Source organism: Rhinoderma darwinii, chromosome 1, assembly GCF_050947455.1.
Source record: "Rhinoderma darwinii isolate aRhiDar2 chromosome 1, aRhiDar2.hap1, whole genome shotgun sequence".
NCBI lineage: Eukaryota > Metazoa > Chordata > Amphibia > Anura > Rhinodermatidae > Rhinoderma > Rhinoderma darwinii.
In genome coordinates this window covers 617,787,134-617,859,222 of record NC_134687.1, presented here as the reverse complement: position 1 = coordinate 617,859,222, position 72,089 = coordinate 617,787,134, and the positions used below count along the sequence as shown (strand labels likewise).

The following is a 72,089-nucleotide window of genomic DNA, read 5'->3' as shown; positions in this document are numbered from 1 at the left end:
CTCGGGCAACACGTCCAGCCATCTCAGGCCTTGCAAACCCCGCCAATGGAAGTCAGCTCCCAGCAGACCCAGCAAGAGACCTCCCGGTCATATTGCCGCTCTCCTTTCTGCCCAGAAAACGTAAGAATGCCCAAGGATCCATATAACGGGGCGTGAACCTAAAAAGAAACAAATAAACTTAATGCAAAATCAAATCCGGACGGATATAACCGGCGAAACAATCTGAACGCCACCGCCCGATATCCGTACATCCTCATCAGATAGACCCAAGCCGCTGGCCGTGTTAGCAGCTCCAATGCAGAATGAATGTGTTCCGAACTCCTTGTGGGGGAAGCCAGCATGGGTTAAGGCTGACCGAAATATTGCTGTGAATTGAAACCTAGTTAGTGGTTTACCATTGGCATGTGAGAAAAATTGTGTACCTGACACACGAACATCTGTATAAAGTGTGATGGCCCGGACAGGGCAGGCGGGACCGGGAACCGGTCTCAAAGATACCCAACAACCCCTGCCGAAAGTGTCTGTCTTGGATTTTCGTATGCGGAATCGAACCCGTGAGTTGGATAATGCAAAATCATTAGCTAACAAACCACCAGGGCAGTTCACAGCATGGCTATCAATTCCGAGATACGTAACGCTCCAAAAAAGGCCAATGCAAAGGCCACTGTAAACAAGGATATTTCAAACGGGGAAGAACAAACGTACTTAAGGACCTGTAACAATTTTATGAGGATTGGGAAGGAAACAGGGCGTCTAGCTCCTCTTCTAATCGCGGATTTTCTTCCAACCCTTTAATGCTTGTGCAATGAAAAAGTACTTGGTGACGTCCGGCCATGCGCGCAATTTAAAGAAAAATGCTAGGCCTAAAAGACTCCGCTGTGCAACTGCCCCAGAGACCCCGCGGTTATATAACCTGGACAGGTATTCCAATACATAAACCCGTATGGTAGGTTTGTCAGGACCCAGGAGACGAACACCGACAACATCCAGCCACTCATTCCACGCTTTATCGTATGTAGCCCAGGTGGTTGGTGTGAGGGATGACCTCACGAGGGGGACCAGCTGAGATCCAGCATCCTCCACAGTGCATCCAGGCAGCTGGCCCCTTCCAAGTCCTCCCATGGGCAGAGCGAACGGAAAACCTGCCAATTAGGCTGGAATCACACGAGCGTGGCGGTTTTGCGCGCGTAAAAAAATGCGTCGTTTTGCGTGCGTTGTTGTTGCGTGTGGCATGCTTTATGGCTGCGGTTCTGAGTTTTTTACGCGCGTATGGAATGCGTTTTTTACACGCGTTAAAAAAACGGAGGGTGGAGTAATGGAGAGGGCAGCCTACAAAAAGGCACCCTTCTCAAACACCTGCTTGATGTGAGCACATGATCTCATCCTTTGTGCACCTTGCAAACTACTTTTGGTCGTTTACGGTGTTTCTCGGCTTATTTGCGTCTAAAAAGCAAAATTATGCCGTTGACTGCTGGGCCGTGTGCTGGTATCGTGGATGGTTTCTCTGAGATTTGGCGAGCGCCGACCCATGCTTCAGGAGGGAACCCGGAGAAGAGGGAGGATTTGGGTTCATCCTCTTGTGGCCCAGGGCACCTCCAAAGGGCATTTTCATACTCTCTATGATGGCCTTCACCACCACCCCGATTAATTTAGCTTGTTTTGCCGCATGTCTGTGCCGACATTTGATATTCTGCTGGACCTGATTCGTCCAGGAATCACCTACCAGGACACAAACATGCGGCGCTGCAGTTCCCCCGAGGAGCGACTCCTTGTGACGTTGAGGTATGTGTGTTTTATACAATTCCAGCTTACAGGATGGTGTGTGGGTGTCATGTCCTACATAAAGTTTCTTTTTGTTTGTGTGTTTTTTTCTCGCCCATGTAGATTTCTTGCTACAGGAAATAGCTACCATTCCTTACATTTCAAATTCCTTCTGGGAGTGAGCACAATTTCTGCCATTGTGACAGGCACCTGTGTTGTGCTGTGGCAGAGATTAAAGCCCACAGTGATGCCTCAGCCCACGACAGACCACTGGCTTACTATTTCTGAAGATTTTCTGGCCATCACCCAATTTCCTAATTGTATTGGTGTCCTAGACGGGAAGCACATTCGTGTGAAGAAGCCCCCCCACTCTGGCTCAAGATACTATAATTACAAACAGTATTTTTCCATAATCTTGTTGGCCTTGGCCGACAGTAATTATTGTTTTACCATTGTACACATTGGGTCCTATGGAAGCTCTGCTGATGCCCGCTTATTTCGCTCATCCCAAATGGGCCATCGTCTTATGGGCAATCAACTTTCTGTGCCGGTACCGAGCATCCTGCCTGGCTCGCGAGGACCACCAGTCCCATATGTCATCGTTGTAGATGAGGGTTTTGGCCTCACAAGCCAAGTAATGCATCCATTTGCAAGAAGGGGCTTGGATGACCGTCGGCGCATCTTCAATTACCGGCTAAGCCGAGCTCGTAGATGTGTGGAATGTGCATTTGGCATTATGACAACCAAATGGCGGGTTTTTCTCACAACAATGCAACTGACGCCGCAAAATGTGACCCGTGCCATACAAGCGCCTGTCGTTCTTCATAATTTTTGCCGCGTACATGATGCAGGTTTTGATGCTGAATATATTAGAAGAAATGCTACCACATCAACCATTCCGGACCAAATTCCACTAGGAAGGGCACAAACATCTGGTATCCGAGTGTGCGACATATTTGCGCAATATTTTGACAGCCCCAATGGAGCACTGCCATGGCAGGATGATTCTCTGTGAAGGGTGGCTTCGTGGAGATTAGTGCCACAATGTATCATTTGCCTGGGCAAATTTAGTAATTTAAGGTGGGGAGTTTAGTATTAGGGACTCGCAAGACATGAGGACCCTTGACGTGGGTTGCGAGCTTATATCTTTTGTTTTGCTGCCCAAAAAGTAATTGCATGTGAAGCACATTGGCATATTCAATGTTCCCAAATACAAACACAAATCTCCGTCGCCCGGCCTTTATCATAGCACTGCAAGGCGGCAGAGAATACTTTTTGGAGTTGAGCAAAACCGCTAAAGATACACTAATACCTCAATTATGGCATGCAACTATCTTGGGCCCTGGCCTGAATGTTCCAACGTTACCTAAAGGACCTGTTTTGGAACGTTTGTTACACCACATAGATGTAGGCAAACACACACACTTTTCTTGCTAAACAAAACCACACTTTATTGTGTAATGTGTGAAATAAACATTATATTTAACGGAGCTCAAAATATTAATAATTAACACATAAACGCACCAACATGATGCACAATATACATTTATTTTCGAGCTTTGGCTCAAAAAACCAACCCCAACCTATTCTGCCGACACAGCACTACAACTCCTGATATCGGCGGGATGGGGAGTGATAGCTGGCCATTTCAGCACCACTATGCTGTCCATGGGCCTGCTGAGGATGTTCCTCAACAGCATAGTGGTGCTGATGCAGAGTGTGGTACCCTGCAGGTGGGCCGTGGGCAAAGGGTTCCAGGGGTCTGCTGTACGGTGGTAAAGGCCGATCCCGCACCAGCACATGACCTGGTGACATTCTGGTCACCATTGAGCGCTGGTCTTGTTGCCGTGGCAAGGAGGTGCCAGGCTGGGAAGGGACAGGTGCAGTTTAGGGCACGGATGCCTCAGACAATCCACGCCAATGCTCAATTGCCTGGAAGCAATGGCGTGGATTGTTAGGAGGTGTGGCCGAGTCTATTAGGCTAAGGATGGAGCCTTGGACGCGCGCCATCCGGTGCTCAGGTACTCGCCTGAGTAACGGCGCAAGGCTGCGGCAAAAGGCGTCACAGGCGTCCTCGGAGCAGCGGTGCAGGTACTCCAGTACCCTGGAGTCCACGTGGGCACCTGCCGAAGCAACGTGGCTACGCCTGCGCCTGGCTGGTTGCGTCCGTGGATTTGCTCCGTCCCGTGACAGCTGGGGTTGGCTGCTCGCCTTTGTGGCTGGTTGTGGTGCAGTCGCCTCTGGGGTTAAGGGCAGCACGGATGGTGTTCGTGGGCCACCTGCGACTCTTCATGCCCAGCCTCCTCTTCGGTGTCGAGGAGATTGTCACTGCATCTGGCAGAAACCTTTTCCGTTATTCCTTACATTGCCCCGAGGGACAAACAACCTGTTGTGGTTAAGTTACATGTGAACACACACATTTCTTCAAGGTACAGTCAGTACTTACGGGCGCATCTCCATAATGTCCTTGAGGAACATCAGCTGCTGTGTGAATATGTATTTGCGCTTCTTTGGGGCGCCTGAATTGATCCCGACAGCTCCTCCAGCGGGTTTTGACATCAACTGTACATAGGAACAAAAAAAAAAAAGCCCATGTCACCAGGTGACATCACTGAAAACGGCACTTGTCCGAAACTTTGCCATACCTTACACATCACAATATATTATACACCAGCTCAATGATGCTGTGACACAGCCGCTAACTTACCCAGTTGGAACATGTTAACACAAGGATACACTACAGCATGTGTGTTTGACATGGCATATATAAAGCTATGTACTTTCCAATGCTCTTTCGGTCTCTTGTGCTGCCTTTAGCCCACTCCTGGCCGAATAGGGTCTGTGCGACCTCATCCCAGGAAACCTCCTTGCCCGTGCGGTCGTGGTAGGCCTCTGCCCGCGTGTCCCACAACTGTGGCCTCTCCTGGACCAGGCAGATCAGCTTTTCCACATCGCACGCACGAGGCATTGCAGCAGTTGTCGGTTTCACTATGCGCATGTGGTCAACAAGTGAAAACCCACTTCCTGGTTTGTGCTTGTTTGGACAAGTTTTCTCAACTCATTTACATAGACTTAACAAGTCTTGCGTAAAAAACGCTGTGCGTACGGAAGTGCTTCCGTGTGGCATGCGTGGTTTTCACGCAACCCATTGACTTCAATGGGTGCGTGATGCGTGAAAAACGCCCAAAGAACGGACATGTCGTGACTTTTTCACAACGGACCAACGCTGCGTAAAAATCAAGCACCTGTCTGCCCGGCCCCATAGACTAATATAGGTCCTTGCGACGCGAGTGAAAATCACGCGCGTTGCACGGACGTATATCCCGTTCGTCTGAATAAGCCCGTGAAAGGGCGTCAGCGACATTATCTTGAACACCTGGAATATGACGAGCCCTAAATTGAATGTTGTGCTGCAAGCATCTTAAAACCAAGCGTCGAATTAGAACCACCACCGGCATTGAAGAGGAAGTCAAATGGTTGACGGCATGAACCACGCTTGCATTCTCAGACCAAAACAGCATGGATGAATTAGCTAACTTTTCACCCCACAATTCTATAGCAACTACGATAGGGAACATTTCTAGCAACGTTAAATTTTTGCACCAGCCCCGAAGATGCCATGCTTCAGGCCACGGGGCCACGCACCAGGAAGATCCCAGAATAGCTCCAAAGTCGGCGCATCCGTGAACAACTGGATCTCCTGGTTGGACACGGTAGGTGACCTCCAGCAGGTGCGCCCGTTGTAATCGGAGATTAAATTTAACCATACTTGGAAATCACTCCTAAGGGCGGCAGTTATGCGTACATAGTGGGTGGGTAACCAGGCGCCGGCCGTGGACAGGGACAAGCGGCGCAAGAAAATGCGTCCCATGGGCATAACTCTACTGGAAAATACCAACAAAGCCAACAGGGATTGGTCCTGTCGGAGCTGTAATTTTTTGCTGATATGGCCGCTGCCAAGTGTGAGCGCAACTTGATAACTTTATCAGCCGGTAATCGGAAAACACCATCTCTAAGGAGTCAATCTCTATGCCCAGGAAAGACAACACTGTAGTAGGGCCCTCAGTTTTCTCTTCCGAAATGGGGATGCCAAATTGCGCTGACAAACTGCGAAAAGAGTTTAACAATATCTGGCACCGCGGCGACGAAGCAGGGCCTACGAAAAGGAAATCCTCCAAGTAGTGCGTCGTCGATGTACGCCCTGTACATAACTTCAAAACTCACTCCAAAAAGGAACTAAAAACTTTGAAGTAAAAACATGAGATAGAACAACCCATTGGGAGGCACATGTCATAATAAAACTGGCCGTGCAACTCGCAACCTAGCAGGTGAAAACAGTCCGGATGGACGGGTAACAACCGAAACGCTAATTCAATGTCTGATTTAGCCATAAGGGCTCCCGGACCCGCCTTGCGAACTAAGTCCACCGCTCTGTCAAACGAGACGTACGACACAGCGGACAGGTCCTTATCTATGCCATCGTTAACCGAACCGCTTTTAGGGTAGGACAGGTGGTGGATGAAGCGGAATTTTCCTGGCTCTTTTCTGTGTACCACCCCTAGGGGGGATACCCGGAGGTTAGAGAATGGTAACTCAGAAAAAGGGCTGGCCATCCGGCCAAGCTCTATTTCTTTTCCTACTTTTTCTGCAATAACCGAAGGGAATTCCCTGGCGGACTTCAAATTACCGGAAAATGTTGGTGAGGGATTGTAGATAAATGGGATAAAGAACCCGAACAAAAAAACAGTCCTAATTAGGGCGGCCTCCCCCATCTTGGGGTACCGGTCTAGCCAGGTTAGCATCTCTAGGACATGTACTGGGGTCCTCGACCCTACCCATACTGTTGGGACACGGGACCTGGGCATTCTGCCGGTTACACTGGACTGCTGGGTGGGGGCCCCCACAAGTGTAACACTCGTGCTTGAACTTGCAGGACCCATACGCTCGTTGAAGAGCCAGCAAGTCCCGGTACGCCTGTTGTTTTGAGCCCCTACCCCGGCGGGGGGACCGCCAAACGCGGGTGGGGAGGGGGCTGCTGGCTGAAAGGGGCGCTGAGACATCATAAATCTCAGCCAAACATCCGTAGCTTTTGTATCCCAACCGACCTCAGGTTTTTGCTCCATACGCCTACGGAACTTCTCATCATATCGCCACCAAGCTGCACCCCCATGGGACTTATATGCGCTAAAAATAGTATCCAAATAAACGAATAGTTGGAAAGACTTATCGGGGGACCTCTGTGAAACTACACAACCCAGCACCGCGAAAGCTTGTTACCAGTTATTAAAGTTTTTGCTACCTTTGGCTATATATATTCATATATTCATTCCTTGTTATTTTTTCCCTGGTGATGTCAGACAAATGCGCCCCTAGGGTGTGAATACCAGAAAAATAAGTATCCCTGAAGGCGGGCAGCGACGGGGATGCCATAGACGTGGATGCCTCCAATAGCGTTTTACCTGCCTCCACCTGCGAGGCCGGTACGGATGGAGCCGCTGGAGCTCCCGCGAACAGGGATTGCAACACATTAAGAACATCAACATCAGATTTTCCCCCTGAACCCCAAGCCCGAAGGCAGTCATACTCACTGTGTCCTGCTGTAGATACCGGGACCAAAGCCGCCGAGGGTGTCAGTGGAGGTACAGGTGCTGCGGGTGCTACTGGTACCTCTGCAACGATTGGTCTTGCTGAGCGACGGCGAGGGGAGGAGCAGTTGCTATGGCGACGTCTGTCATGGCTGTCACGCGGACTGCCGTGGTGTGACGACCCAGTACGTGAGCTCTCTGTCCTTGAACCAGAACTTTACCGTGATGACGACCTCCGATGCCGTGTACGACGTCTGGTTGACCGGCGAGATGAGCGGCGTCTGGATGAGCGGTGAGAACGGGAATGGCGGGTTCTAGTGGTATCTCTTGAGCTAACTGAAGAGGCCCTCTCAGCATTCTCTGCCAGCATGTAAGCTGGACCCAAACCTGCGGGTATGACTAGCGCAGGCTGTATGAGGGGAGGTAGTGGTGATGGTTGCTGCACCCTGGGTAAGTCCTCTTCACTGTCCCCCACGGAGCCAATATCCCCGTCGTTCAACGGGGGGGGGGGGGGAGTTTCATGCCACCCCCTTGCTACAGTATCTGGGAGGGAGTGCTGAGTGGCTATCCCCCAGATAGCTGGCTGTCGGTATGGGGGCCTGCCTTTGAATATCTGCTGATCTCGTTGGTGGGTTGCGGGTGGTCATGCTCCTCGCGGCCCCCGAGTGAGACCTAGCACGGCCTGTGCCGGTAGGAAACGTCAGACCCAGCGAGGGAGGAATAACATCCTTGTCGGGGTCCCTAGTCACTTCTCGCGACATCTGCGGCGAGAGTGCGGTGTGCGCATGCGCGGCCTGTCTAGCCGACAGCGTGCAATCTCTACTGTCGCCGGAGGGGGATAGACGCCCTAGCGGCCTGGAGTGCCAGGAGGAGCGATGCGCAGGGAGTGTGCCAGGTAGGGAGGACGTCGGTGCTACATTCTCTTGAATAAGAGACTGTAGCCATACTGAACCTTCATCCTGCATCCTGATGCGGATAATTTCTTCAAGCTCTTGCCGATCCATGACAATCAGGTAAGTGTACACACAATTTTTAGCAATACAAATCCATGAGTGGTAACGGCCAAAAGAGGAAGATGTCTTGCCTCCCTGCCCTTATAAACCCTAGCACGGGGAGGGTGTGTAAGACTGCCCTATATCCCTCCCAAAAACGCCCTGTAGGCAGGTACCCCATCCCTATAGGCCCCATTATTATAAACATTACATGGAACAATCCCCCTAGCGTAACGTGGCTAAGTTAACCCTTTTATTACCACCCAGTCACGGGCACAACGGCCAATAAGCCTGAGTGCCTTCAAAACACTTAGTGTATGTGCACACACAAACTCAAAAATTTCACAAAATAAGGAGCTGTTTTCAAGGGAAAACAGCTCCTGATTTTCAGACGTTTTTTGAGCAACTCGCGTTTTTCGCAGTGTTTTTTACGGCTGTTTTTGGAGCTGATTTTCAATAGAGTCAATGAAAAACGGCTCCAAAAACGTCCCAATAAGTGACATGCATTTATTTTTGGGAGCGTCTTCTTACGCGCCGTTTTCGGAAAACGAAGCGTAAAAGAACGCCCCGTTGGAACGGAATGCCGTATTTCCCATTGAAATCAATGGGCAGATGTTTGTAGGCGTTCTGCTTCCGATTTTTCATCTGTTTTTTTGGGACGTTTACGGCCCCAAAAAAGTCTGAAAACACTATGTGTGAGCATGCACTTACAGGTGACAGGGCAGATCTATCAGATAACAATAATAGCACTTAGGGTATGTTCACACGCAAACGCAAAATACGTCTGAAATTACGGAGCTGTTTTCAGGCGAAAACAGCTCCTGAATTTCAGACGTTTTTGCATGCACTCACGTTTCTCGTGGCGTCTTTTACGGACGTAATTGGAGCTGTTCTTCATTGGAGTCAATGAAAAACGGCTCCAAAAACGTCTCAAGAAGTGTCCTGCACTTCTTTGACGCGGGCGTAATTTTACGAGTCGTCTTTTGACAGCGACGCGTAAAATTACACCTCGTCTGAACAGAACATCGTAAGACCCATGGCAAGCAATGGACAGATGTTTGCAGACGTATTGGAGCTGTCTTTTCAGACGTAATTTGAGGCATAAAACGCTCGAATTACGTCTGAAAATAGGTCGTGTGCACATACCCTTACAGGTGAACGGCGCAAATCTAGCAGATACTTAGAATAATAGCACTTACAGGTGACCAGGGCAGATCTATCAGATGATAATAATAATACAGGTGACCGGGCAGATCTATTATATAATAATAACAACACTTATAGGGGACCGGCGAAGATCTTGCAGATAACTATAATAATAATATCACCTGCAGGTGACCGGGGCAGATCTATAATATAATAATAATAACAACACTTATAGGGGACCGGCGCAGATCTAGCAGATAATTATAATAATAATAGCACCTACAGGTGACCGGGGCAGATCTAGCAGATAATATCACTAACAGGTATATGGGAAAGCTCCAGCAGATCCGAAATTTCATGAACTGACTTGTGGTAAAGGTGGCTTCCTACGACAGTGCCACGTGTAACGTCACTGATGTCTTCAGTACGATCCATACTACTAGCAATGTCTGTCAATGGAGATTACATGACTGTGTGCTTGATTTTATGTACCTGTTTGCAATTGGTGTGGCTGAAACACCTGCAGAACCTCATAATACACATCTCAGCTGCTGCAGAGCCTCATAATACACATCTCAGCTGCTGCAGAACCTGATATTACACATCTCAGCTGCTGCAGATCATAAAGGATGAGGGTGTTACATATCACTCAATGGTGAACAGGAATCTCCCACTTAGGCTTTATACAGATGTTGCATATTTTGATTTGGAAAATACGTATCAAAACCGCCGGAAATTCGGAGGCAAAAATGACACCTAATTGCATATATTTTTTTATGCAGTTTTTACATTTTGATCGGTGCATTTTCATGCTGCTGGTTTTGGTGCATTTTCCCTTAGAACTGGGCAGATACAATTTGCAAGCGGAAACGCAAGATAAATTGACATGCTGCGGATTTTAAAATACACATCGCAGGTCAATTTACGTGCCGAAACAAAGCGCAGCGTGTACATGAGATTTCCGCAAGCAAAACCGCAAGTAATACGCATCGTGTGTATTGAGCCTTAGGCTTCATACACATGTTGCAAAATTGAATGCGGAAAATTCGGATCAAAACCGCAGAAAACCGCAGGTAAAAATCGCAACTAATATGGCGTTTTTTTATGCGTTGTTAGGTGCTGTTTTCAGTTTTGATGCAGAAACGTGCAGATTTTATTATTTCAACAACGGAAATGCAAAATAAATGAACATGTTGTTTACACATGTGAATTTACGTGCATAACGTGTGGATGAGAATAGTGGAAACCTCATTTACACCTCCGGTGCTGGATTACACTGCGGATTTGGCAGAGGAAAATCCGCACGTAATACGCATCATGTGCATGTGGCCAAACTCATCATAAAGAGGTTCTGCAGCAGCTGGGGTGTGTATATAAGGAATAATGTTCCCCCTACTATAAATAATAAAGAATATTAGGAGCCACCCGTGGCCTTGTGCTCTTATATGGTCACAGAACTTATTATAACGTGTAATATCTTATAAATTTACAGCAGGAGAAACGTTATCCCATATAATATATACCAGCAGCTGAATTATCTACTGTCTACAGACTCGGAGCAAACATATATCAATCTTTATGATGTCCAATATATATATATATATATATATATACAGATAGATGGATGGATAGATAGATAGATAGATAGATAGATAGATAGATAGATAGATAGACAGACAGACAGACAGACAGACAGACAGACAGACAGACAGATAGATAGATAGATAGATAGATAGATAGATAGATAGACAGACAGACAGACAGACAGACAGACAGACAGACAGACAGACAGATAGACAGACAGATAGATAGATAGATAGATAGATAGATAGATAGATAGATAGATAGATAGATAGATAGATAGATAGATAGATAGATAGATAGATAGATGATAGATAGATACAGTATATATATATATATATTGTATTATAACAGACGACATCTTTCCATTCCGCCATATGAAGTTATTATCTGGCAGCAAGTAATACGGCCGCCTGACTGTAGCGATGTCACAGAGCTAATATCAGGGTTGGGGGCCACTTATTAAGATAGGGTGTGGTCACTGTAGTGATGTCACAGAGCTAATATCAGGGTTGGTGGCCACTTATTATGATAGGGTGTGGTCACTGTAGTGATGTCACAGAGCTAATATCAGGGTTGGGGGGGTCACTTATTATGAGAGTGTGAGGTCACACTCACATATGATGTCATAATGACACTCACATATGATGTCATAATGACAAGAAGTTCTGTAAGCCCTGAGCACGGTGACATCAGCGCCATTTCCTGAGTTGATGCTTTTGCTGATACTTCATTTTGGTTCTGGAAGAGCGAACTAGTTTGTATTACACATCTAGTATTTACTTCCCGAGCATCTTATTGATCCTTGATCAAGGCCCAATAACACTGGGGCCACCTGAGAACATAGTTCTCGAATTTGCCATCAACCCAGTCTCAGGTAACTAAGCCATGAGTTCCCGAGAGCTGCGTCAGCTGACTGCTGACAATGATGCATGGTTGAGCCGACCCGAAAATCAAGGTAAGTGACATGTTTGGGGAGATAGACAATATGCCCAGCCTGTAGGAGCTTTCCTGGGAGGGGTTATCCCTGGGGTCTGTTAGGCAATGTTTTAGTTAGACAGTGCATTTTCCAACTTCTATTTCTTTTCCTTGGGGGCAGTTTTACCTTCAGCCCAGTTCCACCCCTGCCTTGCGACGTCTATACTCAGCAGCTTTACTCAGACCATAGTGGAACTGATCTTTTCTAGGGCTCCCCTCTCCCTAATTCCCATAACAGCAGCAGGGTCCGTCCCTATGGCCCAAAAGTAATTGATAAAAATGTGTAATATTAGAATAAATTATAACCTCTTTGTAGGTCAGGCCATTATTATCCAAAGACTCAGGTCTTCCCAAGGAGAACAGGGAAGACCTCCTACCATAGATGATGTAACTGGGAGGAGAGAGAGACGGGTCAGAGTTCCTCTGCGGCGCAGGGGACAAGAAGAGAGCAGGGAAAGAAGCCGCTCTCCACTAAGACCCGTCCCAGCGGAGCCCTCCAGAATTACAGGAGAGAGCATCAGGGATGACGGCCGTCAAGCAAGTGGATCTGCAACCAGCACCACTGGATTTCAATTCAGATGGCCAAATGCCTTTTCACCCCACCGGAGACCCATAGAGGTACCAGCTCCGACCAGACCTCCTGCCGTGATGACACCACCACCACAGGCAATGCCACAGGTGCAGCCACCACCACCACCTGCACAAAACCTGCCTATGCAGGGAAGACGGCAGCCTAGGCCCAGAGGGAGAGCGCTGCAAATTCAGAACCTCCCAACAAGGAATATATCATCTCCAGAGGAGGCAGAGTCATGTGTCATCTGCATAACTGAGTATGAGACCGAGGAGCTGGTCACAGTGCTACCATGTACCCATACCTTCCATCAGGGCTGCATCTCTACCTGGCTCCGCACCAACCCTCAGTGCCCCCTGTACCGTAGCCACTGCTTCCAATGAAGCACCAAAAAAACAACTCAAAGCTTCAAGAAGGAGGAGAAGATCATGGCGCTGGCAGGGGAAGAGAACATCTTGTATTCATAGGAACACTGATTCCATCATGTGCGGTGATCCTGATAACTGCGACATCTCCAGACTCGGATGTTGTCATATATTCCATCCATTGCCAAATTATTCCTAAATATAAAAACTATTTACCATCTTTATATGCGGTGTTTAGAGTTATTGTTTACTGTATATATCATACTATATATACACCACAGCTGCTGCAGGACCTGATAATACAGAACACACACCTCAGCTGCTGCAGAACTTCAAAAAGAGGGAGGCTGCTAATTATGTCATCAACATGTTGCCTAGCAATTTTTCCGTAAATACGGACGGTTTACGGAAGCGCATCAGTAGCCGTCCATATTTTTTATGGAAGCTCCCATAGACTTCTATGGGAGAATCCTTCCCGTAATTACTGGCAAGAATAGGACAGGTTCTATAATTTTTTCAGCACTTACACCCATCAGTAAAAATACTGAAAGGTGTCTGTGGCCAATAGAAATGAATGGGTCCGTAATTACTGATGAAAAATACTGTCATGTGCATGGGGCCTTACAGGTGACCGGGGCAGATCTAGGAGATAATTATTAGGGTATGTGCACACAACCTATTTTCAGACGTAATTCGTGCGTTTTACGCCTCGAATTACACCTGAAAGACGGCTCCAATACGTCTGCAAACATCTACCCATTGATTTCAATGGGTTTTATGATGTTCTGTGCAGACGAGGTGTATTTTTACGCGTCGCTGTCAAAAGACGGCGCGTAAAAAGACGCCCGCATCAAAGAAGTGCATGTCACTTCTTGGGACGTAATTGGAGCCGTTTTTCATTGTCTCCATTGAAAAACAGCTCCAATTATGTCCGTAATGGACGCCGTGAAAAACTCTTGAAAACAGCTCCGTAATTTCAGACGTATTTGGCGTTGCCGTGTGAACATACCCTAAGGGTATGTTCACACGGCGGGGGTCCGTAACGGCTGAAATTACGGGGATGTTTCAGCCTGAAAACATCCCCGTAAATTCAGCCGTACCGGCATGTGCAGGCGCTTGAACGCCGCGTTAATTACGGCCGTAATTAGCGCTGCTATTCATTGGAGTCAATGAATAGCGGCTCCAATTACGGCCAAAGAAGTGACAGGTCACTTCTTCTACGCGGGCGTCTATTTACGCGCCGTCATTTGACAGCGGCGCGTAAATATACGCCTCGTGTGAACAGACAAACGTCTGCCCATTGCTTTCAATGGGCAGATGTTTGTCAGCGCTATTGAGGCGCTATTTTCAGACGTAATTCGGGGCAAAAACGGCCGAATTACGTCCGTAAATAGGCCGTGTGAACATACCCTTATAATGAGGGTATATTCACATGCTTAACCAAAAACGTCTGAAAATATGGAGCTGTTTTCAAGGGAAAACAGCTCCTGATTTTCAGAAGTTTTTTAAGCCACCCGCGATTATCGCTCCATTTTTTACGCCCGTTTTAGGAGCTGTTTTCTATAGAGTCAATGAAAAACGGCTCCAAAAGCGTCCCAAGAAGTGACCTGCACTTCTTTTTCGCGGCTGTTTTTCAAAACGGCTGGGTAAAAAAACGGCACATCGGAACAGAACGGCGTTTTCCCATTGAAATCAATGGGCAGATGTTTGGAGGCATTCTGCTTCCGATTTTTCGACCGTTTTTCGGGCAATTACGGCCGTGTGAACATACCCTAATAGCACTTACAAGTGACCGGACAGATCTAGCAGACAATAATAATAACACTAAGGCCTCATGCACACGACCGTAGCCATGTGCACGGCCGTGATTTTCGGGTCGGCGGGCCACGGAGTGACAGCCGCGAGCCGCCCGCAAATCGCGGGCCATGCACATGGCCGTAGCCATTATTTTCAATGAGCCCGGACCGCAGAACACGGCTGTAATAAGACATGTCCGTTGTTTCTGCTGTGCGGGCTCCCGGTCCATGCACGGACCGTGAAAACCACGGACGTGTGCATGGCCCCTTAGAAATGAATGGGGCCGCAATTCTCCCGTAGATTTTCGGGGAATTGCGGCCGCAAAAGCACGTTCGTGTGCATGAGGCCTTAGTGTATGTGCATACACAAACTCAAAAATGTCTGAAATAACGGAGCGGTTTTGAAGGGAAAACAGCTACTGATTTCCAGACGTTTTTTGAGAAACTTGCGTTTTTCGCAGCGTTTTTTTTACGGCCATTTTTGGAGCTGATTTTCAATAGAGTCAATGAAAAACGGCTCCAAAAACATCCCAAGGAGTGACATGCACTTCTTTTTCGGGGCGTCTTTTTACGCACCGTTTTCGAAAAACGAGGCGAAAAAAACACCTCATCGGAACAGAACGCCGTATTTCCCATTGAAATCAATGGGCAGATGTTTGTAGGCGGTCTGCTTCCGATTTTTCAGCCGTTTTTCGGGACGTTTACGGCCCAAAAAACGTCTGAAAACACTACGTGTGAACATACCCTTACAGGTGACAGGGCAGATCTATCAGATAACAATAATAGCACTTACAGGCGAACGACGAAGATCTAGTAGATACTTATAATAATAATAATAATAATAATAATAATAATAATAATAATAGCACTTACAGGTGACCAGGGCATATCTAGCAGATAATAATAATAATACAGGTGACCGGGCAGATCTATCATATAATAATAATAATAACAACACTTACAGGTGACCGGGCAGATCTATCATATAATAATAATAATAACAACACTTATAGGTGACCGGGGCAGATCTAGCAGATAATATCACTTACAGGTATATAGGAAAGATCTATCACATCAGAAATTTCATGAACTGACTTGTGGTAAAGGTGGCATCCTACGACCGTGCCACGTGTAACGTCACTGATGTATTCAGTACGATCCATACTACTAGCAATGTCTGTCAATGGAGATTACATGACTGTGTGCTTGATTTTATGCACCTGTTTGCAATTGGTGTGGCTGAAACACCTGAACTCAATAATTAGGAGGGGTGTCCAAAGTCTTTTGGCCATACAGCTGCTGCAGAACCTCATAATACACATCTCAGTTGCTGCAGAACTTCAGAATACACATTTCAGCTGCTGCAGAACCTCATAATACACATTTCAGCTGCTGCAGAACCTCATAATACACATCTGTTTGCAATTGGTGTGGCTGAAACACCTGCACTCAATAATTAGGAGTGGTGTCCAAAGTCTTTTGGCCATATTGTACTGTATGTCTAAACAAAATAACCAATGAAATGTCTCAAAAGAAAATACAATTCACAATTGTTCAAAAATAATAATAAATATTCTTTATCAGTCCACAACATGGACAAATTACCACATACAAATACATACAATGTATAAAAAAACATTTATTTAAAAACAGCCTCAAGTGTTAAGCCATCAAAGTCTTAATCAATCAGTTATCCACATAAATTAAATCAATAGTATCAAGCAGGGATCAAGTATCTAGCATCAGACCCCAATGTAATGCCCCCATAGCTGCCCCCATAAAGTACAATGCCCCATAGCTGCTACCAAAGGGATTAATGTGCCATAGATGGCTCGATACAGCATATTGCCCCATACCTACCCCCATACAGTATAATGCCCCATAGTTGCCCCTTACAGTATAATGACCTAACAACTACCCCATACAGTATAATGCCCCTATAGCTTCCCCAAACAGTATAATGCCCCGATAGCTGCCCTATACACTGTAATGACCCCTTAGCTGCCACCATACAGTATAATGCCGCCACAGCTGCTACCATATAGTATAATATCATTATAGCTTCCCCTATACAGTATAATGGCCCCATACAGTATAATGCTCACTTAGCTGCCACCCTACAGTATATTTCCCCATTGCTGCCACCATAGAGTATAATGCCCTATTACTGCCCTCATACAGTATAATGCTGCCTTAGCTTCCCCCATACAGTATAATTAGCCCTCTAGGAGCAGAATTCCTGGCTAGAACGTCGGCAACGCTGTAGCCGGATGTTCCGCTCATGGAGGAGCCACTGATGTCACTGTCCATATATACGGACAGTGAAGTCAGGGGCTACTCCAGGAGCGGAATCCCCTGCCAGAGCGTTGCCGAAACTCTGGTCGGGGATTCTGCTCCTAGAGGGAACCCCTGATGTCACTGTCCATATATGAACAGTGACGACAATGGCTATTCCTAGAGTGGAATCCACGACAGAGCGCTGCTGATGCTCTGGCCGGGGATTCTGCTGCTAGAGGAACCGCTGATGTGACTGTCCATATATGGACAGTAGCTTCAAGGGCTCTTCCTGGAGTAGAATCCCCTGCCAGAGAGCTGCCGACACTCTGGCCAGGGATCGCTCCTAAAGGGAACCTCTGACGTTACTGTCCATATATGGACGGTAACGTCAGTGGCTCTTCCAGGAGGCAATATGGATAGTGACTTCAGGGGCTACTCCTGGAGCAGAATCCCCTGCCAGAGCGTTACTTCAGGAGTATCCCCGGACTTCACTGTCCATATATGGACAGTGTCATCAGGGGTTCCCTCAAGGAGTGTAATCTCTGGCCAGAGCGTCGGTAACGCTCTGGAAGGGGATTCTGCTCGAGGAGCAGCCCCTAACGTCACTGTCCATATATGGACAGTGACGTCAGTGGCTGCTCCAGGAGGCGAATCCCCATCCAGAGTGTTGCAGACGCTCTGGTTGGGGATTCCGCTCCTAGAGAATACACTGGCGTTACTATCCATATATGTCAGGGGCTACTGCTGGAGTAGAATCCCCTGCCAGAGCTTTGCAGATGCTCTGGCCGGGGATTCCGCTCCTTTAGTAGAATCACCAGCCACAGCGTGGCCAATACTCTGGCTGTGGATTCCGTTCCTAGAGGGAGCCCCAATGGCGCTATCTACAGAGGGGGTGGCGCTATCTTCAGGTGGTGCCGCTATCTTCAACGAGAGTGTAACACTATCTACATGGGCACTGTTGCTCGATATAGGGGCAATATCTACAGGGGACACTGTGGCTCTATCTACATGGCACTGTGTGTCACTATCTACATTGGCACTGTGGCACTATCTACGTGGGCACTGGCAATTTATTAGTGAGTACTGACACTAGGGGCAGCTAAGGGGGCAATTTGACTGTATGGGGAAGCTAAGGCGGCATTATACTGTATGAGGACAGCAATGGGGCATTATACTGTATAGTGGCAGCTAAGGGGTCATTATACTGTATAGTGGAAGATATAAGCGCATTATAACAGTATAAGGCAGATGTAAGGGCATTATACTGTATGGTGGCAGTTAAGGGGGCATTACACTGTATGGAGCAGCTATGGGGGCATTATACGGTATGGGGGAAGCTATAGGGGCATTATACTGTATGGGGCAGTTGTAGGGGCATTATACAGTCAGGGGGCAGCAATGGGGCATTATACCATTTAAGGGCAGCTATGGGGCAATTATACTGTATGGGGGTAGCTATGGGGTATTATGCTGTATGGGCCAGCTATGACGCATTAATGCTTTTGGGAGCAGCTATGGTGCATTATACTGCATGGGGGCAGCTATGGGGGCATCATACTGTATGGGGGCATTTGTGTGGGCGTTATACTATATGGGGGCAGCCATGGGGTTATTATACTGTATGGGGGCAGCTATGGGGCATTATGCTGTATGAGGGCTTTTGTTTGGCCATTTTACTGCATGGGCCATCTGTGAGGGCATTATACAGTATGGGGGCATTTTACTGCATGTGCTCAAAAAAACACAAAGGCCACATTTACTAAATGGGCAGGTTAACACCAGTTCCCAACAGGCTGCAGACAAGCAACAAATTTTACATAGAGCAAGAGTGCTCAGGTACAATATACTAGTGATATCCACTCCCACTATTCATGAGGGGAGTGGCTGCTCAGTGCTACCACTGCACACAACCAAAGCTTCAAAAAAATGTGCCGATCGCACGGCATAGGGTATCTTGCCGAATAACAGCTAATTAATCCCGCCTATACTATTAGAACAGACGGGCGGCCCTGCACACCACACCAGACCCTGGCACACTATTCTCTCCCAAGATTACGAGGCCTGGCTTCATTCTGAAAAATATATTTATGATAATCATAAGGTATTAGTTGATATTTTGGCCAAAATACGCAAGCGCGCAACCCACGTCAAGGGTCCTCACCATCTTGCAAGTCCCTGTATAGGGGCAGTTATGGTGGCATTATACTGCATAGGGGTATCTGTGTGGGCATTATACTGTATGGGTGCATCTATGAGTGCATTATACTGTATGGTGGCAGCTAGAGGGCATTATACTGTATGGGGGCATCTATTTGGCATTATACTGTGTGGGAGGCACTATAGGAGCATGATACTGTGTAGGCTGAACCGGGTGTGTATAAGCGGGGATTGGACGGAATTAGAGGCGTGGCTTAAAAGGGAAAAAATTGCCGCGAGACGCATCAGTTGTCCCTTTTTGCGATACTTGAAAGTTGGGAGGTATGATATATTTATATATATATATATATATATATATATATATATACATTGCTCTGAAAAGTATATGCTCCTGTCCTGATGCCTTCTGTTTTACATATTTGATATCTGCGCTACTCATATTTAAGTAGACGTTCGTTCCTTTCTTCCTACCCCCTTAGACTCTGCCCATCACGTAGGCCAACCTCTTAAAGAAGCACTCCGGCGGCAAAAAATATTAATTTTCACATATCATACACTCACCAGCAATATTCTAGAAGTGTCATTTGTTTCTTTCCTGCTCAGTTGCACCTATACATGTTGAACCTTTTCATTATGGGCATCTGTGTCATGTGATCTCAGTCTGACCACCAGAATAGATCATGCCCTCATGTCCTTTGTAGATGTGAACTACAGGATTACATCAACACCTATCAAATCCCTCCTGGCTGCTCTGAGATTGTAATTCATGTACCAAAATACAAAAGATTTGTGCAGCGCTACTGACAGTCGAGAGTCAAGTCCAGTGACTTATTTTATTGTTCATACGCTATTCACTTGTCTGACAATGTCAAAGTGCGTAACCACAATAAAGTGTCAATAGCACTGTATACATATCTTCATTTTTTGGTACAAGATTTATTCTTTCTGGCTGGACCTGCAGTTATATACTTGTTCTTCTGAAATGTTTTTGAACCTTTTTGGGTTAGTAATGTTGCACCTTCGATGTCATTTTGACAGGTTGGTCACCAGGGCCGGCCTCATGTTGAATGGTTTTTCTGTGCGATGCTTTCTGCTGGCTCCCGTCCCATATTGTGTACAAATAAATATACAGCATGCTGCCTACATAACACATACAGTTGCATAAATAGCAAAAATAATATACTGTATAGTGTCATAGTATATACTGTATATACTATATAATAGTGCTCAAATAATACTGCCAATAAGTGACCAAATAACATCTCTATACATAAAGTAATCTAATAACAGAGGTAAACAATATCTAAATCGGGGCTTCTCAATCGTATACTACTAGGGCCTCCAGCCGCTAATTGACGCGTCTCTCCCTATTACTGTACATAGGGACATGTGTCAATCAGCGGCTGAGAGGTGGGGGAAGCGTGAGTATCAGGTATATTATTAGACTTCAGGCCACAAAGATATTAGTTCTCACAAGCTACTTTACCATTAACATATAAGTGATAGACCGCTGAAATCTCCGACAGGGCGGCATAAAAATGTGACAGGTCTGTCAATTAATAATCTGGTCTATGGTCATTAGTACCCGGGATCCATGGTTTCTTACGTCCATAGGATCCAGAGGTTTTAACCTCTCGCACTTCTCTAAATTGGATGTTCTCACATTAATGTCAGATATCAATAGAGCGTAATTCTGTTCTCCGGCTATTTTCTTGGAAATTTTTTTGAGACATAATTGGAGCAGTTTATATTATTAGTAACTTTTCTTCAATGCTTTGATTTTGTTATATTCCAGGAATTAAATCCGTATTAACTTTTATCTTTACTACGGCATTGTTTTTTTTGAATCACTATTAAGCTTTACATGGAAATTTACATTGGAAGTTCTGAGAGCAAAATAATAACTAGATAACAAGCTAATGGGAAAATTATCAGAGCTGCACAGTGATGTAGAAAAAAAGTGCTGTATTTAAAGGGCAATTCCACTCACTGTCACTGTTCCTTTTAATGTGCATTAATACGTTGAATTAGCCATCTTCCCCACCCCATTTGCGCTTTATCTTGGAGACCTTCGGTTGGTGGCCGTAGGATTGAACGGGACTGTAATGCACGTGTCGATATGATATGTGCACTTTAAATGCGTGTTTCCATTAAGAGGGCAAATGCTGTAAATTTCCTCTTTCGTTGAAATTATTTCTCTGGGTGGTTTTCTTGCTAGTGTTTATTTCCACAGCTGGCATTTCACTCTGCTCTTAACCCCTTCCCTCTTTAGCCACTTTTGACCTTCCTGACCGAGCCTCATTTTTCAAATCTGACATGTGTCACTTTATGTGGTAATAACTCCGGAATGCTTTCACCTATCCAAGCGATTCTGAGATTGTTTTCTCGTGACACATTGGACTTTATGTTACTGGCAAAATTTGCTCGATATGTTCAGTATTTAATTGTGAAAAACACCAAAATTTAGCGAAAAATTGCAAAAATTAGCATTTTTCTCAATTTAAATGTATCTGCTTGTAAGACAGGCAGTTATACCACCCAAAATTGTTGCTAATTAACATCACCCATATGTCTACTTTAGATTGGCATCGTTTTTTGAACATCCTTTTATTTTTCTATGACCTCACAAGGCTTAGAACTTTAGCAGCAATTTCTCACATTTTCAAGAAAATTTCAAAAGGCCATTTTTACAGGGGCCAGTTCAGTTGTGAAGTGGCTTTGAGGGCCTTATATATTAGAAACCCCCAAAAAGTCACCCCATTTTAAAAACTTCACCCCTCAAAGTATTCAAAACAGCATTTAGAAAATGTCTTAACCCTTTACACATGTCACAGGAATTAAAGCAATGTAGAGGTGAATTTTACAAATTTCATATTTTTTTGCAGAAATAAATTTTTAGTACAATTTTTTTTATAACACAGAAGGTTTTACCAGAGAAATGCAACTCAATATTTGTTGCCCAGTTTCTGCAGTTTTAGGAAATATCCCACATGTGGCCGTAGCGTGCTACTGGACTGAAGCATCGGCCTCAGAAGCAAAGGAGCACCTGGTGGATTTTGGGGCCTTATTTTTGTTAGAATAAATTTTAGGCACCATGTCAGGTTTGAAGGGCTCTTGCGGTGCCAAAACAGTCAAAATCCCCCAAAAGTGACCCCATCTGGGAAACTACACACCTCAAGGAAATTACCTAGGGGTACAGTGAGCATTTTAACCGCACAGCTTTTTTACAGAAATTATTAGAAGTAGGCCGTGAAAATTAAAATCAACATTTCTTCAAAGAAAATGTAGGTTTAGCGATTTTTTTTCTCATTTTCACAAAGACTAAAGGAGAAAAAGCACTGTAAAATTTGTAAAGCAATTTCTCCCGAGTAAAACAATACCCCACATGTGGTAATAACCGGTTGTTTGGAGACACGGCGAGGCTGAGAAGGGAAAGAGCGCTATTTGGCTTTTGGAGCTCAAGTTTAGCAGGAATGGTTTGTGGAGGCCATGTCACATTTACAAAGCCCCTGAGGGGACAAAACAGTGGAAACCCCCCACAGGTGACCCCATTTTGGAAACTACGCTCATTGAGGAAATTATCTAGGGGTATAGTGAGCGTTTTGACCCAACAGGTTTTTTGCATAAATTATTGGAAATAGGCCCTGAAAATGACAATCTAAATTTTTTCAAAGAAAATGTAGGTTTAGCTAATTTTTTCTCATTTCCACAAGGACTGAAGGAGAAAAAGCACCGTAAAATTTGTAAACCAATCTCTCCCGAGTAAAACAATGCCCCACATGTGGTAATAAACTGTTGTTTGGAGACACGGCAGGGCTGAGAAGGGAAAGAGCGCTATTTGGCTTTTGGAGCTCAAGTTTAGCAGGAATGGTTTGCGGAGGCCAGGTCACATTTACGAAGTCCCTGAGGAGACAAAACAGTGGAAACCCCCCACAAGTGACCCCATTTTGGAGACTACACCCATTGAGGAAATTATCTAGGGGTATAGTGAGCTCTTTGACCCCACAGGTTTTTTGCAGAAATTATTGGAAGTAGGCCCTGAAAATAAAAATCAACATTTTTTCAAAGAAAATGTAGGTTTAGCTTATTTTACTCATTTCCACAAGGACTGAAGGAGAAAAAGCACCACAAAATTTGTAAAGCAATTTCTCCCGAGTAAAACAATGCCCCACATGTGGTAATAAACGGCTGTTTGGAGACACGGCTTGGCTTAGAAGGGAAAGAGCGCTATTTGGCTTTTGGAGATCACATTGAGCAGGAATGGTTTGCGGCGGCCATGTCACATTTGCAAAGCCTCTGAGGGGAAAAAACAATGAAAACGCCCAAAAAGTGACACCATTTAGGAAACTACACCTCTTGAGGAATTCATCTAGGGGCGTAGTGAGCATTTTGACCCCACAGATGTTTCATAGAATTTATTAGAATTGGGCAGTGAAAATAAAAACAATCCTTTTTCTTCAATAAGACGTAGCTTTAGCGCAAATTTTTTCATTTTCGCAACAAATAAAGGAAAAAAAGAACCCAACATTTGTAAAGCAATTTCTACCGAGTACGGCAATACCCCATATGTGGTCATAAACTGCTGTTTGGGCACACGGCAGGGCTCAGAAGGGAAGGACCGCCATTTGGAGTGCAGATGTTTCTGGATTGGTTTCTGGGCGCCTGTGGGCCCAAAACAGTGGAAACCCCCCAGAAGTGACCCCATTTTGGAAACTACACCCCTCAATGCATTTACCTACGGGTGTAGTGAGCATGTTAACCCTGCAGGTGTTTTGTAGAAATTAGTGTGAACTCGATGTTGCAGAGTGAAAATGGGATTTTTTACACAGATATGTGGACAATATGTGGTGCCCGGCTTGTGCCACCATAACGAGACAGCTCTCTAATTATTATGCTGGGTTTCCTGGTTTTAGAAACACCCTACATGTGGCCCTAATCTCTTGCCTGGACAGTCGACCAGGCTCAGGAGTGAAAGCGTACCATGTAAAATTGAGGCCTAATTTGGCAATTTACAAAGTATTGGTTCACAACTGCAGAGGCTCAGATGTGAAATAATAAAAATAAACCCCTGGGAAGTGACCCCCACTATGGAAACTGCACCCCTCAAGGCATTTATTAAGGGGTGTAGTGAGCATTTTCACCCCACAGATCTTTTCCATAAATGAATGCGCTGTGGATGGTGCAAATTAAAAATTTATATTTTTCCCTAGATATGCCATTCAGTGGCAAATATGTCGTGCCCAGCTTATGCCACTGGAGACACACACCCCAAATATTGCTAAAAGGGTTCTCCCGGGTATGACGATGCCATATATGTGGAAGGAAACTGCTGTTTGGGCACGCTGTAGGGTTCAGATGGGAGGAAATGCCATTTGGCTTTTGGAGCGTGGATTTTGCTTGGTAGTAGTTTTGTTTGGAGTCTTACTGGTGTTTCCGTTTATAATGTAGGGCATATGTAAGCCGGGCGGAGTATATAAGGGGCATAGTCAGGTGGTATAATAACGGGGTAAAAAAAAACAATAAAATAATCCATAGATGTGTGTTACGCTGTGAAGCAATCCTTTCCGCACAGGCCGGTGTCGCACTGATAAATGGTGTCATTTCTTATCCCCCTTTTGGTCCAGACTCCGCGCCTTTGTAGTTTGGGGAATTTTGCTGGGAAAGTGTTGTCCTGGTATAATACGGGCACCGTCTCTTCCAGCGGATATGTTTGGGCTCTCCCTTTCCTGGTTCCCTAATTTTAGGTCCTTGATAAATCGCCTCTTCAAACAGAAGAAATGTTCCCCTCGGGCACAACTGCATATTTTTTTATTTCCTGACTTATTGGAGCCATAACTAATTTTATTTTTCATAGACGTAGCGGTATGAGGGCTGGTTTGTTGCGGGACGAGCTGTAGTTATTATTGGTACCATTTTGGGGTACATGCGACTTTTTGATCACCTTTTATCCTATTTTTTGGGATGCCAGGTAAACAAAAAAACGCAATTCTGGCACAGCTTTTTTCGTTTTTTTTTTATACAGCGTTCACCATGCGTTATAAATTACATGTTAACTTTATTCTGCGGGTCCGTACGATTCCGGCGATACCTATTTTATAGGACTTTTTTATGTTTTACAACTTTTTGCACAATAAAATTACTTTTGTAAAAAGAATGTATTTTTTCTGTCGCCAAGTTGTGAGAACCATAACTTTTAAATTATTTTGTCGACGGATGTGTATGAGGGCTTGTTTTTTGCGGGACGAGCTATAGTTTTTATAGGTACCATTTTTGGATACGTGTGACTTTTTGATCACTTTTTATTCTAATATTTGTAGGGCAAAGTGACCAAAAAACAGAAACTCTGGTAACGTTTTTTATGGTTTTTTTTACGCTGTTCACCGCGTGCAATAAATAATATAATATTTTGATACCTCCGGTCGTTACGGTCGTGGCGATACCAAATACATATGGTTTATTATTATTTTTCAATAATAAAGGACTTGATAAGAGTAAAAGGGGGATTGTGTTTTATTTGATTACTTGAAACTTTTACTGTTTTCAAACTTTTATTTTGTGCACTTTTTTTTACACTTTTTTATACTTTTTTTACACTTTTTCTCAAGTCCCACTAGGGGACTTGAAGTTCCAACGGTCAGATTTTTTTTTTTCTAATACATTGCACTACCTATGTAGTGCAATGTATTAGATCTGTCAGTCATTCACTGACAGCAAGCCGATTAGGCTTCGCCTCCCGGCGGGGCCTAAATCGGCTTCCGTAATGGCAGAGCAGGAGACCATTGTGTCTCCTGTTGCCATAACAGCAGTCGCCAGTCCCGATTGCCTGTCAGGGCTGGCGATCTGCTAGTAACCACTACGATGCAGCAATCGCTTTCGATTGCTGCATCGAAGGGGTTAATGGCAGGGATCGGAGCTAGCTCCGGTTCCTGCCGTTACAGGTGGATGTCAGCTGTACAGTACAGCTGACTTCCACCGCTGATGACGCCGGATCAGCTCCTGACCCGGCGCCATCTTGCCGGCAGCTACGGAAGCCGATCAGGCTCCGCCGCCGGGCGGATCTTGACCGGCTTCGGTGCTAGGCAGACCGGGAGGCCAGTATTAGGCCTCCGGTTGCCATTGCAGCCACCGGAACCCCGGGAATTGCATTACTGGGGTTCCGATGAGCTGCAAACACCTTAAGTGCAGCGATCGCTTGGGGTTAATGGCGGGGATCGAAGCTAATTTCGGTCCCCGCCGTTACAGCCGGATGTCAGCTGTCAGATACAGCTGAGATCCGGTGATGATGGCACCGGCTCAGCTTCTGAGCCGGTCCCAAACATTTGGCGTACATGTACGGCAAGATGCGGGAAGACAGTACTTTCCATGACGTACATGTACGGCAAATGTCGGGAAGGGGTTAAACATTACATTTTATATTACAGTCAATGAAGGACAAACCGTAAATGAAATACCATCCGGTTAATGGAGGTTTGTACTCTGACATCTGCTGCGCTTATTTCCACATGGCCTACCATTGTAGGACATCATGAGGATGACACGGACCAAGTTCTTCTAAATGTCAATGATTAAAATAAACCCCCTCTGTAGTAATTAAATTTTGTGTGGTCCATGAGGGCCGCATAATAACCTCAAGATTACAAGGAAGTCATTGCAAGATGATTTTTTTAAAAACTCTTCCTCATCCACCAATTTCCATTGGATCCCCATAAGGGTGTAGCTTTATGCCTCAAAAAATTGTTTTGTTCGTTTCTATGAAAAATACTACAATATGTAAAGGGATCTGCACCTGAAGTGGACCTATAGTCCTTCCAAGGCTTCCATGATATATAAATAACTTTGGTTCAAGTTAAAGTAAATCTGTAAAGAGTTAAACAAGCTCCCACTAAACATTCCTCTATTTACCGCAGTTCAGATACTGCACACTTCTATATATTTATTGAAATGGTTGTGTTGGTGGTAAAATATTAGGAAACAGGCGAATAACTAGTTAAATGCCCAGCCGGGCAAATTCCAAGTGGGCCGGTCTGTGGGCTTGGCCGGTCTGTGGGCTTGGTCGGTCTGTGGGCTTGGCTGGTTTGTGGGCTTGGCAGATCTGTGGGCTGGGCCGGTCAGTGAGCTTGGCAGTCAGTGTATCTGGGTCAGTGGTCCCTTCGCAGGCGGCGCGATGACGTCACTACAACATGGAGTGGAGTACAGAAGAAGCCTCAGCCGCTCGGTTCATTGTTGAATCAGCCAGTTGGAGTGAGTATTCAGGGTTTTTTTCTGTTGAACAAAAAGGGCACTGAAGTGCCCATCTATCCCAGGAGACCGCAATCCCATGAGCTAATCCCATTACAGAGCACAAAGGGGGGCCCTAAAAGGAGCTCTTTTACTGGCATAAATGGGGCACTGGGCACTATTACTGTGTGGTGCACTATTTTTTATTTATATTCATTTCATTTAGGGGTCTGGTCTGAGGTTTGTATTTCTTTGTATTACTAGGGAGGGAGGAGATTGCTACGGAAGCAAGGAGTCATAGACGTCTCAGCAGCAAACTCTACAGTGGTCATAAGAAGTCGTCATGGTGGTCTGGACCTGATGGGGAAGAAAAGGAAAGAGAACTACACCCATCAGATAAGATGTCACTGGATTTATAAAGGAGCTGTCACCTCTCCTGTTATTATAGATCAAATCTGTACACTCTGCAGGTTGTCTGGGTGCTGTAGGTAGGGCTCCCACCCTGTAGATACTTGAAAAGATAAACTCAAGCACTCCTTTAGATGAAATATGCAAAAAATTATTTATTTGAATAAGGCAATATAAGAGAAAAGGTAAAATTTTGGCCACAATCCGGCCTTTGTCAAACTCTATTGCCACTGGTCAATAGAAAAAATCTTTCAGGAAATAATGCTGTGGAGATACGTAGCTTGTACAATGGATATACGCATACCCATGGTACAAGCTACCTATCTCCACAGCGTTATTTCCTGAAATATTTTTTGCATATTTTTTGCATATTTCATCTAAAGGAGTGCTTGGGTTTATCTTTTCAACCTCTCCTGTCATGTCTGTTGTAGTAAATCATTGTATTGTCCATGAGATAATAATTCTGGAGCATCTTTACTTAGAGTTTTGTGTTGCAAAGTTCCTCTGTTATCATGTTATCTTAAAAGCTTTGTAAACCTTTGAAAACTTAATTTTTTAAATAAAACAGTATCAGTGTGTTTGGTTTTTACTTTTTGAGATACAGCTGCTTTGTATCCTGTATACAGAGCAGCTGTATCTTGCACTGAAACCTGTATCTGTCAGGTCAGCGGCACTGACGGGTTCATAACTTTTACAAAGTCCAAGGTCTGGCAGCACTCAGTGAAAAAGGTGGTTTGTTTATTCCTGACAAGCTGAGAAGAAGTCTTCTCAGCTATACTGCCATGTTACTGCAGAGGATATGCTCCTTTCCTGACAAGCTGAGAAGTCTCCTCATTTATACTGCCATGTTACTGCAGAGGATCTGCTCCTTCCCTGACAAGCTGAGAAGTCTCCTCATCTATACTGCCATGTTACTGCAGAGGTTCTGCTCCTTTCCTGACAAGCTGAGAAGAAGTCTCCTCATCTATACTGTCATGTTACTGTAGAGGATCTGCTACTTCCCTGACAAGCTGAGCAGTCTCCTCAGCTATACTGCCATGTTACTGCAGAGGCTCTGCTCCTTCCCTGACAAGCTGAGAAGTCTCCTCAGCTATACTGCTATGTTACTGCAGAGGATCTACTGTTTTCCTGACAAGCTGAGAAGTCTCCTCATCTATACTGCCATGTTACTGCAGAGGCTCTGCTCCTTCCCTGACAAGCTGAGAATTCTCCTCAGCTATACTGCCATGTTACTGCAGAGGCTCTGCTCCTTCCCTGACAAGCTGAGGTCTCCTCATCTATACTGCCATGTTACTGCAGAGGATCTGCTCCTTCCCTGACAAGCTGAGAAGTCTCCTTATCTATACTGCCATGTTACTGTAGAGGATCTGCTCCTTTCCTGACAAGCTGAGAAGAAGTCTCCTCATCTATACTGCCATGTTATTGCAGAGGATCTGCTCCTTCCCTGACAAGCTGAGAAGTCTCCTCATCTATACTGTCATGTTACTGCAGAGGATCTGCTCCTTCCCTGACAAGCTGAGAAGCCTCCTCATCTATACTGTCATGTTACTGTAGAGGATCTGCTACTTCCCTGACAAGCTGAGAAGAAGTCTCCTCATCTATACTGCCATGTTACTGCAGAGACTCTGCTCCTTCCCTGACAAGCTGAGAAGAAGTCACCTCAGCTATACTGCCATGTTGCTGCACAGGGTCTGCTCCTTCCCGGACAAGCTGAGAAGAAGTCTCCTCAGCTATACTGCCATGTTACTGCAGAGGCTCTGCTCTTTCCCTGACAAGCTCAGAAGAAGACTCATCAGCTATACTGCCATGTTACTGCAGACAGGGCCGGCTTAGGATAGATTGCGCCCCGTGCAAAATGATCTTTTGGTGCCCCACACCCATCATAAAACAATATGCCCCATAAAAAAAGTATTATGCCCCTTTAGTGCCCCCATACAGTATAATAATATTTAATAATATAATATATTACAACCCCTTCAAGGATGCAGTATTTTGTCCTCTAATTGTGCCCACATTATTATGCCCCCTGTAGTACCCCTACACAGTATAATGTCTGCTTAGTGCCCTCCACAGAGTAAAGTGCCCCCTGTAGATTTTGCCATACAGCCTCCCTGTAGACAGAGCCATAATCTTCCATCTCCTCCTTGTAGACAGTGCCCCCAAACAAAAACGTAAATTGTACTCACCTAGGCCCCATTCCCACGACAAACTGAGCTGCTCCACGACGGGATCCTTGCGTAGGCCGGCGTGATCCTGTAGCCTAGTACAGAGTTTCCCAACCTTTTCGGACTCGAGGCACTACTGGAAAAATAAAATTTCCTCAGGTAACCGCTACCAAAAATTGTTTTGAGAAATATAGAAAACTGCTAAAAACAAGCACTACACTCGTAGGGTATGTTCACACAGCATTTTTTGTAAGGCAAAAAAAAAATCTGTCTCAAAATTCCTTCAGGAATTGGCAGCATTGTTTGAGTTTTTTTTTTTTCTTAAGCCGTTGAAGCTAATGAAAAAGCCGCAGGCAAAAAAGCACCAAACGAGCGCCGCAGGTATTTTCTGCCTCCTATTAATTTCAATTGGAGCTCAGAGGTGGAAACCCCTTGAAGACCATCTGCCCCCCCCCACTCTCAGTAAAATGACCATCAGCCCCCCACTCACAGTAAAATGACCATCAGCCCCCCTTTATCAGTAATATGACCATCAGCCCCCCACTCACAGTAAAATGACCATCAGACCCCCACTCACAGTAAGATGACCATCAGCACACCACTAACAGATTCCCCCTGTAGAAAGTGCCACACAGCCCCTTGTAGGTAGTGCCACATAGCCCCTTGTAGATAGTGCCACACAGCCCCATTTGTAGATAGTGCCACACAGCCCCTTGTAGATAGTGCCACACAGCACCCTTGTATATATTGACACACAGCCCCCTTGTAGGTAGTGCCACACAGCCCCCTGTAGGTAGTGCCACAAAGCCCCCTGTAGGTAGTGCCACACAGCCCCCTGTAGGTAGTGCTACACAGCCCGCTGCAGGTAGTGCCACACAGCCCCGTGTAGGTAGTGCCACACAGCCTCCTGGTAGGTAGTGCCACACAGCCCCCTTGTAGGTAGTGTCACACAGCTCGCTTGTAGGTAGTGCCACACAGCCCCCTTGCAGGTAGTGCCACACAGCCCACAGCCCCCTTGTTGGTAGTGCCCCACAGCCCACAGACCCCTTGTTGGTAGTGCTATACAGCCCACAGCCCCCTTGTAGGTAGTGCCACACAGTCCATAGCCCCCTTGTAGGTAGTGCCACACAGTCCATAGCCCCCTTGTAGGTACTGCCACACAGCCCCCTTGTAGGTAGTGCCACACAGCCCACAGCCCCCTTGTTGGTAATGCCCCACAGCCCCCTTGTAGGTAGTGCCACATAGTCCAAAGCCCCCTTGTAGGTAGAGTCACACAGCCCCCTTGTAGGTAGTGCCACACAGCCCACAGTCCCCTTGTAGATAGCACCCCCCTTTCATGTAGATAGCACCACTGTAGCTCCCTGAAGGAGCGGAATCCCTGTGTGGCTGGAGATTCCGCTCCTGGAGTGCTCCGCTTGATGTCTCTGTCCATATATGGACAGTGATATCAGGGGAAACTCCTAAAGCGGAATCCCCGTCCACAGCATTGCCTACGCTGTGACCGGGGTTTCTATTCCAGGAGAAGCCCCTGTCGTCTGTGTCCTTTTATGGACAGTGATGTCATTGGCTTCTCCTGGAGTGGAATCCCCGGTAACAGCGTCTGCAAAGATGTGGACGGGGATTCCGCTTCAGGAGTTTCCCCTGATGTCACTGTCCATATATGAGCGCTCCAGCAGCGGAATCCCCGGCCACACGGGGATTCCGTTCCTTCAGGGAGCTACAGTGGCACTAGTAGATAGCAGAGCAGGGAGATATAGTGCCATCGCTACCGCTGTAGAAGCTGCAACGGCTGCTAGCTGAACTGCCGCCCATGGGGGGGGGGGGGCGGCGCGGGCGCCCTCACGCCCGGTGTCACCTCTAGCAGCAGTAGTGACGCCACTGAGTGAAGACACGCCCGTGCAGAAAGACGACTGCTGAGTCGCCGGGCCCAGGCGCTTCTAAAACAAGCAGGGGAAGGGAGGCAGCGCAGCGCCCTGTTCCTCCTGCTGGAGTGATGCACCCTGTGCAAAGGCACAGGTCGCACACCCCTAAGGCCGTCCCTGACTGCAAAGACTCTGCTCCTTCCCTGACAAGCTGAGAAAGAGCCTCCTCAGCTATACTGTCATGTTACTGCAGAGTATCTGCTCCTTTCCTGACAAGCAGGGAAGAGAGCTATTTCTTTGGCTGCTCTGCAGTGAACAGAGGATCACTATGTAGAGACCTGGCTGCGGAGAGAGTGACTGAGCATTCGAGTTCATCCGTACTAAACTCATTAGATGAACGTGCACATTGCTATACACTTTGAACACCAGGTGGAAATATACTTTGTAAGTAAATGTTAAAACTCTTCACTAGAATGTTTTTTTTTTTTCATCGAATGTAAATGGAAAACATTGTTCATTTTTATGATGTATACAATTAATATGATATTGACTGGTGGGACAACCCCTTTAAGGCTGGTTTGACATGGACACGTCAAGAAACTCTCCATCCGTGCAACAGAATGTGAGTTTAGAAGCTGCAGTTTAGTAGTAATGATATGTTCATTCTGCAGAAATATCTGCCAGGTGTCTGAATGATCGAATATTTTAGCTCTGCTGTTCACCTGTAATTACGAGGGCTGAGTCAAAATCTGGAGAATGACATACAAGCGTTTTGATATTTCTCATCATATTTCCTCCAGGTTCTTGCACTATTAAAGTAATAAAACAGTATTATAATTTTAGATATACTATACGGGCCAACTGACTTTCTACTTTTGAGCAGTATATATAGAAATAGTAGTGCTATGCCATTTAACCCTTTAGGGCTATACCAGGATAACTCCATAAGTTAATGACCTATTAGAAGCTTTTCTCTTCATGATACCACCTTTGATTTGGCTTATTTTGCGCAACAACTTTGTGCCCGTTTTATGTCACATTTTTGGCGCACTTTGGCCTCCTTATTTGCAATACCATTCTCCTTTCCAGCAGGTTAAGCAACATGGATGGGAAGATTTGCCCCCATTCAACCACAAGAGCGTTAGTGAGGTCAGATTCTAATGTGGGGGGTAAGGTCTGGCTCGCAATCATCATTCCAAATCATCCAAAAGCTGTTTAACGGGGTTGAGGCTATCATCAGTGGCCCGCCGGACACAGAGCCGCTAGTATCGGCTCTGATCTGGAATTCTGTGGAATTCCCTGACATCGTTGTCCATATATGGACAGTGTTGTCAGGGTCTTTCCCTAATTGGAGTCCCGGCCAGAGCGCTAGTATCGGCTCTGCTCCGGGACTCTGTAGAATTCCCTGACATCACTGTCCATATATGGACAATGTTTTCAGGGTCTTCCCCAGAGCGGAGTCTTAGGCAGAGCGCTAGTATCGGCTCTGCTCCGGGACTCTGTGGAATCCCCTGACATCGCTGTCCACATATGGACAGCGATATCAAGGGCTTCCCCAAAGCTGGACAGTGATGTCAGGAGCACAGCTGGAGTCCCAGTAGGAGCGCTACTAGTGCTCTGCCCGGAACTCCAGCTCTGGGGTTGCCCCTGACATCTCTGTCCATATATGAACAGTGATATCAGGAGCAGAGCTGCAATCCCAGGCAAAGTGATAGAAGCGGCTCTGCTCTGGGACTCAATATATGGACACTGATATCAGGGGCTTCCCCAGAGTTCCGGAGCAGAGCCTATACTAGTGCTCCGCTCTGGGATGCCGGGTCCGGGGTTGCCCCTAGCAGCGCATTCTGGTCCAGGAGGGTCACCTGACGTTACTGTGTATGGACAGTGACGTCAGGGGCTCCTCCAGCAGAGGAATCCCTGGTCAAAGCGTCGGCAATGCTCTGGCTGGGGATTCCACTCCTAGAGGTAACGTTTTTATTTTAAAAAAACGAGCATTTTTGGCCAAGTTATGACCATTTTTGTAGTTATGCAAATGAGGCTTGCAAAAGTCCAAGTGGGTGTGTTTAAAAGTAACAGTCCAAGTGGGCGTGTATTATGTGCGTACATCGGGGCGTTTTTAATACTTTTACTAGCTGGGCATTCTCATCCACTTCTCTTCAGAACGCCCAGCTTCTGCCAGATCACGCTGTGACGTCACTCACAGGTCCTGCATCGTGTCGGCCACATCGGCACCAGAGGCTACAGTTGATTCTGCAGCAGCATCAGCGTTTGCAGGTAAGTCGATCTTACCTGCAAACGCTGATGCTGCTGCAGAATCAACTGTAGCCTCTGGTGCCGATGTGGCCGACACGATGCAGGACCTGTGAGTGACGTCACAGATCTGCACTGCCAGAAGCTGGGCGTTCTGAAGAGAAGTGGATGATACTTCTCTTCAGAGCGCCCAGCTAGTAAAAGTATTAAAAACGCCCCGATGTACACAGATAATACACGCCCACGTTTACTTTTAAACACACCCACTTGGACTTTTGCAAGCCTCATTTGCATAACTACAAAAATGGTCATAACTTGGCCAAAAATGCTCCTTTTTAAAAAATAAAAACGTTACTGTAATCTACATTGCAGCGCCTATCTGCTGCAATAGCAGATAGGGGTTGCAAAATCTGGTGACAGAGCCTCTTTAAATAGGACCAAATTACAACCTGATCTTATTGAGTTGTTAATTCTATTATTGGTCTTTGAATTACACCACAATTTGTTCATGTTCAAAGACTGCTATTTCCTACAGAAGAGAGGAGTGGCAATGGGGGCGACTTGTGCGCCCTCATATGCCAACCTCTTTCTAGGATATTGGGAACAGAGTCTACAACTACCTGATGCAGAAGATGGAGGCATCCTGATTTCTATGCGTTTCATCGATGACATACTATACTATTTTTGTGGCATGGAGAGGTAGGAAAATTGGAAACTTTCCTTGCGGGTCTGAATGTCAACCAGCTCAATATCCAGCTGACTTCCAAGGTGAGTCGGACGGATATTAAGTTCCTTGACATCAGATTTATTAAAGCAACAAATGGTTTGATTGGTACTGACATTTTTAGAAAAACGACATCTGTCAACTCCTTCCTTAACGCAAAATCGTCTCATCCCCCACAGACCTTGAGAGTAGTTCCAACAGGGCAATTTTTAAGAGCACGTCGGATTTGTTAGACTGAGACTGCCTTTGAAAATCAGGCGTCTGACCTATCGAAGAGGTTTCGCGCTAGAGGATATAAAACTAAGGACATTGAGCCAGGATATGTGAAAGCAAAAAATACACAGAGAAATGACCTACTTATACCTAAACCAAAGAAAAGGGACAACAATAAACAGGTAAGATTCATTACTGGATATCATGCTCAATTGTGTGAAATGAAAACAATCTTTGAGAGATTTTGGCCGATCCCACATACAGATGCAGATTTGAGTTTAGTTTCATCAGATTTTCCTCTGATTACTTCACGTAGATCACGCAATCTCAGGGATATTTTGCTTAAGAGCCACTATGTAGCCCCTACATCAGGGTTTATTTTTAATTCAAAGGGGCCTAAATGGGGATCATACCCGTGTGGTGATTGTGGGGCGTGTTCGCTGATGATCGGATCTCAAAATTGTATTAATTCTTCAGGGTCAAAGGAGTACAAGATCTGCCACAGTATCACCTGTCGTTTAACTGCTGTGATCTACTACGCGAGTTGTCCCTGACAATTGATATACGTGGGACTCACATCTAGAACTTCGTGTGAGGATCTTGGAACATGTAAGGGACATTAAAGAAGCCATAAAGACTGATGACCCTGAAAAATTTAGTAAATTGAAACCAATACCTCGTCATTTTCGAGAGCATCATCAAGGGAATTGGAGGCTCTTGAAGTTTAGAGGTATTGATAAAATCTCGTTAGGAAGTAGAGGTGGCAATATCCAAAAAACCCTTGCTCAACGCGAATGTAACTGGATTATGAATCTACAGACCGGTTTCCCTAAAGGGTTAAATGAAATGGTCAGCTTTGGTCCGTTTTTGTAATAATTATCAGTGAGTGCCAACCTTTGTTATGTTTGATCTTATGTGTGTAGGAAGGATATCTGAGGAAGTTTCTTGTTTGTATTTCTAGAGTGGACCCTATGTTTTTGATATCAGATGTCTGTATAGACAGCAGTGATACCCTGGATCTAACTGAGCTATGGAGTTCGAGATGGCTTAATCAGACTTTACCGGAGATGCACGTGTTTGTTTTTAAATATGTGTAGACAAGCGTTGACTTTTGTTTGGAACTATGCAATTTAAAAAACCTACTATGTTTGGGTGATATGCACCCCTATGAGGGGGATTATGCACGTATTTGTGGTGTTCTTTGGTGCACATTTTATATAGTGATGTATTCTGTGTATTATCACATCTTTGAGAGTGATTTGTTTCACAATGATATGCCTTTTTTATACCCATATGAGTATTTATTCACATTTATTTTTCACTTGTACGAGAGTATTTATATATAGTCTTGCATACCATGACATTAGTGCTCTTGTATTTTGGTACGTCTATATATTTATTCATATACACTTTATATTTTTTAGCACCTCCACATATATAATCTTTATTGGACCATTTGGGTTCCGAAAAGAGTATATTTTTTGGTATTATATATTTTTCAGTTTTTATTATTATTTTATTTTTTTATTATTTTTTATTTTTCATTCTTTATTATTATTCTTTCCGCACTCAGTCACTACACTTTTTATTCATTCTTTTCATTTTATTTTATTATTATAATTGTTATTAATTATGCATAATCTCTACATTTTGTGTAGCCATGTGTGCACACAGTGAGCATACATCGGGTCTCCTTTTGTACACACCTGGCACATTTATCTTTCATGCTGTCAAATATAGGTGATGCCTCCGGAGGATATATAGGGTTGTTCGTCTAATAATTACGCACATACTTATAGACATTATGCACTGAGGATGAGACGCTTGTCTTATACAGAATAATTATAGAATATTGTATGATGGATGCACATTTTGTGTATCCCTTACCGAGTGTACACTCTTACATGTGTGTTGAATGGCATCTCTTGCTTGATGGCACAGTGTATTGGCAGTGCCATCATTCAACATGGCTGCGGTAGGTCTATTGATGCAGTGCGCGTGAGTGTGGTGAGGGGCCATTCATGGTGTAGTTCACGGCGCAACATGGACTTGAGTGTTGTGCAGTTGCGCACTACTCACTTCCGGACGCCGTGTACTGCGTTATTGACGTGCCGTCTCCTCTCTCGCATGCGCCAACAAACATCTTAGAAATAAGGTAACAGTATTAAATTTAAATCTATTTAGCTTCAGCTGTGTGCTGACTATTTAAATCCTCTTATCACACTAATCCAGCACCCCCTGACAAAGCCAGGTGCGAAACGCGTTGGACAGTGTATTGGCAGTAAATATGGCTTATGGTGGGTGAAGTATCATGTGATATAGGGTCCTATGGTTCTTTGATAAGTATCTATATTAACTTTGTTATGGTGTAACTATGGTCCTATCATGGGAATTATTGTCGTGCATATAGTGGGTGTATATATAGTATGTCAATTCTTGAAATTGACTTGTGCTATCACCATTTTTTGCCCTGCCCCATGATATACACTGTCCTTGTATGTACTTTTTGTACATTTGTTTTTATCGTTGTGTTCTTTTAAAACGGTATGTACAACTGTTCGTGTGTCTTTAAATAAAGATTTTTGTATTTTTTCTATACAATGATGGATATGGTCTTATTATAGCATCTAAGTGAAGTTTTCTCGGTTTACACACTACACTGATCATTGCCTCCAGTTGGCCAAATACAAATTCTGTCCTCCAATTCTGATTTGACCTTGACTCTTGTTGACGACAAGGCTAGATTTCGTCCTGTGGCCACAGCCAACCACCTGCTCTGGTGAGTGCTATATTTTTTTGGGTTGCTGCTAAATTATCCCCAGAAAAAAAACATAGACACCCACCTTTCACCGAAGTCCTGGAGCCAACAAAGTACCAAGACCCAAATAGAAGTTGCGGGACAAGGGAGTCCTACAAGTCAATTGTCCATTTGGGTTCATCACCAGGACCAAGACCATTACACCTATGAGTATTATTGACCTGTGAAAGTATACACACAATTTCTATCTTTAGCAAAAATTAGACAGCATGAGACATGGTCAGGCATGAGAACGTCCCAGAACTGGAAAATGTATTGATTAAAAGAGATAAAATTCAACGGACACACCAGTTACATAATAAAAGTTACAGACGTCAACAGGAATGGTGGTCAGCCAATATAGATGGATGACTGTACAAATGGAAAATATCAATATCTCATGAATGAATAGTAAGAAATGTTACAAGCTGATTGTGAGACTATAATGCAAAATAGATAGGGTAGCAAAATGAAGAACAAGTTTTTGAAGGAGAGAAGATAGGAAGCCTGAATCTAGATATGGTTGTTTCAGCATGGAACGTTCCTTGTATTTTCTCCCGAACATGGTCTTCCACCTTGTTGCGGTGCTGGGGGAGTCAGAGGAGAAAACACAAACACGTTCAAGTCGTCGTTCCCTGAGACGTCGGTCAAGTCGTACCGCTAAAGCCATAACCTGATCTAGGGAGTCAGAAGAGCTCCCTTTGCTCCTCCGTTCTGAACTAATTCTGAAGCAGGGAGCTGATGGTTACCTGCTTCAGAATTGGGTTCGACTGTATCTGCGTCCTGAGGATGCAGATACAGCTGACAGCGGGACATACACTCGGCCGCCCGGGACAGTGGGACACCGCCCGGAATCCGGGACTGTCCCGCTGAATTCGGGGAGTTTGGGAGGTATGTCACAGTATGTGGATTTCACTGATTTGCGGGCAATGTGATTGGCACTGTTATAGTGGTACGTGGATTGCACTGATATGGGTGTACTGTGGCTGGCACAGTTATCACAGTATGTGGATTGCACTGATTTGTTGGCAGTGTGACTGGCACTGTTATGGTGGTATGTGATTGCACTGATATGCGGTCATGGGTACTGGCACTTTTCTAAGGGGGTTTTTATGAGGCCATTCTGTGTCTGATAACTGAATCTGCGTTTGTGTGCATTCATACATGTGTGTGATACTGGGTCCATAAGCATCAGCATGCCACCTTGACAATATCCTGCGTATGCCCCTGGTTGGTATGAAGGTTGAAGGTGCGGATATAGCCGGTCGTATTCCAATATACAAAGACTGCTCATCTCTGGAGAACTGTTCTCAGTGCTATGACTCATTTCAATAACCAGAGGCAGCGTTCAGCCCCAAAACTGCGGTTATGGGGTAGGGAGTTTGACATCTAATTGAGCATTCATAGTGTCCAGGCAGACAAGCGTGGATATTTGCATGCATCCCCCATAGATCGCTTACTTTGCCATACCAGCTAGACTAGACAGCGGTTATGAAGTGCAGCTCTTGCTGTCATGCACTCGGCCCAAGTATGCCTTACATCATTGACTCATTGATTTTAATGGTCACCATGTAGTACTTAATTTCCCCTGTGGTGGTGCTGCATGGAAACTGGGCCATGCTCATTGACCACTGTTATTAATAACCACACTGAGTGGGAACTGGTGCTTGTCCCTGCTATTACTACATTACATCATGGCACTGTTATGGGTGTACTGTGGCTGGCACTGTTATGGGTGTACTGTGGCTGGCACTGTTATGGGTGTACTGTGGCTGGTACTGTTATGGGTGTACTGTGGTTGGCACTGTTATGGTTGTACTGTGGCTGGCACTGTTATGGGTGTACTGTGGATGGTACTGTTATGGGTGTACTGTGGCTGGCACTGTTATGGGTGTACTGTGGCTGGCACTGTTATGGTTGTACTGTGGCTGGCACTGTTATGGGTGTACTGTGGCTGGCACTGCTATTATAGTCACACCTCCCAACTTTCAATTATCACAAAGAGGGACAACCTTTTAAAAGTAGGCCAATGAACTTAGGCAACCGGCCACCACATGATGTAAACTAACCAATGATAGCTCCCCTCCCTCTGTCAAACACATTAGATGCCACTGTCGCTATTGACAGTGGCATCTAATGGGTTAAACCGCAGGAATCGGCGCACGCTTAGATTCTGGCAGTTGGGGCAGGAGCCAGGCTGTGTATAACAGCTGTGCTCCTGCCGCTGATCGCGTGAGTACACTGGCAGTACCCACCCGATCAGAGGACAGATATATCCATCCTTATGTGGGAACTAGCTCCTGCATAGGACCGATATATCCGTCCTTCGTCGTAAAGGGGTTAAAGTGGTTGCATTTATATGGCTCACATGATAAATATCTCTTCTGTATGTGCATATTATCCAATACATCATGGATACAGCCATATTGGATTATCATAATATATACTAATACCTGACTGCTATATAATATTGAGAAATGACGAGGAGACAAAGCTTTTAACATTAAAACACAATTTATTTAACTGAAATTCCTAACTAAAGCTACTGATCCAGAAGAAGGCAAAAACCCTGTGCACGTTTAGCCAATTTGTGCCACAGGGGAAAATTCCTTGTTGACCCCGAGAAAAGGCGATCAGTCCGAGAACCCAGGATCAGAGCTTGTAATGCAACTAACTAAACACATCTCATTTATAGCTATGACAGCGCATTATATAGTAACTTATATCATTACGTATACGGCATATACAGAAGTTGTCCAATCCCAGCTGTTGTCCTCGATGTCCCGGTATCATGCCGGCCGCTCCTCTACTGATCGGACTCTGGAGATCACAGATAAAAGGCGATCAGTCTGAAAAACCAGGAACAGTGCTTGTAATGCAACTAACTAAACACATCTCATTGATAGCTATGACATTGTATTATATAGTAACTGATATCATTACGTATACGGCATATACAGAAGTTGTCCAATCCCAGTTGTTGTCCTCGCTGTCCCGCTATCATGCCGGCCGCTCCTCTACTGATCGGACTCTGGAGATCACAGCACGACTATGGTCATCTCAGCTGTGAAAGAGAAAGAGAAGTTGTCCAATCCCAGTTGTTGTCCTCGATGTCCCGGTATCATGCCGACCGCTCCTCTACTGATCGGACTCTGGAGATCACAGCGCGACTATGGTCATCTCAGCTGTGAAAGAGAAAGAGAAGTTGTCCAATCCCAGTTGTTGTCCTCGATGTCCCGGTATCATGCCGGCCGCTCCTCTACTGATCGGACTCTGGAGATCACAGCACGACTATGGTCATCTTAGCTGTGAAAGAGAAGTTGTCCAATTCCAGTTGTTGTCCTCGATGTCCCGGTATCATGCCGGCCGCCCCTCTACTGATCGGACTCTGGAGATCACAGCACGACTATGGTCATCTCAGCTGTGAAAGAGAAAGAGAAGTTGTCCAATCCCAGTTGTTGTCCTCTATGTCCCGGTATCATGCCGGCCGCTCCTCTACTGATCGGACTCTGGAGATCACAGCACGACTATGGTCATCTCAGCTGTGAAAGAGAAAGAGAAGTTGTCCAATCCCAGTTGTTGTCCTCGATGTCCCGGTATCAAGCCGGCCGCTCCTCTACTGATCGGACTCTGGAGATCACAGCACGACTATGGTCATCTCAGCTGTGAAAGAGAAAGAGAAGTTGTCCAATCCCAGTTGTTGTCCTCGATGTCCCGGTATCATGCCGGCCGCTCCTCTACTGATCGGACTCTGGAGATCACAGCACGACTATGGTCATCTCAGCTGTGAAAGAGAAAGAGAAGTTGTCCAATCCCAGTTGTTGTCCTCGATGTCCCGGTATCATTCCGGCCGCTCCTCTACTGATCGGACTCTGGAGATCACAGCACGACTATGGTCATGTCAGCTGTGAAAGAGAAATAGAAGTTCTCCAATCCCAGTTGTTGTCCTCGATGTCCCGGTATCATGCCGGCCGCTCCTCTACTGATCGGACTCTGGAGATCACAGCACGACTATGGTCATCTCAGCTGTGAAAGAGAAAGAGAACACTGCCCTCCTATGGCCTTCTCCTGTGACATCTGTTCGTCCTATAGGAAAACATCATTCCCTGTTATCCCGGCATAATACCGTTTTATTAACATCCGCGCTGGAGGTGGTCCATGGTCATAGACCCTCTATACAGACCAAACAAGGTCCAGGGTCTCGCAGAACACAACCATGGGATAACTGTTAAGGAGTCTTTACATGTGTGACACGGAGGAGTTATAGGAGGACATTAAACAAGGCTCTTGCTGAAGTCAATGCATTGATTCTACGTATTTACCTTGACCTGTATAATCAATGTGTTATTTATTTATTTCAGTTACTTATATAGCGGCAACATATTACGTACGCAGTGCTGTACAGAGGGGTCCTCTTTTACTGTCCCCATTGGGGCTCACAATCTACATTCCCTATTGGTATGTTTTCGGGGTGTGGGAGGAAACCGGAGTACCCAGAGCAAACACAGGGAGAGCATACAAACTCTATGCAGATGTTGTCTTCGGTTGGATTTGAACCCAGGACCCCAGCGCTGCAACAGTGCTAGCCACGCCCCACATGTGTGTTAAGACATCAGACGGCGCCAAATATAAAACTATAAATAGAATTGTCACGTTACATACGATTTTGATGAATTTCACAGTTCTTGTCCTCATCTTCAGCTGTCGTCCAGATCTCCTCCCTGCAATGAAATAATAAGGGCAAAGTTTGCGCCATTTTAAATTTGTTTAATCCACGTTTATTAAAGTAAACTAGGTCTTCAAATTTTACGGAAAATGTATTTTACGTCGCCGCTTGCGACTGTTTGGTACAGTTTACGCAAAAACCTGCCTTAAAATGCTGAGTAAATTCTGACCATAATTTACAACAACCCCCCATCCCTCAAATTTTCAGATTAAATAAACGTATACATTACTTACATACCTAAATGTCTGGAGATTGGCGGCAGATTTTCTCCATGTTACTGTTTTCTTATTGGCTCCAAAACCTGAAAGTAAAGAGCACAACCCCCTATTGCCGCGTGTATAAGCCACGGCCCCAGGTGCCATTTTGTTCTCTCCCCGCCATGCGTCGAGTGTATGGTGTTTTTTGTTTCCAGTGTTCTGTATTCCTGATGAATTATCTTGTGTCTTCTCTACTCATCTTCTTATCTTGGACGCAGCAGTTGCCACATGAACCCCAGATTCCATAGAATGAGTCATTGTGACATCATGCAGTGAGGTAACAATGGCCGCGTGGACTGATGATGTCACAAATATGACCAGAAGTGACATCTCCTGCTATTCATAGTATTGATAGAAAGTTATTACAATGTTACCGTGCACGTTGGTTAGTATTTCAATGCAGGGTTCTTAAAGGAAAACTACACACTAAAACACTGAGGTACTAGAAGTCCCAGCAAACTCAGTAATGAATGATTACACACTGGAAAATTGAAGAACTATAAGTCTCAACCTTTTCTAGATATTAATAAATGCACAGTGGAGCAGAACAGCAGGGCTCACCTATCCTAGGGCTGATGTAAGACCTAGTTAAGGCTAGTGAGGGCTGGGACCCATTATTTTTTTGGGTGGGTGGGTGTCATGAGTAAAGCACAATTTAATAATTTTCCACAAAATGACAGGAGTCACTACAGACATTCAGTATTTACTATATTCTTATTTTCTTCTCAGTTTTCCAAACGAATCATTCTAGGAACTTTATTTTATGTGACGTTTAACGCCATAAGGAATAATGGAGATGATGTTTTATCTGTCTGATGATAAAGAAATATTTTAGTAATTGGTTTTGATTACATTTTTTTCCTATTTTGCTTCTGCAGCTTCCATGTTCTACATTACATTACAAGCTGCTTTGTGTTGATGAGTGTCCATCCCGACAGCCGCGCTCCCTGTCAGCTCAGTCTCCAATTCTGATCACATTTGATTTCATATAAACAGAATCGGTTTATCTTCCCCGACACATACTTGTAAGATGTGAGCGGAGCCTAAGGGCTATCTACACCTTTGAAAGGCAATTTTTTTTTTTTTTATTATTATAAATAATATATTGATTACATGAAAGATTGTTTCATTTGACGTACCTAACGTTATCTTGAATATTTTAGGACAGTATGAAAAATATTTTCTTTACATCTGATTCTTTCGTTTGCTTCGTTTTGTAATGTGTCATAAAATGTTAAAACAATAAAAACTTTCGATTAAAAAAAATCTAATTATACTCCTTTACTTATATATTTTATGAAAGTAGACCTCACTCCTTGTAAATATGTCAGTCATGCAAATTAACATCAACGCGTAACACTGTGTAAAAAATACATTTTGGGCCAGTTCACACATTGCGTAAATACTGCAGATTTTCCGCAATGGAATTCGTTGCGGAAAATCTGCAGCAAATACAGTAGCAGCAAAGTGGATGAGATTGAACAAGTCTCATCCACACGATGCATAAATAGTGAGCAGAAATACCGCTCAGAAATTGACGTGAAGTTCATTACGCAGCATGTCAATTGTCTTCACGTAAACGCTGCTTATATGTTGCGGGATTTCCCTATTGAATTCAATGGGGATGTAAATCCCGCATCAAATAGCAGTTGTTACTAAAGGTAATTAACCTCTCAAATATTGTACTATCACAAGCACAGATAGAAGTGTTAGGGATGGGTTTAACCTTTTGCCCAGTCTCTAATTTAGATTTTTTTGAAACAACTAAAGATGTGCATCTGTTTGCAAGGAAACTGCTTCTTAAAAAGCACTTTAATACAGCTCTTTGCCGAGAGGGATGAACAACTCACTCTTAAAGGAACAGTGTCATCACAATTTTTTTTTTCATATGTTAAAGATGTTAGTGCTTTATTAAAAACGTTTATATTTATTTGTGTGTTTGTGTTTTACTTTTTCTTATTTTTACACTTTTTCTTCCCTATGGGGGCTGCCATTTTTTGTTCCATTTCTGTATGTGTCGATTAACGACACATACAGACATGGAATACGGCAGCCACAGTCCCATAGGGACTGCGAACGGCTCCCGTCCCATCCACTTCTGTGTACGCCGTCTGTGTGGGAATGGCGCATGCGCCGTTCCCACACAGTCCAATTTTAAATTGGCGCCGTCCGGCGCCATTTTCCTGTGGACCGGAAGTCGCGGCCGGACAGTAAGATTACTACTTCCGGTCGCGGCTTCCGGTCTTGTGCACTTGGACCAGCGGCAGCAGACGGAGCGGACGGGCCGGAGGGAGCCGCGGCGGCAGGAGCAGGTAAGAGATTTCAATGTATGTTCGTGTTTGTGTACGTTTACTACTGTATGTAAACCTACTACACTGTGTGTTAGCTCAAAAAATGGCGACACACAGTGTAGGAGGTTAGACCGTTCAAACCCCTCGTTTATCCCGGCACTAGCCAGGATAAAGGAGGGGGGGATGCTGAGAGCTCACTAGAGCGAGGGCTTTTTACCCAATTTTGCAATGCTGCAATTTTGGGAATAGCTCCATCTAGTGACCAGCAATGGGAAATATTATAAATTAGAATCTAATTTATAATATTTCCTGACTCGTGAAAAAAAAAAAAAAACAATTGAACAATGGTTAATCACCTACATACTAAATGTTTAATTAAAAAAAACAAAACATGTTTTTCTGGCAACACATTCCCTTTAAAGCACTTGATGAATTACTTTGTTGAACCCAAATTTCCACCGAGGGTTAGGGGGCGCTCCACCACATTCCCACCCATGTCAATGTGTCCTGCAGTAGACACTTTTGTTAGATTGGTTACAAATGAATCGAGGATGGTGTCCTTATATCATACTCATAACAATCTTAATGGGGCACAAAGAGAAGCCCTAGAACAACTCAAAAATATGAAAACAGTGGTTATTAAGCCAGTGGACAGGTGTGGTAATGTGGTGGTGTGGTCCATTGATAAATATGAAAGGGAAGCGTTTAGACAGCTCAATGAAGGGTTGTGCTATCAAAAACTTGATGGCTGTCTGGCCCCTTGCTAACTTCAAGGCCCAATTAGATAGGATTCTGTGGAGGTCGTTTGAACTTAATATTATACCAAAAACTGCACTTGAAGGTTTGGTTGTGGATAAACCAGTAATAGCAACCTTGTATCTACTTCCCAAAGTTCACAAAAGCCTAGTGGATCCTCCGGGGAGACCAATAGTCTCCAGTAAAGGGAGTCTATGTAAGACAGTTTGCCGTTTTATTGATTTCTATCTTAAACCCTTGGGGAGTGATTTACCCTCATACATCCGGGACTCTACAGAAGTCCACAATAGATTTGAGAGAGTATTCAAGGGACATGATGATTGTTTTGTGACGTGTGACGTTGAGTCACTGTACACTGTAATCGAACACAAACATGGTATTGAAGCCACTAGGTTTTACTTAAATAGGACCAAATTACAACCTGATCTTATTGAGTTGTTAATTCTATTATTGGTCTTTGAATTACACCACAATTTGTTCATGTTCAAAGACTGCTATTTCCTACAGAAGAGAGGAGTGGCAATGGGGGCGACTTGTGCGCCCTCATATGCCAACCTCTTTCTAGGATATTGGGAACAGAGTCTACAACTACCTGATGCAGAAGATGGAGGCATCCTGATTTCTATGCGTTTCATCGATGACATACTATTTTTGTGGCATGGAGAGGTAGGAAAATTGGAAACTTTCCTTGCGGGTCTGAATGTCAACCAGCTCAATATCCAGCTGACTTCCAAGGTGAGTCGGACGGATATTAAGTTCCTTGACATCAGATTTATTAAAGCCACAAATGGTTTGATTGGTACTGACATTTTTAGAAAAACGACATCTGTCAACTCCTTCCTTAATGCAAAATCGTCTCATCCCCCACAGACCTTGAGAGTAGTTCCAACAGGGCAATTTTTAAGAGCACGTCGGATTTGTTAGACTGAGACTGCCTTTGAAAATCAGGCGTCTGACCTATCGAAGAGGTTTCGCGCTAGAGGATATAAAACTAAGGACATTGAGCCAGGATATGTGAAAGCAAAAAATACACAGAGAAATGACCTACTTATACCTAAACCAAAGAAAAGGGACAACAATAAACAGGTAAGATTCATTACTGGATATCATGCTCAATTGTGTGAAATGAAAACAATCTTTGAGAGATTTTGGCCGATCCCACATACAGATGCAGATTTGTGTTTAGTTTCATCAGATATTCCTCTGATTACTTCAAGTAGATCACGCAATCTTAGGGATATTTTGCTTAAGAGCCACTATGTAGCCCCTACATCAGGGTTTATTTTTAATTCAAAGGGGCCTAAATGGGGATCATACCCGTGTGGTGATTGTGGAGCGTGTTCGCTGATGATCGGATCTCAAAATTGTATTAATTCTTCAGGGTCAAAGGAGTACAAGATCTGCCACAGTATCACCTGTCGTTTAACTGCTGTGATCTACTACGCGAGTTGCCCCTGACAATTGATATACGTGGGTCTCACATCTAGAACTTTGTGTGAGGATCTTGGAACATGTAAGGGACATTAAAGAAGCCATGAAGACTGATGACCCTGAAAAATTGAGTAAATTGAAACCAATACCTCGTCATTTTCTAGAGCATCATCAAGGGAATTGGAGGCTCTTGAAGTTTAGAGGTATTGATAAAATCTCGTTAGGAAGTAGAGGTGGCAATATCCAAAAAACCCTTGCTCAACGCGAATGTAAATGGATTATGAATCTACAGACCGGTTTCCCTAAAGGGTTATATGAAATGGTCAGCTTTGGTCCGTTTTTGTAATAATTATCAGTGAGTGCCAACCTTTGTTATGTTTGATCTTAAGTGTGTAGGAAGGATATCTGAGGAAGTTTCTTGTTTGTATTTCTACAGTTGACCCTATGTTTTTGATATCAGATGTCTGTATAGACAGCAGTCATACCCTGGATCTAACTGAGCTATGGAGTTCGAGATGGCTTAATCAGACTTTACCGGAGATGCACGTGTTTGTTTTTAAATATGTGTAGACAAGCGTTGACTTCTGTTTGGAAATATGCAATTTAAAAAACCTACTATGTTTGGGTGATATGCACCCCTATGAGGGGGATTATGCATGTATTTGTGGTGTTCTTTGGTGCACATTTTATATAGTGATGTATTCTGTGTATTATCACATCTTTGAGAGTGATTTGTTTCACAATGATACGCCTTTTTTATACCCATATCAGTATTTATTCACATTTATTTTTCACTTGTACGAGAGTATTTATATACAGTGAAGGAAATAAGTATTTGATCCCTTGCTGATTTTGTACGTTTGCCCACTGTCAAAGTCATGAACAGTCTAGAATTTTTAGGCTAGGTTAATTTTACCAGTGAGAGATAGATTATATAAAAAAAAAAAACAGAAATTCACATTGTCAAAATTATATATATTTATTTGCATTGTGCACAGAGAAATAAGTATTTGATCCCCTACCAACCATTAGGAGTGCAGCCTCCTCCAGACCAGTTACACGCTCCAAATCAACTTGGTGCCTGCATTAAAGACAGCTGTCTTAAATGGTCACCTGTATAACAGGTCAACAGACTCAATTAATCAGTCTGACTCTAACCTCTACAACATGGGCAAGACCAAAGAGCTTTCTAAGGATGTCAGGGACAAGATCATAGACCTGCACAAGGCTGGAATGGGCTACAAAACCATAAGTAAGACGCTGGGTGAGAAGGAGACAACTGTTGGTGCAATAGTAAGAAAATGGAAGACATACAAAATGACTGTCAATCGACATCGATCTGGGGCTCCATGCAAAATCTCACCTTGTGGGGTATCCTTGATCCTGAGGAAGGTGAGAGCTCAGCCGAAAACTACACGGGGGGAACTTGTTAATGATCTCAAGGCAGCTGGGACCACAGTCACCAAGAAAACCATTGGTAACACATTACACCGTAATGGATTAAAATCCTGCAGTGCCCGCAAGGTCCCCCTGCTCAAGAAGGCACATGTACAGGCCCGTCTGAAGTTTTCAAATGAACATCTGGATGATTCTGAGAGTGATTGGGAGAAGGTGCTGTGGTCAGATGAGACTAAAATTGAGCTCTGTGGCATTAACTCAACTCGCCGTGTTTGGAGGAAGATAAATGCTGCCTATGACCCAAAGAACACCGTCCCCACTGTCAAGCACGGAGGTGGAAACATTATGTTTTGGGGTTGTTTCTCTGCTAAGGGCACAGGACTACTTCACCGCATCAATGGGAGAATGGATGGAGCCATGTACCGTCAAATTCTGAGTGACAACCTCCTTCCCTCCACCAGGACATTAAAAATGGCTCGTGGTTGGGTCTTCCAGCACGACAATGACCCGAAACATACAGCGAAGGCAACAAAGGAGTGGCTCAAAAAGAAGCACATGAAGGTAATGGAGTGGCCTTAATCCCATCAAAAACTTATGGAGGGAGCTGAAGATCCGAGTTGCCAAGCGACAGCCTCTAAATCTTAATGATTTACAGATGATCTGCAAAGAGGAGTGGGCCAAAATTCCATCTAACATGTGTGCAAACCTCATCATCAACTACTAAAAATGTCTGACTGCTGTGCTTGCCAACAAGGGTTTTGCCACCAAGTATTAAAGGGAATGTGTTGCCAGAAAAACATGTTTTTTTAAAAAAAATTAAACATTTAGTGTGTGGGTGATTAAACATTGCCAGGAAATAGTCAGGAAATATTATAAATTAATTCTAATTTATAATACTACCCATTTTTGGTCACTAGATGGAGCTATTCCCAAAATTGCAGCATTGCAACATTGGGTTAAAAGCCCTCGCTCTAGTGAGCTCTCAGCATCCCCCCCTTCTTTATCCTGGCTAGTGCCGGGATAAACGAGGGGTTTGAACGGTGTAACCTCCTACACTGTGTCGCCATTTTTTGAGCTAACACACAGTGTAGTAGGTTTACATACAGTAGTAAACACACACAAACACGAACATACATTGAAATCTCATACCTGCTCCTGCCGCCGCGGCTCCCTCCGGCCCGTCCGCTCCGTTTGCTGCCGCTGGTCCAAGTGCACAAATCCGGAAGCCGCGACCGGAAGTAGTAATATTACTGTCCGGCCGCGACTTCCGGTCCACAGGAAAATGGCGCCGGACGGCGCCAATTTCGAATTGGACTGTGTGGGAGCGGCGCATGCGCAGTTCCCACACAGACGCCGTACACTGAAGTCAATGGGACGGGAGCCGTTCGCAGTCCCTATGGGACAGTGGCTGCCGTATTCCATGTCTGTATGTGTCGTTAATCGACACAGACAGAAATGGAACAAAAAATGGCAGCCCCCATAGGGAAGAAAAAGTGTAAAAATAAGAAAAAGTAAAACACAAACACACAAATAAATATAAACGTTTTTAATAAAGCACTAACATCTTGAACATATGAAAACATTTTTGGGTGATGACACTGTTCCTTTAAGTCTTGCTTGCCAAAGGGATCAAATACTTATTTCTCTGTGCACAATGCAAATAAATATATATAATTTTGACTATGTGATTTTCAGTTTTTTTTTTAATATAATCTATCTCTCACTGGTAAAATTAACCTAGCCTAAAAATTCTAGACTGTTCATGTGTTTGACAGTGGGCAAACTTACAAAATCAGCAAGGGATCAAATACTTATTTCCTTCACTGTATAGTCTTGTATACCATGACGTTAGTGCTCTTGTATTTTGGTACGTCTATATATTTATTCATATACACTTTATGTTTTTTAGCACCTCCACATATATAATCTTTATTGGACCATTTGGGTTCCCGAAAAGAGTATATTTTTATGTATTATATATTTTTCAGTTTTTATTATTATTTTATTTTTTTATTATTTTTTATTTTTCATTCTTTATTATTATTCTTTCCGCACTCAGTCACTACACTTTTTATTCATTCTTTTCATTTTATTTTATTATTATAACTGTTATTAATTATGCATAATCTCTACATTTTGTGTAGCCATGTGTGCACACAGTGAGCATACATCGGGTCTCCTTTTGTACACACCTGGCACATTTATCTGTCATGCTGTCAAATATAGGTGATGCCTCCGGAGGATATATAGGGTTGTTCGTCTAATAATTACGCACATACTTATAGACATTATGCACTGAGGATGAGACGCTTGTCTTATACAGAATAATTATAGAATATTGTATGATGGATGCACATTTTGTGTATCCCTTACCGAGTGTACACTCTTACATGTGTGTTGAATGGCATCTCTTGCTTGATGGCACAGTGTATTGGCAGTGGCATCATTCAACATGGCTGCGGTAGGTCTATGGATGCAGTGCGCGTGCGTGTGGTGAGGGGCCATTCATGATGTAGTTCACGGCGCAACATGGACTTGAGTGTTGTGCAGTTGCGCACTACTCACTTCCGGACGCCGTGTACTGCGTTATTGACGTGCCGTCTCCTCTCTCGCATGCGCCAACAAACATCTTAGAAATAAGGTAACAGTATTAAATTTAAATCTATTTAGCTTCAGCTGTGTGCTGACTATTTAAATCCTCTTATCACACTAATCCAGCACCCCCTGACGAAGACAGGTGCGAAACGCGTGTTGGGCTGTTGGACAGTGTATTGGCAGTAAATATGGCTTATGGTGGGTGAAGTATCATGTGATATAGGGTCCTATGGTTCTTTGATAAGTATCTATATTAACTTTGTTATGGTGTAACTATGGTCCTATCATGGGAATTATTGTCGTGCATATAGTGGGTGTATATATAGTATGTCATTTCTTGAAATTGACTTGTGCTATCACCATTTTTTGCCCTGCCCCATGATATACACTGTCCTTGTATGTACTTTTTGTACATTTGTTTTTATCGTTGTGTTCTTTTAAAACGGTATGTACAACTGTTCGTGTGTCTTTAAATAAAGATTTTTGTATTTTTTCTATACAATGATGGATATGGATGGTCTTATTATAGCATCTAAGTGAAGTTTTCTCGGTTTACACACTACACTGATCATTGCCTCCAGTTGGCCAAATACAAATTCTGTCCTCCAATTCTGATTTGACCTTGACTCTTGTTGACGACAAGGCTAGATTTCGTCCTGTGGCCACCGCCAACCACCTGCTCTGGTGAGTGCTATATTTTGTTGGGTTCCTGCTAAATTATCCCCAGAAAAAAAACATAGACACCCACCTTTCACCGAAGTCCTGGAGCCAACAAAGTACCAAGACCCAAATAGAAGTTGCGGGACAAGGGAGTCCTACAAGTCAATTGTCCATTTGGGTTCATCACTAGAACCAAGACCATTACACCTATGAGTATTATTGACCTGTGAAAGTATACACACAATTTCTATCTTTAGCAAAAATTAGACAGCATGAGACATGGTCAGGCATGAGAACGTCCCAGAACTGGAAAATGTATTGATTAAAAGAGATAAAATTCAACGGACACACCAGTTACATAATAAAAGTTACAGACGTCAACAGGAATGGTGGTCAGCCAATATAGATGGATGACTGTACAAATGGAAAATATCAATATCTCATGAATGAATAGTAAGAAATGTTACAAGCTGATTGTGAGACTATAATGCAAAATAGATAGGGTAGCAAAATGAAGAACAAGTTTTTGAAGGAGAGAAGATAGGAAGCCTGAGTCTAGATATGGTTGTTTCAGCATGGAACGTTCCTTGTATTTTCTCCCGAACATGGTCTTCCACCTTGTTGCGGTGCTGGGGGAGTCAGAGGAGAAAACACAAACACGTTCAAGTCGTCGTTCCCTGAGACATCGGTCAAGTCGTACCGCTAAAGCCATAACCTGATCTAGGGAGTCAGAAGAGCTTCCTTTGCTCCTCCGTTCTGAACTAATTGGGTTCGACTGTATCTGCGTCCTGAGGACGCAGATACAGTTGAGAGCGGGACATACACTCGGCTGCCCGGGACAGCGGGACACCGCCCGGAATCCGGGACTGTCCCGCTGAATTCGGGGAGGTTGGGAGGTATGACACAGTATGTGGATTTCACTGATTTGCGGGCAATGTGATTGGCACTGTTATAGTGGTACGTGGATTGCACTGATATGGGTGTACTGTGGCTGGCACAGTTATCACAGTATGTGGATTGCACTGATTTGTTGGCAGTGTGACTGGCACTGTTATGGTGGTATGTGATTGCACTGATATGCGGTCATGGGTACTGGCACTTTTCTAAGGGGGTTTTTATGAGGCCATTCTGTGTCTGATAACTGAATCTGCGTTTGTGTGCATTCATACATGTGTGTGATACTGGGTCCATAAGCATCAGCATGCCACCTTGACAATATCCTGCGTATGCCTCTGGTTGGTATGAAGGTTGAAGGTGCGGATATAGCCGGTCGTATTCCAATATACAAAGACTGCTCATCTCTGGAGAACTGTTCTCAGTGCTATGACTCATTTCAATAACCAGAGGCAGCGTTCAGCCCCAAAACAGCGGTTATGGGGTAGGGAGTTTGACCTCTAATTGAGCATTCATAGTGTCCAGGCAGACAAGCGTGGATATTTGCATGCATCCCCCATAGATCGCTTACTTTGCCATACCAGCTAGACTAGACAGCGGTTATGAAGTGCAGCTCTTGCTGTCATGCACTCGGCCCAACTATGCCTTCCATCATTGACTCTTTGATTTTAATGGTCACCATGTAGTACTTCATTTCCCCTGTGGTGGCGCTGCATGTAAACTGGGCCATGCTCATTGACCACTGTTATTAATAACCACACTGAGTGGGAACTGGTGCTTGTCTCTGCTATTACTACATTACATCATGGCACTGTTATGGGTGTACTGTGGCTGGCACTGTTATGGGTGTACTGTGGCTGGCACTGTTATGGGTGTACTGTGGCTGGTACTGTTATGGGTGTACTGTGGCTGGCACTGTTATGGGTGTACTGTGGCTGGCACTGTTATGGTTGTACTGTGGCTGGCACTGTTATGGGTGTACTGTGGCTGGTACTGTTATGGGTGTACTGTGGCTGGCACTGTTATGGGTGTACTGTGGCTGGCACTGTTATGGTTGTACTGTGGCTGGCACTGTTATGGGTGTACTGTGGCTGGCACTGCTATTATAGTCACACCTCCCAACTTTCAATTATCACAAAGAGGGACAACCTTTTAAAAGTAGGCCAATGAACTTAGGCAACCGGCCACCACATGATGTAAACTAACCAATGATAGCTCCCCTCCCTCTGTCAAACACATTAGATGCCGCTGTCGCTATTGACAGCAGCATCTAATGGGTTAAACCGCAGGAATCGGCGCACGCTTAGATTCCGGCAGTTGGGGCAGGAGCCAGGCTGTGTATAACAGCTGTGCTCCTGCCGCTGATCGCGTGAGTACACTGGCAGTACCCACCCGATCAGAGGACAGATATATCCATCCTTATGTGGGAACTAGCTCCTGCATAGGACCGATATATCCGTCCTTCGTCGTAAAGGGGTTAAAGTGGTTGCATTTATATGGCTCACATGATAAATATCTCTTCTGTATGTGCATATTATCCAATACATCATGGATACAGCCATATTGGATTATCATAATATATACTAATACCTGACTGCTATATAATATTGAGAAATGACGAGGAGACAAAGCTTCTAATATTAAAACACAATTTATTTAACTGAAATTCCTAACTAAAGCTACTGATCCAGAAGAAGGCAAAAACCCTGTGCACGTTTAGCCAATTTGTGCCACAGGGGAAAATTCCTTGTTGACCCCGAGAAAAGGCGATCAGTCCGAGAACCCAGGATCAGAGCTTGTAATGCAACTAACTAAACACATCTCATTGATAGCTATGACAGCGCATTATATAGTAACTTATATCATTACGTATACGGCATATACAGAAGTTGTCCAATCCCAGCTGTTGTCCTAGATGTCCCGGTATCATGCCGGCCGCTCCTCTACTGATCGGACTCTGGAGATCACAGATAAAAGGCGATCAGTCTGAAAAACCAGGAACAGAGCTTGTAATGCAACTAACTAAACACATCTCATTGATAGCTATGACATTGTATTATATAGTAACTGATATCATTACGTATACGGCATATACAGAAGTTGTCCAATCCCAGTTGTTGTCCTCGATGTCCCACTATCATGCCGGCCGCTCCTCTACTGATCGGACTCTGGAGATCACAGCACGACTATGGTCACCTCAGCTGTGAAAGAGAAAGAGAAGTTGTCCAATCCCAGTTGTTGTCCTCGATGTCCCGGTATCATGCCGACCGCTCCTCTACTGATCGGACTCTGGAGATCACAGCACGACTATGGTCATCTCAGCTGTGAAAGAGAAGTTGTCCAATTCCAGTTGTTGTCCTCGATGTCCCGGTATCATTCCGGCCGCTCCTCTACTGATGGGACTCTATAGATCACAGCACGACTATGGTCATCTCAGCTGTGAAAGAGAAAGAGAAGTTCTCCAATCCCAGTTGTTGTCCTCGAAGTCCCGGTATCATGCCGGCCGCTCCTCTACTGATCGGACTCTGGAGATCACAGCACGACTATGGTCATCTCAGCTGTGAAAGAGAAAGAGAAGTTGTCCAATCCCAGTTGTTGTCCTCGATGTCCCGGTATCAAGCCGGCCGCTCCTCTACTGATCGGACTCTGGAGATCACAGCACGACTATGGTCATCTCAGCTGTGAAAGAGAAAGAGAACACTGCCCTCCTATGGCCTTCTCCTGTGACATCTGTTCGTCCTATAGGAAAACATCATTCCCTGTTATCCCGGCATAATACCGTTTTATTAACATCCGCGCTGGAGGTGGTCCATGGTCATAGACCCTCTATACAGACCAAACAAGGTCCAGGGTCTCGCAGAACACAACCATGGGATAACTGTTAAGGAGTCTTTACATGTGTGACACAGAGGAGTTATAGGAGGACATTAAACAAGGCTCTTGCTGAAGTCAATGCATTGATTCTACGTATTTACCTTGACCTGTATAATCAATGTGTTATTTATTTATTTCAGTTACTTATATAGCGGCAACATATTACGTACGCAGTGCTGTACAGAGGGGTCCTCTTTTACTGTCCCCATTGGGGCTCACAATCTACATTCCCTGTTTTCGGGGTGTGGGAGGAAACCGGAGTACCCAGAGCAAACACAGGGAGAGCATACAAACTCTATGCAGATGTTGTCCTCGGTTGGATTTGAACCCAGGACCCCAGCGCTGCAACAGTGCTAGCCACGCCCCACATGTGTGTTAAGACATCAGACGGCGCCAAATATAAAACTATAAATAGAATTGTCACGTTACATACGATTTTGATGAATTTCACAATTCTTGTCCTCATCTTCAGCTGTCGTCCAGATCTCCTCCCTGCAATGAAATAATAAGGGCAAAGTTTGCGCCATTTTAACTTTGTTTAATCCACGTTTATTAAAGTAAACTAGGTCTTCAAATTTTACGGAAAATGTATTTTACGTCGCCGCTTGCGACTGTTTGGTACAGTTTACGCAAAAACCTGCCATAAACTGCTGAGTAAATTCTGACCATAATTTACAACAACCCCCCATCCCTCAAATTTTCAGATTAAATAAACGTATACATTACTTACATACCTAAATGTCTGGAGATTGGCGGCAGATTTTCTCCATGTTACTGTTTTCTTATTGGCTCCAAAACCTGAAAGTAAAGAGCACAACCCCCTATTGCCGCGTGTATAAGCCACGGCCCCAGGTGCCATTTTGTTCTCTCCCCGCCATGCGTCGAGTGTATGGTGTTTTTTGTTTCCAGTGTTCTGGATTCCTGATGAATTATCTTGTGTCTTCTCTACTCATCTTCTTATCTTGGACGCAGCAGTTGCCACATGAACCCCAGACTCCATAGAATGAGTCATTCTGACATCATGCAGTGAGGTAACAATGGCCGCGTGGACTGATGATGTTACAAATATGACCAGAAGTGACATCTCCTGCTATTCATAATATTGATAGAAAGTTATTACAATGTTACCGTGCACGTTGGTTAGTATTTCAATGCAGGGTTCTTAAAGGAAAACTACACACTAAAACACTGAGGTACTAGAAGTCCCAGCAAACTCAGTAATGAATGATTACACACTGGAAAATTGAAGAACTATAAGTCTCAACCTTTTCTAGATATTAATAAATGCACAGTGGAGCAGAACAGCAGGGCTCACCTATCCTAGGGCTCGATGTAAGACCTAGTTAAGGCTAGTGAGGGCTGGGACCCATTATTTTTTTGGGTGGGTGGGTGTCATGAGTAAAGCACAATTTAAGAATTTTCCACAAAATGACAGGAGTCACTACAGACATTCAGTATTTACTATATTCTTATTTTCTTCTCAGTTTTCCAAACGAATCATTCTAGGAACTTTATTTTATGTGACGTTTAACGCCATAAGGAATAATGGAGATTATGTTTTATCTGTCTGATGATAAAGAAATATTTTAGTAATTGGTTTTGATTACATTTTTTTCCTATTTTGCTTCTGCAGCTTCCATGTTCTACATTACATTACAAGCTGCTTTGTGTTGATGAGTGTCCATCCCGACAGCCGCGCTCCCTGTCAGCTCAGTCTCCAGCCCCTCCTGTCTTCTCCGTAACGCAAATCTAAGCTCAATTCTGATCACATTTGATTTGATATAAACAGAATCGGTTTATCTTCCCCGACACATACTTGTAAGATGTGAGCGGAGCCTAAGGGCTATCTACACCTTTGAAAGGCAATTTTTTTTTTTTTATTATTATAAATAATATATTGATTACATGAAAGATTGTTTCATTTGACGTACCTAACGTTATCTTGAATATTTTAGGACAGTATGAAAAATATTTTCTTTACATCTGATTCTTTCGTTTGCTTCGTTTTGTAATGTGTCATAAAATGTTAAAACAATAAAAACTTTCGATTAAAAAAAATCTAATTATACTCCTTTACTTATATATTTTATGAATGTAGACCTCACTCCTTGTAAAAATGTCAGTCATGCAAATTAACATCAACGCGTAACACTGTGTAAAAAATACATTTTGGGCCAGTTCACACATTGCGTAAATACTGCAGATTTTCCGCAATGGAATTCGTTGCGGAAAATCTGCAGCAAATACAGTAGCAGCAAAGTGGATGAGATTGAACAAGTCTCATCCACACGATGCATAAATAGTGAGCAGAAATACCGCTCAGAAATTGACGTGAAGTTCATTACGCAGCATCTCAATTGTCTTCACGTAAACGCTGCTTATATGTTGCGGGATTTCCCTATTGAATTCAATGGGGATGTAAATCCCGCATCAAATAGCAGTTGTTACTAAAGGTAATTAACCTCTCAAATATTGTACTATCACAAGCACAGATAGAAGTGTTAGGGATGGGTTTAACCTTTTGCCCAGTCTCTAATTTAGATTTTTTTGAAACAACTAAAGATGTGCATCTGTTTGCAAGGAAACTGCTTCTTAAAAAGCACTTTAATACAGCTCTTTGCCGAGAGGGATGAACAACTCACTCTTAAAGCACTTGATGAATTACTTTGTTGAACCCAAATTTCCACCGAGGGTTAGGGGGCGCTCCACCACATTCCCACCCATGTCAATGTGTCCTGCAGTAGACACTTTTGTTAGATTGGTTACAAATGAATCGAGGATGGTGTCCTTATATCATACTCATAACAATCTTAATGGGGCACAAAGAGAAGCCCTAGAACAACTCAAAAATATGAAAACAGTGGTTATTAAGCCAGTGGACAGGTGTGGTAATGTGGTGGTGTGGTCCATTGATAAATATGAAAGGGAAGCGTTTAGACAGCTCAATGAAGGGTTGTGCTATCAAAAACTTGATGGCTGTCTGGCCCCTTGCTAACTTCAAGGCCCAATTAGATAGGATTCTGTGGAGGTCGTTTGAACTTAATATTATACCAAAAACTGCACTTGAAGGTTTGGTTGTGGATAAACCAGTAATAGCAACCTTGTATCTACTTCCCAAAGTTCACAAAAGCCTAGTGGATCCTCCGGGGAGACCAATAGTCTCCAGTAAAGGGAGTCTATGTAAGACAGTTTGCCGTTTTATTGATTTCTATCTTAAACCCTTGGGGAGTGATTTACCCTCATACATCCGGGACTCTACAGAAGTCCACAATAGATTGGAGAGAGTATTCAAGGGACATGATGATTGTTTTGTGACGTGTGACGTTGAGTCACTGTACACTGTAATCGAACACAAACATGGTATTGAAGCCACTAGGTTTTACTTAAATAGGACCAAATTACAACCTGATCTTATTGAGTTGTTAATTCTATTATTGGTCTTTGAATTACACCACAATTTGTTCATGTTCAAAGACTGCTATTTCCTACAGAAGAGAGGAGTGGCAATGGGGGCGACTTGTGCGCCCTCATATGCCAACCTCTTTCTAGGATATTGGGAACAGAGTCTACAACTACCTGATGCAGAAGATGGAGGCATCCTGATTTCTATGCGTTTCATCGATGACATACTATTTTTGTGGCATGGAGAGGTAGGAAAATTGGAAACTTTCCTTGCGGGTCTGAATGTCAACCAGCTCAATATCCAGCTGACTTCCAAGGTGAGTCGGACGGATATTAAGTTCCTTGACATCAGATTTATTAAAGCCACAAATGGTTTGATTGGTACTGACATTTTTAGAAAAACGACATCTGTCAACTCCTTCCTTAATGCAAAATCGTCTCATCCCCCACAGACCTTGAGAGTAGTTCCAACAGGGCAATTTTTAAGAGCACGTCGGATTTGTTAGACTGAGACTGCCTTTGAAAATCAGGCGTCTGACCTATCGAAGAGGTTTCGCGCTAGAGGATATAAAACTAAGGACATTGAGCCAGGATATGTGAAAGCAAAAAATACACAGAGAAATGACCTACTTATACCTAAACCAAAGAAAAGGGACAACAATAAACAGGTAAGATTCATTACTGGATATCATGCTCAATTGTGTGAAATGAAAACAATCTTTGAGAGATTTTGGCCGATCCCACATACAGATGCAGATTTGAGTTTAGTTTCATCAGATATTCCTCTGATTACTTCAAGTAGATCACGCAATCTTAGGGATATTTTGCTTAAGAGCCACTATGTAGCCCCTACATCAGGGTTTATTTTTAATTCAAAGGGGCCTAAATGGGGATCATACCCGTGTGGTGATTGTGGAGCGTGTTCGCTGATGATCGGATCTCAAAATTGTATTAATTCTTCAGGGTCAAAGGAGTACAAGATCTGCCACAGTATCACCTGTCGTTTAACTGCTGTGATCTACTACGCGAGTTGCCCCTGACAATTGATATACGTGGGTCTCACATCTAGAACTTCGTGTGAGGATCTTGGAACATGTAAGGGACATTAAAGAAGCCATAAAGACTGATGACCCTGAAAAATTGAGTAAATTGAAACCAATACCTCGTCATTTTCGAGAGCATCATCAAGGGAATTGGAGGCTCTTGAAGTTTAGAGGTATTGATAAAATCTTGTTAGGAAGTAGAGGTGGCAATATCCAAAAAACCCTTGCTCAACGCGAATGTAACTGGATTATGAATCTACAGACCGGTTTCCCTAAAGGGTTAAATGAAATGGTCAGCTTTGGTCCGTTTTTGTAATAATTATCAGTGAGTGCCAACCTTTGTTATGTTTGATCTTATGTGTGTAGGAAGGATATCTGAGGAAGTTTCTTGTTTGTATTTCTACAGTTGACCCTATGTTTTTGATATCAGATGTCTGTATAGACAGCAGTGATACCCTGGATCTAACTGAGCTATGGAGTTCGAGATGGCTTAATCAGACTTTACCGGAGATGCACGTGTTTGTTTTTAAATATGTGTAGACAAGCGTTGACTTTTGTTTGGAACTATGCAATTTAAAAAACCTACTATGTTTGGGTGATATGCACCCCTATGAGGGGGGGATTATGCACGTATTTGTGGTGTTCTTTGCTGCACATTTTATATAGTGATGTATTCTGTGTATTATCACATCTTTGAGAGTGATTTGTTTCACAATGATATGCCTTTTTTATACCCATATGAGTATTTATTCACATTTATTTTTCACTTGTACGAGAGTATTTATATATAGTCTTGCATACCATGACATTAGTGCTCTTGTATTTTGGTACGTCTATATATTTATTCATATACACTTTATGTTTTTTAGCACCTCCACATATATAATCTTTATTGGACCATTTGGGTTCCGAAAAGAGTATATTTTTTGGTATTATATATTTTTCAGTTTTTATTATTATTTTATTTTTTTAATATTTTTTATTTTTCATTCTTTATTATTATTCTTTCCGCACTCAGTCACTACACTTTTTATTCATTCTTTTCATTTTATTTTATTATTATAATTGTTATTAATTATGCATAATCTCTACATTTTGTGTAGCCATGTGTGCACACAGTGAGAATACATCGGGTCTCCTTTTGTACACACCTGGCACATTTATCTTTCATGCTGTCAAATATAGGTGATGCCTCCGGAGGATATATAGGGTTGTTCGTCTAATAATTACGCACATACTTATAGACATTATGCACTGAGGATGAGACGCTTGTCTTATACAGAATAATTATAGAATATTGTATGATGGATGCACATTTTGTGTATCCCTTACCGAGTGTACACTCTTACATGTGTGTTGAATGGCATCTCTTGCTTGATGGCACAGTGTATTGGCAGTGCCATCATTCAACATGGCTGCGGTAGGTCTATTGATGCAGTGCGCGTGAGTGTGGTGAGGGGCCATTCATGATGTAGTTCACGGCGCAACATGGACTTGAGTGTTGTGCAGTTGCGCACTACTCACTTCCGGACGCCGTGTACTGCGTTATTGACGTGCCGTCTCCTCTCTCGCATGCGCCAACAAACATCTTAGAAATAAGGTAACAGTATTAAATTTAAATCTATTTAGCTTCAGCTGTGTGCTGACTATTTAAATCCTCTTATCACACTAATCCAGCACCCCCTGACAAAGCCAGGTGCGAAACGCGTTGGACAGTGTATTGGCAGTAAATATGGCTTATGGTGGGTGAAGTATCATGTGATATAGGGTCCTATGGTTCTTTGATAAGTATCTATATTAACTTTGTTATGGTGTAACTATGGTCCTATCATGGGAATTATTGTCGTGCATATAGTGGGTGTATATATAGTATGTCAATTCTTGAAATTGACTTGTGCTATCACCATTTTTTGCCCTGCCCCATGATATACACTGTCCTTGTATGTACTTTTTGTACATTTGTTTTTATCGTTGTGTTCTTTTAAAACGGTATGTACAACTGTTCGTGTGTCTTTAAATAAAGATTTTTGTATTTTTTCTATACAATGATGGATATGGTCTTATTATAGCATCTAAGTGAAGTTTTCTCGGTTTACACACTACACTGATCATTGCCTCCAGTTGGCCAAATACAAATTCTGTCCTCCAATTCTGATTTGACCTTGACTCTTGTTGACGACAAGGCTAGATTTCGTATTGTGGCCACTGCCAACCACCTGCTCTGGTGAGTGCTATATTTTGTTGGGTTCCTGCTAAATTATCCCCAGAAAAAAAACATAGACACCCACCTTTCACCGAAGTCCTGGAGCCAACAAAGTACCAAGACCCAAATAGAAGTTGCGGGACAAGGGAGTCCTACAAGTCAATTGTCCATTTGGGTTCATCACTAGAACCAAGACCATTACACCTATGAGTATTATTGACCTGTGAAAGTATACACACAATTTCTATCTTTAGCAAAAATTAGACAGCATGAGACATGGTCAGGCATGAGAACTTCTCAGAACTGGAAAATGTATTGATTAAAAGAGATAAAATTCAACGGACACACCAGTTACATAATAAAAGTTACAGACGTCAACAGGAATGGTGGTCAGCCAATATAGATGGATGACTGTACAAATGGAAAATATCAATATCTCATGAATGAATAGTAAGAAATGTTACAAGCTGATTGTGAGACTATAATGCAAAATAGATAGGGTAGCAAAATGAAGAACAAGTTTTTGAAGGAGAGAAGATAGGAAGCCTGAGTCTAGATATGGTTGTTTCAGCATGGAACGTTCCTTGTATTTTCTCCCGAACATGGTCTTCCACCTTGTTGCGGTGCTGGGGGAGTCAGAGGAGAAAACACAAACACGTTCAAGTCGTCGTTCCCTGAGACATCGGTCAAGTCGTACCGCTAAAGCCATAACCTGATCTAGGGAGTCAGAAGAGCTCCCTTTGCTCCTCCATTCTGAACTAATTGGGTTCGACTGTATCTGCGTCCTGAGGACGCAGATACAGTTGACAGCGGGACATACACTCGGCTTGCCCGGGACAGCGGGACACCGCCCGGAATCCGGGACTGTCCGGCTGAATTCGGGGAGGTTGGGAGGTATGTCACAGTATGTGGATTTCACTGATTTGCGGGCAATGTGATTGGCACTGTTATAGTGGTACGTGGATTGCACTGATATGGGTGTACTGTGGCTGGCACAGTTATCACAGTATGTGGATTGCACTGATTTGTTTTTTTTTTTTTTTATCACATTTGATTTTATTGAGTTTTTCAAATCGAACATACAAGTAAGCAGGAACTAAGCTTACTTACACAACTTAACATAGTAAAAATAGAAATAAATTTACATAACTTAACATAACAAAGGTATCAGTACCATATCATAGCTTTGTGTACAATAAATCATTATGAACAATAAAACAATATGTAAGGGAATACATCAGGGAGTCTCAATGGTATTTTTGCACAATAATATATGGTTTGTATGTGTGAATATCCATAAATCTAGTGTATCGCATTACAATACTGGCTGGAGGTCCAAACATCCCACATGTTGTCAAATGAGCTTTTTTTATTTAAGGAAGAGGCGATCATAGATTCAAACCAGCAGTTGTTGTTTATTCCCTGAATAATTTCTGACAAGGATGGGATTTTATTGGTTTTCCAGTATTTTGCTATTTTGAATCTAGTCACTATAATAGTGTGTAGGATAACTGCTCTGTGAGTGCGATCATACTTGTCGGCACCAATTGCCAACAAGCATAATGGGGCATCTAGGATAATTGGATAACCACATATATTTGACAGAAAACGACCCATTTTTCTCCACACTTCCAGGATATGTGGACAATTCCACCAGATGTGCAACATAGTGCCTGTATTGCTACATCTCCAACACTCTTTTGATTCTTCGTAAAATTTATGAAGTTTCTCCGGGGTGAGGTACCATCTATACAAGAGTTTTCTGGCTGTTTCAATATGGTTAGTACATCTGGAGATCGATGAGACAGCATAGAAGGCCGAGTTCCATTGATCTTCAGATATAGTGACCTCAAGATCATGTTCCCACTTTTGTTTGTATATATGCAAGTCATTTGGGAAGGAGTTTAGTAAAAATTTATAACATTGGGAGATATTACCTCTGGAGGATGAGTTATTTGCTAACCATTTGCTTAATTTGGATTCTGATGTTGGGAGAGGTTTGGGTATGGATGTCAGTGCATGCCTAATTTGTAGATATTTATAAAAGTCATGTTTCTGAATATTGTACATTTGGGCCAGAGTTTGAAAGGGTATCAGGATGTCATTTTCCCATAAATCGGACATGTGGAGTAATCCATTAGCCATCCAAGTAGAGATGTCAAGATCTGGAATGAGAGCCATCAGTAGAGCAATACTAGATTTCTCATAATCCGTAGAATACAGGCTATGTTTAATAACTAGGTGGTGCCATAACTCCGTGATTGCCCTTATTGTAGGATGTGTGGACCTCATATGGTTCCCAAATAAAGAGGAAGCAGATAGGGATATTGCTAATGAGTGCCTTCCCAATACAGATGATTCAATGGAAACCCAATGTTTAGAAGCATCCTGTGACCATAACGATTTTAATTGGTCGAGTATAGCGGCTCTATAGTATTGTAATAGAGTGGGGCATCCCAATCCCCCCTCACGCATGGGTCTGTAAAGAATATCTGCTTTAACTCTTGATTTGGTTTTCCCCCATACGAATCTCATTAAGATGGATTGCAGTTTATTTATGAAAGCGTTTGTCACTAATATGGGAACATTCCTAAAAGTGTAGAGAATCTTAGGAAGAGTTAACATTTTGATGGCAGCTATTCTACCTAACCAAGAAACACCGTGGTGTTTATAGTTATGTAGGTCCTCAATGATTTTCTTGTGGAGAGGAATATAATTTTGGTCAAACAATTTTGAGACTGGAAATGTTAGATTAACCCCTAGATAAGGCAGGGCGTCTTCCACCCATTTGAAGGGGAATGATGCTTTAAGTTGTGCTACCATTTTCTGGGAAAGCCCCATATTCAGAATTTGTGACTTAGAAGTGTTTATTTTGTAGTAAGACGCATTACTAAATTCTGATAAAACTTTACTTATTTCTGGAAGGGATGTGGTTGGGGAAGAGCATATTATTATTACATCATCCGCGAACAGACCTATACGGTGTTCCTTTTTCCCTATTGTGATTCCAGAAATTGAACTAGAAGACCTTATTTTCTCAGCCAGAGGTTCCATTAAAAGCGCAAAAATTAAAGGGGACATGGGGCATCCCTGTCTAGTTCCATTTGTAATGTCAAAGCGTGAGGATAAAAATCCGGCTGAGTATACGGAGGCGGAAGGACCGGAGTATAGAGCTAAAATGGCTTTCCCAAACGGGCCCACTATTCCTATTTTATCCAGAACCGACTCTAGATAACCCCAATGGATCCTATCAAAGGCCTTCTCTGCATCTAATGATAGGAGCAGAGAAGGGGTGTTATGCGTTTCTGCATAGTGAAGGATGTTGATTAGTCTTCTAGTTCCATCTACCGTTTGTCTATTTTTAATAAATCCTACTTGATCAATATTGATTAGAGAAGGAAGGATATCGACCAGCCTGTTGGCCAACACTTTTGAATATATTTTCAAATCGCAATTTAGCAAAGAAATTGGTCTAAAATTTTCGGGTCTATCAGGAGATTTGCCTGGTTTCGGGAGGGTAATTATTAGTGCTTGTAGCATTTCTTTAGGAAAACGACCTGAAATAGTGGCCTGATTGAACATTGATACTAGGTGAGGGGCTATAATCTGAGAGAACTGTTTATAATATTCGTTTGTTAGACCGTCTGGTCCGGGAGATTTATTAATCTTGAGTTGTTTAATGACATTTTGTACCTCTGATAATGTGAATTGTGCATTAAGGAGTGTCATTTGATCACTCGGGATCGACGGTAAATTGACCGAATCTAGAAAGCCATCTATAAGTTGCTGCGTAGGTTGTTTGGTGAGAGGATCCTTGTTTAAATTGTATAAATGACCATAATATTCAGCAAAGGCTTCAGCTATCCCCTGTGGGTTTAAGATTTTATCCCCAGATGGTTTAAAAATGTAGGGTATTTTAGCCTTCAAAGTTTTGTTTTTAAATTTATTAGCTAACATCTTCCCAGCCTTATTACCCTGCCAGTAATAGATCATTCTGCTCCTTCTCAGGGCGTATTCACACTTGTGGTATAACAATTGGTGAAGTTGTGTTCTTAATTGTTTTAATTCGATTGTTAGACCTCTCGTGGTTCTCTTTTTATTAAGATCTTCTAATTTCTTAATTTTAAGCAACAATTCTTCTGTTTTAGCTAATCTTATTTTCTTTGCTGTTGCCGCAATTTTGATAAGGTGACCTCTGATTACTGCTTTGTGTGCACACCAGTTGTTAAAGGTGGACGTGTCATCCGGTTTATTAGTTTCGAAAAAGTCAGTCAACGCTTTGTGTATCTGTGCATTGTATTCCTCTTTGTTTAGTAAGGAGTTGTTTATGCGCCAGGGGGAGGTGGGAACTCGATTATATTGCTCATTAATAGAGATAGAGACCGGGGCGTGGTCCGACCAAGTGATTGTCCCAATGCTAGGGTTGATCACACGCTGGAGTAACCATTGGTCAGCAATAATAAAGTCAATTCTAGAATAGCATTTGTGGGGGTGAGAGAAAAAAGTATAATCTCTTTCTGAGGCATTACAAGTTCTCCATGTGTCATAGAGATTTCCCCTGAATAAAATATTATATATATCTGTGTTTTTTTCTTTTGGTTTGCTCCTACTCTTATCTAATTGAGGAGTCAGTACTCTATTGAAGTCCCCACATAGTATTAGGGAACCAAATTTATTATTCTCAATTCGTTTAAGTAGACGTTTGAGAAATCTGCCTTGATGCTTATTAGGAGCGTATAGTGAGACCAAGGTGTATTTCTCATTGTTAATAAGGCACTGTATGATTACAAACCTATCACATTTATCATGTTACTTGTATAAGTTGAAAGGCCAAAGAATTTTTGATAGCAATCAACGTCCCCTTTTTCTTGCCTAAGTTTGGGGTACAAAAAATATGGGGGAACTGTGCATTTTTAAGCCTGTGGATGTCTTTCTCCAAGAGGTGTGTCTCTTGTGCACATAACACATCACATTTCAGCATTTTACACTCTTTCCACATGAGAGAGCGTTTGAATGGACTATTAAGGCCCTTCACATTCAAAGATGATATTTTAAAGACCATTATACCCTAAGAAAGATCGATACTGTGTACTCTTGTAGCATACCTGATCTCTAAATATCTCCCCTACGTGAGTAATATTATGTGAGTGAGGACCACTTATCTCCGTTATTCCCCGACAAGAAAGACTATATGTACATAACGTATTTTTCTTATCAATCAGTAGTGATACCTTGTAACATAAAAACCTGAGAACACATATGAAAATATGTTCAAATATATCTAGCCAACTCCTTGTAAAGGAAGTTGGCCTCATGGGGGGGGGGGAAGAGACACAACACGTGTAACATAAGTGCCTTCCTAGCCCACATGGTTATTTAAAGGCACAGTACAACCTGCAGCAATAAGATTATCAAAAAGAAAAAAAAAAGGATATCAGACAACACCGTGAGTTCCTTATTCTGGATTCAACAGGGAGTCCAAAATTCTTGCTGGGTCATTCTCCTCTATATTCAATCAGATTGAATTCAGGGATTCTTAGGAGATCCAACCTGTGTCCATTCCTGGGATAATACCGGTGGTTTCTTTTTCGCCATCATTTGATGATCTCGAGGCTGAAAGTCGGGAAACCATTTTGCTAGAAGAGACGCTGCTTCTTTGGGTGTGTGAAGGACATGGGTGGCTCCATTTTTCATGATGAGGAGCTTGACCGGGTAACCCCATTTATAGGGAATTTCTTGGTCACGTAGATGCTTTGTGAAAGGCGCAAATTCTCTTCTGCGATTCATCGTGGTTGGTGATAAATCTGCGTACAACAAGATGCCCACAAACCGCTCAGGGATGTCGTTATTTTTAAACGCCGACTTCAAGATGGCCTCTTTTGTTTGATAAAAATGGATTCTTGCCAGAACATCTCTTGGCGTTGTTTGCGGTAGATGTTTGGGTTTTGGCAATCTGTGTACTCTATCAATCATCAAATCTCTTTGATCCGCCTCTGGGATTAAAGCAGAAAAATAATCAATCAGGAACTCTCTGAGCTGCGCTGGCATGATGGATTCCGGTATACCGCGGAAACGAATGTTGTTCCTTCTGGAGCGGTCTTCCAAGTCAGCCAATTTTAATTTTACTGCTAGCATGTCTTCATCTGTCTCATTTTGAGCGTCCACTAAAGTATTAAAAGCAGAGGAAAATTCATCCATTTTTGTTTCAAGATGAGCTGTGCGATCACCAATATCTCTAATGTCCTTAGACAGTGTGGTAAAGGCAGTTTGGAAATCGTTTTGCATGGATGTCCTTAATTCTGACAATAGACTCCTCATATTAGATAAGGTGATGGCTGATTCCTCAGACGGGCTGCTTTCCCTAGATTTCCCCAGATTGGGCAGACTAGGAGGGAGAGAGACTGACCTGAAATCCAGTGCATACAGCTTGTCTGGTGTGCTTGAAGTTCCTTCCACACTTGGACTGCCTGCTGTGCAATGTGCTGCCTGGGAGAGGATAGGAGCTCCTAGGACCGGAGCGTTTTCCTGCAGAGTGTGGCCGGCGCCATTTTGTGAGTTTCCCACCGGGGGATAGAAGGGCGTGAGTTTAACCGGGGCAGCCGGTTTAGATCTTCCTCTCACCATCCCTGCTGCTTTGTGGCTACTTCAGGAGTCTCCAGGTATATTTTTGTGTCGGTATCCGACCTTTAAGGGTGGTTATGAGCCGCTTTATCTGAGGCTAGGAGAGGAGCTCAAACTTATGTGACCGCTCTCCTCGGCATCCGGACACGCCCCCCTGCACTGATTTGTTGGCAGTGTGACTGGCACTGTTATGGTGGTATGTGATTGCACTGATATGCGGTCATGGGTACTGGCACTTTTCTAAGGGGGTTTTTATGAGGCCATTCTGTGTCTGATAACTGAATCTGCGTTTGTGTGCATTCATACATGTGTGTGATACTGGGTCCATAAGCATCAGCATGCCACCTTGACAATATCCTGCGTATGCCCCTGGTTGGTATGAAGGTTGAAGGTGCGGATATAGCCGGTCGTATTCCAATATACAAAGACTGCTCATCTCTGGAGAACTGTTCTCAGTGCTATGACTCATTTCAATAACCAGAGGCAGCGTTCAGCCCCAAAACTGCGGTTATGGGGTAGGGAGTTTGACCTCTAATTGAGCATTCATAGTGTCCAGGCAGACAAGCGTGGATATTTGCATGCATCCCCCATAGATCGCTTACTTTGCCATACCAGCTAGACTAGACAGCGGTTATGAAGTGCAGCTCTTGCTGTCATGCACTCGGCCCAACTATGCCTTCCATCATTGACTCATTGATTTTAATGGTCACCATGTAGTACACCTGTGGTGGCGCTGCATGTAAACTGGGCCATGCTCATTGACCACTGTTATTAATAACCACACTGAGTGGGAACTGGTGCTTGTCCCTGCTATTACTACATTACATCATGGCACTGTTATGGGTGTACTGTGGCTGGCACTGTTATGGGTGTACTGTGGCTGGCACTGTTATGGGTGTACTGTGGCTGGTACTGTTATGGGTGTACTGTGGCTGGCACTGTTATGGGTCTACTGTGGCTGGCACTGTTATGGTTGTACTGTGGCTGGCACTGTTATGGGTGTACTGTGGCTGGTACTGTTATGGGTGTACTGTGGCTGGCACTGTTATGGGTGTACTGTGGCTGGCACTGTTATGGGTGTACTGTGGCTGGCACTGCTATTATAGTCACACCTCCCAACTTTCAATTATCACAAAGAGGGACAACCTTTTAAAAGTAGGCCAATGAACTTAGGCAACCGGCCACCACATGATGTAAACTAACCAATGATAGCTCCCCTCCCTCTGTCAAACACATTAGATGCCGTTGTCGCTATTGACAGCAGCATCTAATGGGTTAAACCGCAGGAATCGGCGCACGCTTAGATTCCGGCAGTTGGGGCAGGAGCCAGGCTGTGTATAACAGCTGTGCTCCTGCCGCTGATCGCGTGAGTACACTGGCAGTACCCACCCGATCAGAGGACAGATATATCCATCCTTATGTGGGAACTAGCTCCTGCATAGGACCGATATATCCGTCCTTCGTCGTAAAGGGGTTAAAGTGGTTGCATTTATATGGCTCACATGATAAATATCTCTTCTGTATGTGCATATTATCCAATACATCATGGATACAGCCATATTGGATTATCATAATATATACTAATACCTGACTGCTATATAATATTGAGAAATGACGAGGAGACAAAGCTTTTAATATTAAAACACAATTTATTTAACTGAAATTCCTAACTAAAGCTACTGATCCAGAAGAAGGCAAAAACCCTGTGCACGTTTAGCCAATTTGTGCCACAGGGGAAAATTCCTTGTTGACCCCGAGAAAAGGCGATCAGTCCGAGAACCCAGGATCAGAGCTTGTAATGCAACTAACTAAACACATCTCATTGATAGCTATGACAGCGCATTATATAGTAACTTATATCATTACGTATACGGCATATACAGAAGTTGTCCAATCCCAGCTGTTGTCCTCGATGTCCCGGTATCATGCCGGCCGCTCCTCTACTGATCGGACTCTGGAGATCACAGATAAAAGGCGATCAGTCTGAAAAACCAGGAACAGAGCTTGTAATGCAACTAACTAAACACATCTCATTGATAGCTATGACATTGTATTATATAGTAACTGATATCATTACGTATACGGCATATACAGAAGTTGTCCAATCCCAGTTGTTGTCCTCGATGTCCCACTATCATGCCGGCCGCTCCTCTACTGATCGGACTTTGGAGATCACAGCACGACTATGGTCACCTCAGCTGTGAAAGAGAAAGAGAAGTTGTTCAATCCCAGTTGTTGTCCTCGATGTCCCGGTATCATGCCGACCGCTCCTCTACTGATCGGACTCTGGAGATCACAGCACGACTATGGTCATCTCAGCTGTGAAAGAGAAAGAGAAGTTGTCCAATCCCAGTTGTTGTCCTCGATGTCCCGGTATCATGCCGGCCGCTCCTCTACTGATCGGACTCTGGAGATCACAGCACGACTATGGTCATCTCAGCTGTGAAAGAGAAGTTGTCCAATTCCAGTTGTTGTCCTCGATGTCCCGGTATCATGCCGGCCGCTCCTCTACTGATCGGACTCTGGAGATCACAGCACGACTATGGTCATCTCAGCTGTGAAAGAGAAAGAGAAGTTGTCCAATCCCAGTTGTTGTCCTCGATGTCCCGGTATCATTCCGGCCGCTCCTCTACTGATCGGACTCTGGAGATCACAGCACGACTATGGTCATCTCAGCTGTGAAAGAGAAATAGAAGTTCTCCAATCCCAGTTGTTGTCCTCGAAGTCCCGGTATCATGCCGGCCGGCCGCTCCTCTACTGATCGGACTCTGGAGATCACAGCACGACTGCAGTCTTCTCAGCTGTGAAAGAAAAAGAGAAGTTCTCCAATCCCAGTTGTTGTCCTCGATGTCCCTGTATCATGCCGGCCGCTCCTCTACTGATCGGACTCTGGAGATCACAGCACGACTATGGTCATCTCAGCTGTGAAAGAGAAAGAGAACACTGCCCTCCTATGGCCTTCTCCTGTGACATCTGTTCGTCCTATAGGAAAACATCATTCCCTGTTATCCCGGCATAATACCGTTTTATTAACATCCGCGCTGGAGGTGGTCCATGGTCATAGACCCTCTATACAGACCAAACAAGGTCCAG

The 72,089-nt window shown here is 43.7% G+C and overlaps 2 long non-coding RNA genes across 2 annotated transcripts in view; both read right to left on the bottom strand.

The window, feature by feature from the left end:
• Positions 1-40,340: 40,340 nt before the first annotated feature.
• On the bottom strand, positions 40,341-43,026 carry LOC142663246 (uncharacterized). Its single transcript, XR_012851069.1, has 2 exons — positions 42,809-43,026; positions 40,341-42,566 (listed from the first exon to the last, which is right to left on the bottom strand). It is a non-coding gene; the product is annotated as an uncharacterized LOC142663246 (long non-coding RNA).
• Positions 43,027-70,625: 27,599 nt separating this feature from the next.
• LOC142747690 (uncharacterized) overlaps positions 70,626-72,089 on the bottom strand; it is a 2,614-nt gene continuing 1,150 nt past the window's right edge. Inside the window, exon 2 of the long non-coding RNA XR_012881959.1 lies at positions 70,626-72,089. This exon is cut by the window's right edge and continues 524 nt beyond it. This is a non-coding gene — a long non-coding RNA (uncharacterized LOC142747690).